The sequence below is a fragment of the Saimiri boliviensis genome, chromosome 11 (genome assembly GCF_048565385.1).
Source record: "Saimiri boliviensis isolate mSaiBol1 chromosome 11, mSaiBol1.pri, whole genome shotgun sequence".
Classification (NCBI taxonomy): domain Eukaryota; kingdom Metazoa; phylum Chordata; class Mammalia; order Primates; family Cebidae; genus Saimiri; species Saimiri boliviensis.
The window spans coordinates 91,138,739-91,210,827 of NC_133459.1; the positions used below are offsets into that span (position 1 = coordinate 91,138,739).

The 72,089-nt window shown below is 40.4% G+C and overlaps 1 long non-coding RNA gene and 1 other non-coding gene across 2 annotated transcripts; both read right to left on the reverse strand.

The window, feature by feature from the left end:
* Window positions 1-13,347: 13,347 nt before the first annotated feature.
* LOC141580305 (uncharacterized) lies at window positions 13,348-50,263 on the reverse strand. The gene is made up of 4 exons (XR_012512499.1): window positions 50,195-50,263; window positions 18,999-19,141; window positions 14,271-14,360; window positions 13,348-13,548 (listed from the first exon to the last, which is right to left on the reverse strand). It is a non-coding gene; the product is annotated as an uncharacterized LOC141580305 (long non-coding RNA).
* Window positions 50,264-65,381: 15,118 nt separating this feature from the next.
* Window positions 65,382-65,488, reverse strand: LOC141580483 (U6 spliceosomal RNA). Its single transcript, XR_012512651.1, has one exon. It is a non-coding gene; the product is annotated as a U6 spliceosomal RNA (small nuclear RNA).
* Between the last annotated feature and the right edge of the window lie 6,601 nt (window positions 65,489-72,089).

Below are 72,089 nucleotides of genomic sequence, written 5' to 3' on the forward strand. Positions count from 1 at the left end.
GTCCTATAATCAAGGACTGGTCTTGTAGCAATACTGATGGTTTTTATGGGCACTGTGACATCACTACATTCCACTCCTCCTGGGGGAGGGGACCACATTAAGGAGATACCTGAGTCACTGTTCCATGATGGGGGAGAGGCATGCAGGGCTGGGACCCAGGTCCTTGGAGATGCCAGCCCAAAGAGCACAGGGAGGTCGAGCTTGGGGTAGCAGGAGGGGAGGGCAGAGTCTGCAGCAGGGAGCCCAGGAGTCGCCAGCCCAAAGTCACCCAGAAATGACTGATGAGGCAGGGGCTGGGGGACCCAGGTCCTTAGAGACATGAGCCCACAGAGCCAAGGGAGGTCAGGTGTGGTGCAGGAAAAGGTGAGGCCCAAATAGGGGGCGGGGAGCCTCAGCGGTTGCACATCCAATGTCACCCTGGGGTGATTGGCAAGGGCAGGGGCTGGATTCCTTGCTGAAGGGGTGGGGTTAACTGACAAGACATTGGTAGGGGGAGCCCAGAGGCACCGGGGTTGTGGACCCACCCAGTCTGGTGTGTCTCAGAAGTCTTATGGACTCTGGCAGTGGTCTTGCCATCGGAGGGGATCTGTGTGCGTGTTACCTTCTTCCTAGCCGAGGCTAATTTCATCTTGCAAGTTTCTTCTGACATCGCCATGGTGGGTGGGGAAGAAAGATCCGGTTGGGGAGGGAGATGGGGTTTGGGAGGGAGGTGGGGTTGGGGAGGGAGGTGGGGTTGGGGCCACAACAGCACAATTCAAGGGAGCACTGGTAAGCAGCTCCTCTCCCCTACCAGGCAGCTGTGTTGACTGAGCCAGAGGAGGCATAACCAGGGCACCAATAGAATGTAAAATAGGGGCGTGGCCTTCATGCTCCAAGCCCATTGGTCATGGGAAAGATGAAAGGGAAAGGAGGCGTGGCCAGGCAGCTCCAGAGAGAACTGCGGCATCCCAAGGAAAGTGTCACCTGTAACTCCTGTCCCCGCCCACTCTGAGAGGGTAGGGGCCACCCACTCCAGGATAGGGGAGGGCCCGGCTTTTGCTTTTAAACTTTTCAATCTACCAGGGCATGCAGCCCAATGTTTGGGAAGGTGACTGTATGGGGAGATGACAGTGTGGAAAACTATCCTGCCTAGGCCAAGGTCTCATGGAGCCCAGGGTTCCCTAGGGCCAGGAGAGCACTGGAGCACACCCTGACACCCATTGGAAACCTGAAATCCACACCTGCAGGAGATCAGGAACGGGGTTCAGACAGGCACAGGTGGGCGCCAAGCAGATCTCCTGCCTGACCTTCCTCTCCTGCCTCCCACAAGCAGAGGAGAAGTGACAGCTGCCCATCAGCCCATTGGCTAGATTGAAGCCACTGAATCTGAATCCCAACAGGCATGTGTAACCCCTGACTGTCCCAGGCAGGGCCCAAGGCAATCATGGCTCTGGTAAGGACCTGGTAGTCAGATGTGAGGTCCCCAAGTGGCTCTATAATCCTTTTAATGAGAATAATTAATGAAATGGGCAAGACCATCATGCTCAGCCAAGAACCTGTCAGGGCCAGACAGAAGTCAGTTTAGTTCCAGGCCTGGCCCTGGAAGGATGGTGAACTGGGGGCAGCCACAGTGAAGGGGAATGGATAGCCATGGGCTGCGTGGCCAAGGCTGTCAGCTCCTGCAGCACCTGCAGAACGTCTGCCCAGGACTGGCTCTGCACTCCCACTTCTGCCTGGAGCCACAGGTGCCTGGACAGTGGCCTGAAGTACAGATGGTGGTAGGAAAAGCCCTTGTGGCCACATGTAGGCACCTAGGCATGAGACAGCGGGGAATCATGCCCCAAAGAGTCCATACAGGCCAAGAATTCAAACAGGTGTAACACCATTGTCCTGTGTCACATCAATTAAGTCAGAGCCTATCCTGACCCTGAAGCTGCAGCTCAGTCTAGTTGAGACTCATAAAGAAATGTCAGTGCAGGGCAGGGGGCCCAGCCCAGCCTGCGATGTCCAGCAAAGATGTGTGCTGGACAAGAATCTCTGAAGATGAGTCCAGGACAAGGACAGCTGTGCCTGGGCAGGGAGTGGAGGAAATGCGCAGGGGCGGGAGGCCTGAGGACCTTTAACTAGGTGGGATGCCAGGTCAGCACGTGCAGAAGAGAAGGTGACATGGCAGCAGCTGTCTGAGGCCAGGCTATAAACCTAGGGGCCACCTTGTCTAGCCTAAACCATGCTGCTTGCCCAGTCACCATCCTTAAAATGCCAGAGGCAGAGCTGGGAGGGCCCCCAAACCCCTCTTCACTCCCGCACCAAGCAGGTTCTCATCCCTCACCAGAAGGAAAGTGAAGCCTTCTATGGGTCACAGAGTGCCAGGTTTTCTGTCACCAGGTGGAAGGGGTGGGGGAAACTGCAGCTGGGTGAGGAAGAACCCAGGTACCAGAGCTAGGTGTTGGGGAAAGCCTTGAACAGAGCCAGGACCTGAGCTCTGCCTGGCTATGGTGACTCTGAGCCAGACAAAGCTATGGTAGTCTCAGTCTGTCACTCTGTTGGCATTATTACCTTTGGTGTCAAAGTTGATAGTCCAGGGAGACCAGAGTTCCCAGTAGGGACCAAGACCAAAGGATGGAGGGGTCTCACCTGTCCCAGAAGGTCAGGCTGGATGAGGAGCTGTGTGAAGCCCAGGCAGCTGAGGCCCTTGCCCTTCAGGTTATAGGCATCTGGGTCCTTGTCCAGATCCTCATATGACATCCAGAGACCAACCCTAGGGACAATTCCTCCCAGCTGGTAGCAGTGAGTCAATCCTGGTACTCACCCCACCAAAAGCTCTGAAATGAGGCCTGTGGGTGAGGGTAAGACTCTTCAGGAAACCTTTCTCAATGGCAAGGAAGGTTTGAGCTGTGCCTTAGAAAAGCCAGAGGGGTAGATGACAGGCCCCCTCACAAAGCCTGCCAGAGAACACAGGAGAGACACAGGTATAGTGGTGGGAATGTTCTGCAAGACAGCACGCAGCCTCCCACTCACCAATGGGACCCAGTGAGGTCAGGTCCACACGCCAGAAGCTGGATTCCACACACGGGTGCACTTCATTTCTTGTTTTAGAGACAGGGTCTTGATCTGTTGCCCGGGCTGGAGTGCAGTCGTGCTATCATAGCTCACCACATCCTTGACCTCCTGGGTTCATGCGGTCCTCCCACCTCAGCCTCCTGAGTAGCTGGGACTACAGGCACATGCCGCCATACCTAATTTTATTTTTTGTAGAGACAGGGTCTTGCTATGTTGTGCAGCCTGGTCTCAAGTGATCTTTCCATCTCAGCCTCCCAAGACACTGGGATACAGGGACAAGCCAGCGCTCCTGGTTCTGCTGCTGCATTTTGGCTGCCTTGGTGCACAGGAGGCATGAGCTGGGGGCAGAATCTGCTCCTGGACCTTTCCCAGGCCTGCACCCAGACTGACCCCTGGGCTGCAGGAGGCAGGCGTGGAGAGAACACAGTGAGCAGAGTAGGCTAGCCAGTGATGGAGACCCAGGCTGGGATTAGGAGATGGGGCTCCAACCCGCAGCCTAGTGGCCTTGCCAATCCCTTGAAATAAATAAATAAATGACCTAGTCTCAGGTATTCCTCTGGAGCAATGCAAGACGGACTGATACAGCCTCCACGCTTGGTGTCCACTGGACCTGACCACTCGGAAAAGGGATGCTCTTGACTCTGCCATTAACATCCAGACTACGACAGAGTTGTTCCACTGCTCTGCCTCAACTTACCCCCTCAGCTGAGCAGAGTAGGGATAATTGCTTCTCATGTGGGCCACAGGACAAAACAAAGACCTGAGTCCCACAGGAAGGTAGATGGTCCATGTCCAAGGGAAGGCAGACCTGGGGAAGTATTTTATGTCCTCGGGGTGGCAGAGGGACATGGAGAAGATGCCTCCTTTGTGGGCAAAGGAGAAGGGAAGATAAGCAGAGCAGCGCTGAACACCTGCTTCACCCCGACCTCCCCCACCCCACACTGGGCCCATTCCCACATAGTCCCAACTCAGGAGGCACTGTTCTCCTTAGGGTCGGCAGGACTTCCCAGCTGAGCTAGGGAAGCTGACAGTCCAGATTCATCAGGGGCAGCACGTAGTGTAGGTGATGCACTGGATGGAAGTGGAGTGGGGACACGGGAGCCATGGTGTCAGGTCTGGGTCTGCCAACGTGGTACCTACCCTGGCCGTGGGCAGACCATGCAGCTCCTCCCTGCCAGATGTGACCTTTTATTCTAAGGCATCTGAGTTCCAGGCCAAGACTGGAGCCACACTCCCCTTGGGGAAAAGGGATACAATCCACACAGACTTCACCTGTGCTTTGGGCAAAGACAGCTGCACAAATGAACAGGAGGGGCCCTGCTGGAGAGTAGGAACGGGACTGGACTACTCAGACCTGCTTCTGTGACAGGTGGGTCCCAGCCTCCAGTCAGACCGAGAAGAAAGCTCACTCAGCCAGGGTGCACGGGACGTGGCCTGAGGCTCCCTGGAGTCTGTAGCCCCTCCTGCCCAAGTGAGCTCCAGAAAAAAAAGATGCAGAAACAGCTGGTCTGGGTGGCTCACGCCTTTAAGCCAGCACTTTGGGAGGCTGAGGTGGGCAGATCACGAGGTCACGGGTTCGAGACCAGCTTGACCAACAAGGTGAAACCCCTTCTCTACTTAAAAATACAAAAATTAGCCAGGCCTGGTGGCATGCACCTGTAATCCCAGCTACTTGCGAGGCTGACGCAGGAGAATTGCTTGAACCTGGGAGGCAGAGGTTGTGGTGAGCCGACAGCGTGCCATTGCCCTCCAGCCTGGGTGACAGAGTGAGACTCTGTCTCAAAAATATAAAAAAGATAATAATAACAAAAAAGATGCAGAAACTGCAGGTGCTCCTCCCAGCTGCCCGCTGCTTCCTGGTGTGGCCTCAGGGACCCTGGATGAGGCAAGATGGGGCTGCCAGCAGCTGGGGGCAGGGGAAAGCTGAGTCCCCAGAGTGGATGCCCAGCAGGGACATGCAGGTGTGGGGAGTGCTGGGTCCTCAGGGCTGAGCCTCTTCTGTCCAGGGGGCATTGATGACATGCCTGATGCTGAGCTCAGCCCAAGGAGTCAGAGCCTGGTGGCAAGTAGCCTCTCTGCTTGCGAAGACACTCCTGGGGTCGTTACCCCTCTGCCCAGGTTCAAGCATCCAGGCTGTGGAATGGCCAGCATTCAGAAAGAAGGGAACTGTGGGTGTGGCTTCCCTGGCAGTCAGAGGCCTTGGGAACTGTGGGTGTGGGTTTCCTGGCAGTCAGGGGCCTTGGTGGACAGAGCCCCCTATGAGGGTGAAAGCCCTCTTCTCACTCCACAGCAATGCTGTGAGAAGGAATTGTAGGGTTTTGGGGTGTGGATACTCCCCACCCCACCCTTCGGACACTGTGTTAATTAAGTGCTGACTTTGGTCTGGCCTCCCCACATGCTCCTTGGGGCCTGCTGGGTCCCCATTCCCAACCTCAGGAGTCCTTCTCTCCTGGGCCTCAGCCCATGCAATACCCTTTGCACTGGAGACTTCCTGAGGCCCCGACCTGTGACCCAGCCAGTAGACAGGAGGCCTGGGACCCTCGGGAGTCTTTGTGGGAGGGGTGGGGGCTACATGGAGCCCACAGAGAACTCTTAGGGGTGTGGGAGTGACCTTTCTCCTGCCAGTAGGAGGTGGAGAGCCTCAAGGGAGGCTGCTCCTCCATTCAAAACAGTTGCCAAAATGTAGGTGCCTCCTTCCCTGACCCATACTGAGGCAACCAGGTTCTCAGACAGGGCATGTGCCCAGGAAGCAGGCTCAGGTCATCCTGGAGAAGCAGCTCTGTTGATCCTCCCTGCCAAGCTCCAACCTCACTCAGCACCCAGGCCAGGGTCTCGGAGAAGAGCCCACCACCGCAGCACCACCCCTGCCTTAGGCAGTGGGAAAGTAACAGCTCTGTGTCTCCGTTCCCACTTTCACCTTCCAGGGACCTCGGGATGGCCGATGGGAAAGACCAGGAAGAGCTCGATTCTGCCCAATTGTGGCCGGCATCTGGATGCTCGCAGAGGGCTGGATTGGGCCTCTGCGAGTGTTCTTCCACCTCCCACCTTCCCTACCTGAGGCTCGGGGCTCTCCAGACGCTATAACCCAACCAGGGGCAGCCCAAAGTCTCCAGTGGAGGGGAAGGTGAACGGATCGGTCTCTACCCCCTTTCCCCTACCCGCCCTGAGCATGACTCTGGTGCCTGGGCCCACAGCCAACTTGGCTTTGAGGCTGCAGCGGCACCCGACTTGGCGGGCTTTCGGGTGTTCCCAAGCCCCTCCCGGCAGCGCTGAGACGCACGTGCATCCAGCAGGCTGACACACAGGCCGCCGCCACGCATGCAAACCCGTGCCTGCACGTCCGTGCCTGGCCCACGTCTGCACACACGCCATTCCAGAACCGCGCTCTTCCCTCGCTTGGGCCCCAGCACACATGTGCACTCAGGAAAGCCCATGCACCCAACCAGCCCCACACCACCGCCCGCAGACCGGCGGGAGGTCCCGGAGCAGGGGCGGTCCGGCCGCAGGGTCCGAGCAGCCTCCGCCTCAGGACGATCCCGCCAGCCTGGGCTGAGGCTGGAGGGAGAGTCAAGACCTCAGCCTTTCCAAATGCTGGATTGCAGGCCTGAACCGTTGTGCCCCGTGGTTTTTTTTGAATTTGCTCTGTTACCCAGGTTGGAGTGCAATGCTGTAGTCACGCCTGGCTGCAGCCTGAAACTCCCGGGCACAAGCGCACCTCCCAGGTCAGCTTGCAAGCCTGAGCCGTTGTGCCCAGCCCTTTTTTCTTCCTTTCCTTTTTTTACCCTTTGAGGTAAGGTCTCGTTCTGTTACCCAGGCTGGAGTGTACAGCTCAGTCCCGGCGAGCTGCATCCACCTTGTGGCTGAACGATCCTCCCACCTCAGCCTCTTGGGTAGCTGAAAACACAGGTGCATATCACCAACGGGCTAATTTCTTGTATTTTTGGTAGAGATGAGGTTTTGCCATGTTGCCCGTTCTGGCCTTGAACCCATGAACTCAAGTTATCTGCCCACCTCAGCCACCCGAAATGCTGGGATACCACTGTGAGCCACTGTGCCCAGCCCTTTTTCCCTTTTTTGAGATTAGGTCTTGCTCTGTTACCCAGGCTGGAGTGCAGCCGCTTGACCACAGCTTGCTGCAGCCTAACCTTCCTGGGCAGAAATGATCGTCTTACCTCAGCCTCTTGAATACCTTAGACCACAGGAGCAGACCACCACGCCTGGCTTTTTTTTTTTTTTTTTTTTTAAATATAGTTGGGGTTTGGCTGTGTTGCCCAGTCTGGTCTCAAATTCCTGATCTCAAGTCATGTGCTCACCTCGGCCTCCCAAATTGCTGATAGGCATGAGCCCCCTTTTCTTAACTATTTATTGACATTGAGTCTCTCTGTTGCTTAGGCTGAAGTGCAGTGTCATTTCCCCGGCTTGTTACAGCCTCAACCTCCTGGGCTAAACTGATCCTCCCACCTCAGTCTCTTGAACAGCTGGGACCACAGCTGCACCCCACCATGCCTGGCTAACTATTTGTATTTTTGGTAGACTTGGGTTTTGCCATGTTGACCAGTCTGGTCTTGAACTCCTGAAATGAGGTGATCTGGCCACCTCAACCTTCAAAAGTGCTGTGTTACAGGCGTTAGCCACTGTGTGCAGCCATATTTTCTTCTTTTTTGTGTTTTTACTGAGATTAGGTCTCGTTGTGTTACCCAGGCTGGAGTTCAGTGACATGATCACGTCTCTCTGCAGCCTTAGTCTCCCGGGCTCAAGCGATCCTTTCACTTCAGCCTCTTGAATAGCTGGGACCACAGATGCACACCACCATACCTGGCTACATTTTTATATTTTTCATAGAGATGTGGTTTTGCCATATTCCCCTGTCTGGTCTCGAACTTTACTCAAGTGATCTGCCCACTTCGGCCTCCCAAACTGCTGGGTTACAGGTGTGAGCCACTGTGACCAGCCCTTTATTCTTTCTTCTCTCCCTCCCTTCCTCCCTTCTTTCTTTTACATTAGGACTCTCTCTGTTACTCAGGCTGGTATGCAGTGGTGTGGGAATGGCTTGAAGCAATCCTCCCAACTCAGCCTCTTGTGCAGCTAGTCTCTCCTTTCCTGGGGTACGTGAAGTGAGGGGCTCAGCTCTCATGCGTGTTGTGGAGGCCCTGCAGTATTTGATTCGTGAGAATAGGTGACAGATAGTTAATTGCCTGGGCACAGGAGGCAGAGGTTGCAGTGGGCTGACATTGCAACATACCGAGCGAGACTCTGCCTCAAAAAAATAAATAAATAAATAAGCCTACTCCCAGATCAAACTGAGGAACATTTGAAGATAGAGCAAGTATTCCTCAGACCAATTTTCCAGATTTATAAAGATTTCTCAAAGATGTACTCTTCCACCAAGCCAGATCCATATTTACATCTGATTTGCAGACCCAAATGGTCATTAGAAATAATTATTTGATTGGACTACTCACAGATGACAGCAACAGTTTTCTCATCTATTTAGAATTGAGAAAACTGGCACAAAACACATTCCTGAAATCAGGAATCTCAATGTTACTGTGGTTTTTTTGTTTGTTTGTTTTTGACAGAGTTTTGATCTTTTTACCCAGGCTGGAGTGCAATGGCGCAATCTCAGCTCACTGCAACCACTGCCACTAGGGGTCAGATGATTCTCCTGCTTCTGCCTTTCAGGTAGCTGGGTCTGCAAGCATGTACCACCCCACTCAGCTAATTTTGTATTTTTAGTAGAGACGGGATTTCTCCATGTTAGCCAGGCTGGTCTCAAACTCCTGACCTCAATTGGTCCCACCCACCTTGGCCTCCCAAAGTGCTGGGATTACAGGTGAGAACAACCGTGTCTGGCCTCAAAGTTATTTTGTATCCTACTATTTTTGCACCATCACCTCCTGGGAACCTCCGTATCTTCATCCCTTTAACAAATTCCAAGACAGAAGTGCCCACCCATGAGCTAACATTTCAAAAATGTCTAATTCTGAGGTACATGAACGTTTCTCCAGCAAACTTGGGTTCAACTGGTCCCTGATGTGTTAAATCTGGACTCCTTTTTCTTATTTATTTATTGGTTTGTCTGTTTTTAGTAGAGACAGGGTTTCATTCCTGTTGCCCACGAATGCCTCAACTTTTGACCTTCATTTCCCTCGGCCTCCCAAAGTGCTGTGATTACAAGTGTGAGTCACTGCGCCCAGCCTGTCACTCCTTTTTCACAATCCCAGACAGACTGTTGTTCAACTGAAGAACCAAGATGCTGGTAAAATGTGTAGCACAGGCAGGTGCAGTGACTCGCACCTGTAACCCAGAATTTCGGGAGACTGAGATATTAAGATTGCTTGAGGCCAGGAGTTCGAGGCCAGACTGGTCAACATAGTGAGACTCTGTCTCTACAAAAAAAATTAAAATCTGACAGGTGTGGTAGTGTGTGCCTGTGGTCCCAGCTCCTTGGGAGACAGAGGCAGGAGGATCATTTGAGCCCAGGAGCTGAGGCTGCTGTGAGTTATAATGATGCAACTGCACTTCAGCCCGAGCAACAGACACCCTGTCTCTTAAATAGAAACAAAGAAAACATGACACAGTTATTGATCAGACTATCCAGATCAAGATACTTCCTACTTCTCCATGAGCTCCTCAAGGGTCAAATTCAAATTATGGATTTTCCCCTCATTACTGCAGCCTGTGGGAGGGGACTAAAACATAAACAAGTCAGTGAAGGGGCAAAGAGAATTTCAGAAAAAAAAGCTTAGATGCATAATGAATGATCCAGGTTCTGTATTCCCAGATCAAACTGATCATCTTGTGAAGGCACATAAAACACAAATGCAGTAAGATTTTCACACTTTAGGGTATAGAATAAATGTGTGTCTGTGTTTATATATAAATGTGTTTATGTGTGTGTGTGTGTGTGTGTGTGTGTGTGTATATATATATATATATATATATATATATATATTTTTTTTTTTTTTTTTTTTTTTTTTTGGAGGCAGAGTTTCACTCTTATTGCCCAGGCTAGAGTGCAATGGCACAATCTCTGCTTACTTGGAACTTCCACATCCTGAGTTCAAGTGATTCTCCTACCTCAGCCTTGGATTACAAGTAGCTGGGATTACAAGTGCCCACCACCACGCCTGGCTAATTTTTTGTATTTTTAGTATATATGAGGTTTCACCATGTTTGCCAGGCTGGTCTTGGAACTCCTGACCTCAGTTGATCCACCCACCTTGACCTCCCAAAGTGCTGGGATTACAGGTGTGAGCCACCATGCCTGGCCAGAATATATATATATATATATATATGTATGTATTTTAAGACAGTGTTTGACTCTGTAACCATGCTAGAGTGCAGTGGCACCATCATGGCTCACTGCAGCCCCGACCTCCCAGGGCTCAGGTTATCCTCCCAGCTCAGTGTTCTGTGAGTGGCTGGGACTACAGGCATACACCACCATACCTGGCTGATTTTTTAATTTTTTGTAGACACGAGGTCTTTCTATGTTGTGCAGTCTGGTCTCGAACTCCTGGTCTCAAGCAATACTCTCACCTGACCTTCTAAAGTGTTGCAATGAGCCCCTGTACCACATTTAAGATTTACAATGACAGCTGACTGATTGCCTACTGAGTTTGATTCCTGAGCTACATGTTACAGAAAACACCAAGAAGTTTAAAACACAGTCCTTGACATTTGTTTAAAAAAAAAAAAGAGAGAGAGAGAGAGGCCAGATGCAGTGGCTCATGCTTGTAATCTCAGCATTTTGGGAGGCCAAGATGGTAGGATTGCTTAAGCCCAGGAGTTCAAGGCTGCAGTGAGCCATGATTATGCCATTGCACTCCAGCCTAGTGACAGAGCAAGACGTGGTCTCAAAAAAGAAAAGAAAAGAAAAGAAAAGAAAAGAAAAGAAAAAGACAGAAATTGAGGGTAGGAGATCCATGAGAGGCTACCAGGAAGATGGATGATGGATATGTAGGCGTTAATGATACCATTCTCTCTTGACATATAGAAATTTGGATATTTTCCTTTATATCTTTCAAAAAGAAAGTTTTCTGCCCTCAAGGAGCTCACATTCTAGTGGTAGATGAAAAATCTAGTAACAGTGTAAGATGAATGATATCATAAGGCTATGTATAATGTAAGTACATAAAGACTGATATTCATAATAACTTCTATTAAGGTCAGAGGGAACCTGATTTCATTTATGACAGGTTGGAGTCCGAGGGAGCCAGTCATGCAAGCTGGGTTCGGAAGAAAGAGTAGGATTTTGTAAAGACGAAGGGACGGTAAGATCACTGTAGTTCAAGGTAACACAGGAAAACAAGATTTTCTATTCACTTGGGAGAATGTTTTGCTTAGAGAAAGGAGTTCATGTTTATTTAGCTTATATGCTCCCTCTGGATAATAAGGAGTCACTGAGGGTTTTAGGAAAGGAATAAATATCATAAAACCTAAGTTTTACCTACATTTAGCTATGTGGTCGCCTTGTGGGATCTAACACCCACAATGGAGAAAGCACAATGTGGCTCCTCCGTGCACCCTGCCGTGCCTATGGGAGAGTTCTGACTCCAAGCCTCCCACGGAGGAAGACCAAGACTGGATTTTCTGGGGAAGGGGCCTCTCATTTATTCTCCTGAGCTACAGAATTTCTAAGGAACCCATATACTGAAAATTATACCTGAAGGCCAGTCACAGGGAAGAAGAGCTGAGAAGTCTACACTTCCTCTTGGAGAGTACAGTGCCACTGAGAATGCTGGTCCACACTCCCTGGCAACTTTTCCTCTTCAGAATAATGCTGTGTGTGGGGCCTAGTGTATCTCCCACTGAGCATCAACAGCAGAAGCTACGTACTGTCAAAGTCACATCAAGAAGGCAGCAACACATGAACCAGACAGGCATCCCCACCACAGGCAAGCCCTTAGCGATTCCCAACATGTCAGTCCACAGCATGAATCACGTTATAGATCGTTGTCTCTCACTACCTCAGGTCTCAGTCCCCAGTATGGCACTTTTTTTTAAAACACAGTCTAACTCTGTCACCCAAGCTGGACTGCAGTGGCATGATCTCTGCTCACTGCAACCTCTACCCCCCGGGCTTCAACAATTCTCAGCCTCAGCCTCCCCGAGTAGCTGGGAATACAGGTGCATGCCACCACGGCTGGCAATAGTTTTGTTGTAGAGACAGGGTTTTATCATGTTTCCCAGGCTGGTATCAAACTCCTGAGCTCAGGCAATCTGCCCATCTCATCCTCCCAAAGTGCTAGGATTACAGGCATGAATCAACACACCTGGCCACCATATAAGCACTTCTAATCCAAAGGGCCAGCCAAAGATGTCGAGAGCAGTAAGAAATCGTAAATTGCAAACACCAGAGAAAAAAGAATAGCAGAAAGATGGCATGGGAGGATACAAATAACTCTTGGGGGTGAAGAAACCAGGGTCTTAGAACCAGCTGGGCTAACAGATGACTGTAAAAAACTTCTTGGGGCTTGAGTTTAATTGTCCACTGAATTGTAACAATCCCATTTACCTTAGCAGGGGGAGAGTGATGACCTGAGCTGGTTGTTTATGCTTATGTACCTGTTTTTATTCAGGATGATTTTTGCTTAACTTTATACTTTTGGACTTTTCCTTGAATTTTGTGTGTGTGTGTGTGTGTGTGTGTGTGTGTGTGTGTGTGTGAAATATCTCTGTCACTCAGGCTAGAGTACAGTGGGCATGAGCACAGCTCACTACAGCCTCATCCATCTAGGCTAAAATGATCCTCTTCCCACCTCAGCAACCTTCCCCACCCCACCCACCCTGGAAGCTGGAACTAAAGGTGCATGCTACCATGCCCAGCTAATTTTTTGTATTTTCTATCGGAGACAGGGTTTCACCTTGTTTTCCAGGGTGGTCTCAAACTCCTGGCCTCAAGCAATCCACCTGCTTCAGCCTCCCAAAGTGCTGGGATCACAAGTGTGAGCCACTCCACCCAACCCTCCCCTGAATGTTGAGTCTCAAAATCCTCTAAGTGGCATTATTCCTGTTATGCAAAGAAAGAAAATGAGGCCCTAGAGGGTTCTGATATGAACAAAAAGAACCAGTACAGGTCATTTCCCCCTCATTCTCTTCCAATAAGTAGTTTTCCCTACACTGAAGTTTGCTATAATTGACTTTTTCAGCTTCTGTTTTCTTGACAAAGAGCCAAGGTGGTAAAGACACAGAACACCCACTATCTCGAGGGTGCCTGGAAACATGCCGAGTCCTGAAGGACATGGACTGCTTTCTATCCATAGCATTGCCCAGGGCACATTCTAGGAGAATGGTGAAGGCACTGCTGAATTTAATCAAGTCAAAAACTGCCACTTTCCTACCTGCATGTAGACCACCTAAAAAATAATCTAATGCTTACCTATCCACAGCTCTATCTAGCAAGTAAGACAGAGCCTGAAGTACCACATGTTGGACTGACTTGTGGGGAGGATGCAACCTGGCAGTGAAGAGGGCAACAGAGGCTCCTGTTGGGTCCCGAACATTCTAAAGCAAATAAAACAAGAAACATTTAAACATCAAATAGAAAACCACAGCAGTTACTAAGACATATAGTGGATAAGGGTTTGATACGTGAAGAAAACAGATGCTAACAATAATTCCCTGACCTCACCAATTTCTCCCCAGAGGGAAGAATGTTAATATCATCCCTTGCCTGATTCTCTCAGGACTCCCTGGACCTTATTTCCGTGGTAAGAAAAAAATCACATTCTCTTTGCTCTTCAACTGCAGACAGATCAAAAGATGACTTCCTATCTAACTTCCCCAGCAGGATGGCCAAAGAAACAAGCAGCAGGAGAGAACCAGGACCATGATTTCCACCCTCTGCCTTAAAAGTGCCATTATATGTTTACTTGAAAGGCTGAGGCCTCAGCTAAGTGGAGGGCTTGTGCTAAATATGGAAGCATGGGTGTCTGACACATGGCATATCTATCGCAAAGACCATCAATAACCTTAATGGACCAAATGAAGAAACTTTTCTAAGTCTACTGTACAACTGATTTTCCATAATTCAGTTATTCAATTATCATTAGCAACTCAATAATCTTATAACAAACTGCATGGCTCTTTCACATCTGCTCCTAACTCTGGAGACTCTCTAGATTCAGGATAACTTTGTATGCAGGAACAAAGTCCAAACATGACACCAGTTAAAAAAAAAAAAAGGCAATAATGAGGCCCTACAAGGTGTGTCCCTAAAGACTCACTAAGACGGTGAATTTTCCACCGAGGATGTCAGAATGAAGAGGTTTCTCGTGAGGTTTCAGCTTCACAATGCCTTCCTTCCTTTGATCTGCCTAAAAAGGAAGCACAGAAGAATGTAGTAATATGAAAATACTGTATATCCAGGACAGCTCCATGTAACCACCAAATCTGAGAGGCAAGGTGGTTATCAATGAATGAATCATAAATTTCATATCTAAATAAATTTCATAATTAATTTCATAACTAATTCTGCTTCATTTAACTGAATTAGAATTCAACTAAATGGGACAGGTGTGGTGGCTCATGCTTGTAATCCCAGCACTCTGGGAAGCCGAGATGGGCAGATCACCTAAGGTCAGGGGTTTGAGATCACTGGGCAACATGGTGAAACCCTGTCTCTACTAAAAATTAGCCTGGCATGGTGGTGCACACCTGTAATCCCAGCTACTTGGGAGGCTGAGGCAGGAGAATCGCTTGAACCTGGGAGGTGGAGGTTGCACTGAGCTGAGATAGCACCACTGCACTCTAGTATGGGCAACAGAATGAGACTCCATCTCAAATTTAAAAAAAAAAAGAATTCAGCTAAATGAATAATAAAGTCACCTATATGAATTATGAATTTCCTTGTAACCTGCTTCCAACCCAGCCAAACATTTTCAGAATTCCTGTCAGAAGCTACTTTATCAGCCCATCAGGTAGGGTATTTTTCTCTGAATCTGTAAGAATCCTAACCCTGAAGAGTAACCAGTATGTTACATTAGGTTCAGGATCAAGGTCCTTAAACACACAGCGGCACTGACATGGTACCAGGAAACTAAAATATGAACCTCAAAAATGTCTGGATGCATTCATCCTCACACATCTTCTAGGTTTAGGCCTCTCCTATGTTTAAATAGGACCCTCTCTCCACCTGATATAGCCTCCAACAACAGCTACGATGACTTCATTTTCCACACTCTGATGGCCAAATCCATCTTTCTTTCTTTTCTTGTTTCTTTCTTCCCTCCCTCCCTCCCTCCCTCTTTCCCTTCCTTTTTTTCCCTCCCTCCCTCCCTCCCCCTCTTCCTCCTCCTCCACCTCCTCCCCTACTTCCTCCCTTCTTCCCTTCCTTCCTTTCTGTCAGTCTTTCTGTCTTTCTGTCTCTCTTTCTAATAAGAGACAGGGTCTCATATGTTGCCCAGGCTGGTCTCAAACTCCTGGCTTGAAGCAAGCCTCCTGCCTCAGCCTCTTGAACATCGGGGCTTACAGGTGTGCACTACCATGCCCAGCTTGATGGCCAGATTTTTATCTTTATTCTTTATTTTTTATTTTTATTTTTTTGAGCTGGAGTCTTACTCTATTGCTCAAGCTGGAGTGCAGTGGCATAATCTCGGCTCACTGCAACACCCTCCTCTCGGGTTCAAGAGATTCTCCTGCCTCAGTCTCCCAAGTAGCTGGGATAACAGGTGCATGCCACCACGCCTGGCTAATTTTTGTATTTTTAGTAGAGACAGGGTTTCGCCATATTGGCCAGGGTGGTCTCAAACTCCTGATCTAAGGTGATCCGCTCACCTCAGCCTCCCAAAGTGCTGGGGTTACAGGCATGAGCCCCTGTGCCCAGCCTTGATGGCCAGATTTTTTACTCATCCCCATTTCCCTCATACTCAGTCCATTGCATTCTGGTTTCCTCCCAACTCAACTGCTACACTGAAAGCTCCTGCTATAGTAACCAGGATCTTCAAGTCGTTGAATTTGCTGGACATTTCAGTATTCCTTTCTTTCTCAAAAATTTTTTTATTGGCACCAAGTCTCACACTATTGCCAAGGCTGGAGTGCAGTGGTATGATCTCGGCTCACTGCAACCACCACCTCCAAGAGATTCTCTTGCCTCAGCCTCCTGAGTAGCTGGGATTACATGTGCCATGCCACCATGCCTGGCCAATTTTTGTGTTTTTAGTAGTGACAGGCTTTCACCATGTTGCCTAGGCTGGTCTTGAACTCCTGGGCTGAAGCAGTTCACCTGCCTTGGCCCCCCAAAGTGCTGGGATTACAGGCGTGAGTCATTGTGCTCAGCCTCCAGTCCTCCTTTTAAATGACAAGATTCACCACTTACATTTCCTTTTTCTGGAGACATTCTCTACCTTTGTATTCCATGATAACAAAAAAAAAAATATTATTGTGGTTTGTCCTCTTTTATCAACTGCTTGTTTTAAATCTTTTAGGCTAGGCACGGTGGCTCACGCCTATAATCCCAGTACTTTAGGAGGCCGAGGTGGGCAGATCACTTGAGATCAGGAGTTCAAGATCAGCCTGTGCAACATAGTGAAAGCCTATCTCTACTAAAACAAAAAATTAGCTGTGTGTGGTGGTGTGTGCCTGTGGTCCCAGCTACTCAGGAGGCCAAGGTGAGGCAGGAGGATCAGTTGAGCTCTGGAGATGGAAATTTGCAGTGAGCTGAGATCATGTCACTCTATTCGTGTCTGGGTGACAGAGCAAGATTCTGTCTCAAAAAAAGAAAAGTGATTCCACAGAACCCAATGCTGCCTTATCATAACATTTATATAATTATTGACTATTCTGCTTATTTTCTTTTTATTTTTTATTTATTTATTTTTATTTATTTATTTATTTATTTTGAGACGGAGTTTCGCTCTTGTTACCCAGGCTGGAGTGCAATGGCACGATCTCGGCTCACCACAACCTCCGCCTCCTGGATTCAGGCAATTCTCCTGCCTCAGCCTCCTGAGTAGCTGGGATTACAGGCATGCACCACCATGCCCAGCTAATTTTTTGTATTTTTAGTAGAGACGGGGTTTCACCACGTTGAGCAGGATGGTCTCAATCTCTTGACCTCGTGATCCACCCGCCTCGGCTTCCCAAAGTTCTGGGATTACAGGATTGAGCCACCGCGCCCGGCCTTCTTTTTATTTTTTAAACAGAATCTCGGCTGGGTGCAGTGGCTCACACTTGTAATCCAAGCACTTTGGGAGGCCGAGGTGGGTGGATCACAAGCTCAGGAGTTCGAGACCAACCTGGCCAATGCAGTGAAATCCCATCTCTACTAAAAATAGCTGAGGGTGGTGGTATGCACAGTTGCAGTGAGCTGAGATCATGCCACCACATTCCAGCCTGGCAACAAAGCTAGACTCCATCTCAAAAAAAAAAAAAAAAAAAAAAAAAAAAACCCAAAGAACTCTGTTGCCGAGGCTGGGGTATAGTGGTGTGATCTTGCCTCACTACAACCTCCACCTCCTGGGTTCAAGTGATTCTCCCTCCTTAGCTTCCCAAGTGGCTAGGAATACAGGTACCACCAGGCCCAGCTAATTTTTGTATTTTTAGTAGAGACAGGGTTTTGGCATTTTGGCCAGGCTGGTCTTGAACTCCTGACCTCAAGTGATCCTCCTGCTGTGGCCTCCCAAAGTGCTGGGATTACAGGTGTGAGCCACCACGTCCCGACCTATTATCTCTTTCTAAATACTAATCTCTGCACCTGGAAGATAGTAAGTATGAAATAAATAGCTGTTGAGTAAATGAGTGAATATGAATGAGCTGGTCCACAGGATAGAAGTAACTGAGCTTCAGTTTGGCTAATCCTAGTGCTTGTTATCTCATTGCTTTTTTTAATTTAAGGAGATTTTGTATCTCTTTAGGAGGATTCTGACCCCAAAGTAACATGCCGTAGAGTGTTTTATCAAAGACACTACTGGCCAAGCATGGTGGCTTACACCTGTAATCCCAGCACTTTGGGAGGCTGAGCTTGGTAGATTACAAGTTCAGGAGATCAAGACCATCCTGGCCAACATGGTGAAACTCCACCTCTACCTAAAATACAAAAATTAGCTGGGTGTGGTGGCAGATGCCTGTAATCCCAGCACTTTGGGAGGCTGAGGCTGGTGGACCACAAGGTCAGGAGATCAAGACCATCCTGGCCAACATGGTGAAACTGCATCTCTACTTAAAATACAAAAAATAACTGGGTGTGGTGGCAGTTTCCTGTAATCCCAGCTACTCAGGAGGCTGAGCCAGGAAAATCACTTGAACCCAGGAGGTGGAGGTTGCAGTGAGCCAAGAACATGTCACTGAACTCCAGCCTAGCAACAGAGTGAGACAACATCTAAAAATAAAAAAATAAAAAGACACTACTAACTGAGAAAGCAAACATAAGCACAAAATCAAATTCCATGCCCCCTCAAAAAACAAAAATAAAAAGAAAAGTAAAATCTGGATGCACCTACTTAAAGATACTTTAAGATAATGGACCTAGCTAAAGATACTTTAAGATAATGGACCTAGCTAATACATAGTTGCTCTTCTTTTCCAGGATTAAAACTTCCCTTCCTGAACTGCCCACTAACCTCAGCATTCATTGGAATGGCAAGTTTCTAAAAGCCCTGGACATCCTGAAAACCAACAGATTTTCATGTGGCCAGAGGCCAATGAAAAGAGCTAGGATTAAAATTCTAGGAAGGGTGAAGCCCTCTCCCACCACCAGGATGCTGTCAGGCTACTTCCTCAGTCTCCATCATTAGAATTGGCATCCTGGTCTATAACCAAAACTTAGGTCCAAAAGTAGTGCCTTCCAGCAGCTGCCTTGCCCAGCTTCAGCTCTCACAGGGGCTCCTGGATATGGATCCATTTTTTATGGGAGTGGAGAGGACACTTAGAGAACCAATGTGCGTGTCGAGCACGACAGAGAGAACAGCAACACTCTGGCTGACTGCCACAGGTCTGGTCCACCCCAAGCAACATACTTTGTATGAGTGGAACAATTCTATGGCACGGAGCGCATCAAACTTCCTGGCCACGAGGAACTTGACAGCCACATTCCAAGACAGGGGGAGACATTGTACTGAACTGTCCACTTGTCAATCTCTTCGAGAAACTGCTTGGTAGCCTGTTTAACAAAGAAAGAAAGAATAATTAGTAAGAAAAGAACATATTTATGGAGTCAAAAAACAAGCAAGTAAAAACTATCATTCCTTCCCCCAAGGAAGTCTGAACACAGTTTACTACAGGGAGCAGGTAAAGACAAAATATATATAGAAAAGTAGCCAAATGGCCAGGTGCAGTGGCTCATGCCTGTAATCCCAGCATTTTGGGAGGCCAAAGTGGGAGGATCACTTGAGGTCAGGAGTTCTAGACTAGCCTGACCAAAGTGGTAAAACTGAATCTCGACTAAAAATACAAAACGAGCCCAATGTCACAGCACATGCCAGTAATCTCAGCTGCTTGGGAGGCTGAGGCAGGAGAATGGCTTGAAACCAAGAGGTAGAGGTTGCAGTAAGCCAAAATCATGTCACTTCACTGCAGCCTGGGAAACAAGAGCGAAACTGTCTCAAAAAAAAAAAAAAAAAAAAAAAAAAAAAGAAAGAAAGAAAATAAAAGAAAAGAAAAAAGGAAATAAAAGAAAAGTGGCCCGGCCTTCGAAGGATTACTGCCTGGTGCACAGTGTGGTACAGCAGTCTCAGCTGCTGCTTTCATACCACAATCCAACTGGACACAGCAAAAGAATCAGAAAATGGTTTTGCCTTTGGAATTTGAGAGTAGCAAAACTATTAAGAATTTAACAGATCAAAAGAGCAAATAATCTTTGTGCTGACTGACCCCAATGGACAAAAGATGAGTCACAGCTTAAAAAGTATTTCAACTCCAGGTCAGTGGTTTGAATCTGTCTATGCTTATGAAACATATGTTGTTAACACCTGGCAGCTAAGGAAGAGCTGGAGTTCAAACAGCTCTGGTCTTCCTTTGAGATAAGGTATAAACTGATACATGGAGAAACTAACATTACCACTTACAACCCTCCTTAACCAGCTTTTCAGGTAAGGGTAAGATTTGTTTTGTTTTGTTTTGCTTTTTTTGAGACAGGGTCCTGCACTGTCATTGAGGATGGAGTGGAGTGGCACTATCATGGCTTGCTGCAGCCTCAACCTCCTGGGCTCAATGGCTCCTCCTGCCTCAGCCTCCCAAGTAGCAGAGACTACACACATTCATCACCATGCCTGGCTAACTTCTGCATTTGGTAGAAGACACGAGGTTTCACCATGTAGCCCAAGGTGATCTCAAACTCCTGGGCTCAAGCAATCCACCTGCCTCAGCCTCAGTATCCCCGCTACTCGGGAGGCTGATGCGGGAGAATCGCTTGAACCCAGCAGGCAGAGGTTGCAGTGAGCTGAGATCACGCCATTGCACTCCAGTGTGGGTGACAAGAGCAGGAAGAAAAAGAAAGAAAGAGAGAAAGAGAGAGAGAGAAGAAATTAAGCATTCAGCTGAAAACACTCTTTAAAGAACAAATTTCTCTTCATTCAGGGCTCCGTGGCTATAAAGAAAAAGCTGAGGCCAGAAGTATTTAGACTTCAGTTCCCATTTCTAAATCTTTTTGTCCCTACTTTCAGACTACTCTGGTAGCTTCAGAGATGAACACTGCCATTCTAAGCACAAGCTCCCCTTTTAACAGCACAAACTAACTACGGAGAGGTCTCATTACAATAAAGAAACAACTGCGTGCAGAACAAACACCATGAAAAAATACAGTCAGTGATCCTGCAATGAGGACCTAAATAAGGAAAGTAATTCACCATAAGACACAATGTCTGGCTTTTACCAAATTTGAAGATACATTTGTATTTCAGCAAATATACCACTTCCCCATTATTTCAGTGATGGATGCACTAATGAACTACCGTCCTCTCATGCCTGTTTCCCCTCTCTCCTTCATTATGAATTACTGTCTTTTTATATCTATTGAGCCCTTCAGATCATATCAATCTGCCAGGAGACAGAATCTGAGCAAAGACACACTGGTTTGCTATAAGGCAGCAAGACGTGTGATGAATTTTCAAACTCAAACTACAATTTTTCCATAAGCACTTTGCTAATGCACCAAAAAAGGAAACAAATCCAATGCCTTTGAGTTAATATTTACTGATTTATCTCAAATATTTTCCACTTATCAGAAAAATATTGCCTTTTCTTAAAATGTGATTTTAAAAATGATAATGCTTTCTTAAATAGGATCTTACTGCATTTGGGGAAAAAAAGTTTTAAGTACCTTTTCTGATTTTATATTATAAAACAATGTAATAACAAAAATGTGCAAAAAAGTAAAAGTTCAGTCATAATCCCACCATCCTATACAGCTGTTTTTAATGATATACCATGTTTTTAATGATTTAAAAATCAAAGCCAATGGAAACATACTAATACACAGTCTTATAATTATATATCCCCACAACCACTGCATACACATACACGCATATACAAATTTAAAGAAAAACTTAAGGGAAGGGGAGAAATAAGGATTAGGCCAGTATATATTGTTTTAGTTCAGAGACCTTCCATGACTAGCAGCAGTAGTAACCCCTTCAAGGCAAGAGAATGGTACAGCTCTTTCAGGCATCCAGCTTTATAGTCAGTCAAACATTCACAACAAATATTTGCTGAGGGCCCCCCATTCTGTGCTAATCAGTACAGCAGTTGTTGAGAAGACACGACATAGATCACTTCTTGGCTTTTTGGCTAAGGTCAAGTGAGAAGACACACATAGAGACATAAAGACTCTAGTCCAAGCAGTTTACGATCATTTAATCATGGAGACAGACATATAAATAGGTCTTTACCATACAATATAATAAATTCAAGACAGATCTATGAGCAGAATACTACGGGATTCAAACTCTCCATGGATATAAAAAAAACTTTTAGGAGTGCCTTAAAGGATCAGTAGGAATTTGTCAGGGAGAGAAAATATTCTGGTCAGAGAAAACAAAATGTGTCAAATGAGAGTCATGAAAGAGCAGGGCTTATTGGGGATATCAATCACATAGCTAGTGTGTGCAATGTATATGAAGGGTGGGAGATGTGTGATTGGAAGACTGAACCAGACTGGGAAGGCCCTTGTGTTCTGCACTCCAAATTCCAGACATGATCCTATAAACATAAGAGTCAATAGAGATCTTTAAGCAAAGGGGTGAGATGATGAGTTTGGTTCCCCTCTCCCACCTCAAAAATGACTATAAGCAGTGACGAAGTCAGACTGAAAGGAAAAAAATTCTAGCAATAGGGAGGTAAGTTCCCTGAAGACAGGGATCACATCTATTTTATTCACCTAGTTCCTAGCACTGTATGTGGCACAAAGCACTTAATAAGTATCTATGATAAATGAATGAATTAAATATTGAAGTCTCAAGAATATGAACATTTAGAGGGCAGACAAAAGATGAAAAACCAAGGAACTTTAAAAATTTACTTTTAAAAATACTAGCGATTGCAGGCCTGGCACAGTGGCTCATTATCTGTAATCCTAGCACTTTGGGAGGCCAAGGTGGGCGGATCACCTGAGGTCAGGAGATCAAGACCAGACTGACCAACATGGTGAAACCCTATCTCTCCTAAAAATACAAAAATTATCCGGGTATGGTAGTAGGGCACCTGTAATCTCAACTACTCAGAAGGCTGAGGCAAAAGAACTGCTTGAACCCAGGAGGCAGAGGTTGCAGTGAGCTGAGATCGCGCCATTGCACTCCAGCCTGGGCGACGAAGTGAAACTCCATCTCAAAAATACAGAAATACTAGTGATTACTGAAAATTAAAAAAATGGAGATTTAAACACATGCAAGAGAAGTTGTCAAATAAATCAAACTTTTTAAAGTTATTCCCTAAAAAAAAAAAAAAAAAAAAAAAAAAAAAAAATGCTAGGCATGGTGGCTCACGCCTGTAATCCCAACACTTTGGGAGGCCAAGGTGGGTGGATTACCGGAGGTCAGGCGTTCAAGACCAGCCTGGCCAATGTGACAAACCCTGTCTCTACTAAAAATACAAAAATTAGCCAGACGTAGTGGTGCCTGCCTGTAATCCCAGCTCCTGGGGAGAATGAGACGGAAGAATCACTTGAACCTAGGAGGCAGAGGTTACTGTGAGCCAAGATTGCACCACTGCACTCCAGCTTGGGCGAGAGAGCCAGATTGCCTCAAAAAAAAAAAAAAAAAAAGAACCATAAACCTTCACAATAGATAACTCTCACATTATAGGCTTCTCCTAGGAATGCAAAGATTTGGTTTAACATCAGGAGATCTATCAAAGTAATTTTTATGTTACCAGATAATAAAGGAAAAATGTATATAACCTCAACAGATGCTGAAAATGCACTGTGTAAAATCCATCACCCATAGGGCCCGCATTTTTTTTTTTCTATTAAAGATGAAAAGGCCAGCAGGTTGGCTATTACCAACACTATGCAACATTGCACAGAAAGACATACCTAACACAAGCCTAAAGATGCATAGCAACCTGATGCACGAAGACAGGAATTTTAGGCCAGGCGTGGTGGCCCACATCCATAATCCCAGCACTTTGGGAGGCTGAGGTGGGTGAACTGCTTGAGCTCGGGAGTTTGAGACCAGCCTGAGCAACATGACAAAACCCCATTTCTACAAAAAATACAAAAACTAGCCTGGCATGATGGCACATACCTATAGCCCCATAAGTGGGAGGATCACTTAAGCCTGGAAGGCAGAGGATGCAGTGAGCTGATATCATACCATCGCACCCCAGCCTGGGTGACACAGCCAGACCATTTTACAAGCACAGAACAAAACAAAACAAAACAAAGGAACGTTAAAGAAGAGAATAAAATTCAGAAACCATACTGTATATATCTAAGTATTTAGTATATGAAACAATATGATAATTCATAAGCAAAAAGTATTATAGGAATTTATATATGCATATAAATATTTGTATGATACACAAAAAACTGCTAACATTGATCACCTCTGGGGAGAGAAAATGAACTGGGCTGGGTGTAATGGCTCACACGGGTAACCCCAACACTTTGGGAGGCTGAGGCAGGAGGATCACTTGAGACCAGGAGTTCCAGACCAGCCTAGACAACAAAGCAAGACCTTGTCTCTATAAAAAAAATTTTTTTTAAGAAAGAAAATGAACGGGAAACAGCACAGGAAGATAAACTATAAGTAATCTTTAAAATTTTAAACCATGTCCACGCATAATCTACTCAAAAATTAAATAAAATGTATATATTTAAAAAGATGAGGGCTGAACATGGTGGCTCATGCCTATAATCCCAGCATTTTGGGGGGCCAAGGTGGGCAGATCACCTGAAGTCAGGAGTTCTAGACCAGCCTGGCCAACATGGCAAAATCCCATCTCTACTAAAAATACAAAAATTACCCAGGCGTAGTGACAGTGCCTATAATCCCAGTTACTCTGAAGGCTGAAGCAGGAGAACTGCTTGAACCTGGGAGGTGGAGGTTGCAATGAGCTGAGATCATACCACTGCACTCCAGCCTGGGTGACAGAGCGAGACTCCAACTCAAATAATAATAATAATAATAATAAAATGAGGTCAGGTGTGGTTCAAGCCTGTGATCCCACCCTATCTCTACAAAACTTTTGAAAAGTAGCCAGACGTGGTGGCACACACCTGTAGTACCAGCTACTAGGGAGGCTGAGGCAAGAGAATCCTTTGAGCCCAGTATGTCACGGTTACACTTTGCTATGATGCCACTGCATGATCATAGCAAGAGCTATGCCTGGGCAAGAGCAAAATCCTGTCTCTCTTTCTTTTTTCTTTTTTGAGACAGGGTCTCACGGTTACCCAGGGTGGAGTGCAGTGGTGTGATCACAGCTCACTGCAGCCTGGACCTCCTAGGCTCAAGCAATCCTACCACCTAAGCCTCCCGAGTAGCTAAGACTGCAGTGTGCACCATCACACCTGGCTAATTTTTAAATTTTTCTGTAGCGATGAGGTTTCCCTATGTTGCCCAGGCTGGTCTCAAACTCCTGCGCTCAAGAGATCCTCCTACCTCAGCTTCCCAATGTGCTGAGATTACAGACATGAGTCATCCCGACCCACCTAGATCATCCGTTTTTTTTTTTTTTTTTTTTTTTTAAATAAAGACAGGCTCTCACTATGTTACCCACGCTGGTCTCAAGGAATCCTCCCACCTCAGCCTCCCAAAGTGCTAGGATTACAGGCATTTGAGTCACCTCACCCGGCGGCAGCCTGGATCATTCTTACAGCAGCTGAACAATACAAACAGGAAGGCAGCACAAGTAGTGATTCCAATCAGACCTGATTCACATTTTTCTTTCTTTCTTCTTCTTTTTTTTTGGGGGGGGACAGACTCTCATTCTGTCATCCAGACTGGAGTGCAGTGGCGTGATCTCAGCTCACTGCAACCTCTGCCTCCTGGGTTCAAGAGATTCTCCTGCCTCAGCCTCCTGTGTGACTGGAACTATAGGCATGAGCCATCAAGTCCAGCTAATTTTTTGTATTTTCAGTAGAGACAGAGTTTCGTTTCACCATGTTGGCCAGGCTGGTCTCAAACTCCTGAGATCTGCTTGCTTGGCCTCCCAAAGTGCTGGGATTATAGGCATGAGCCAACATCCCCAGCCACACATTATTTTTTAATAAGTATTTAAAGTGCATTCAAATTTAGTTGACTCTACTCTTTTCTTTCATTGTGCCTATTTATTTGCTCTATCTCTATGAACTAAACTGTTGTAAAAGTCAGTTTCACTTTTGTTTTTTATTTTTGATGCTTTCCTTCAAAAGGGTAGAGAAACTATGGGTATCTTATGTCTTTAAATTTTTTAATGATACCTTCTGCATGTCTTAGCCATACGAAATTCTATACGTCACACTTCCTAATAAATAAAATCTGACATACAATTTAGAAGTTCACACATTCAGGCCGGGCCTGGTGGCTCATGCCTATAATCACAGCTATTTGGGAACCAAGGGAGTTACTTGAGGCAGATTACTTGAAGCCAGGGGTTTGAGACCAGCCTGGCCAACATGGTGAAACTGTGTCTCCACTAAAAATACAAAAGTTAGCCAGGCATAGTGGTGTGCACATGTAATTCCAGCTACTTGGGAGGCTGAGGCAGGAGAATCACTTGAACCCAAGAGGCAGTGAGCCAAGATCACACCACTGTACTCCAGCCTGGGCGACAGAGATTCTGTCTCAGAAAAAAAAGAAGAGTTCACACATTCAAATGAGTGAACATTTCTACCTTCAGTGGTCTTCCAATTAAATCTTTTCTTCTAAACACCAAGTTTCTTCAGAGAGAAGATAGTAAATGTAATTTGTTTACTAAAGATAAATCATTGGCTGGGCATGGTGGTTCACATCTGTAATCCCAGAACTTTGGGAGGCCGAGGCAGGCGGATCATGAGATCAAGAGATCAAGACCATCCTGACCAACATGGTGAAACCCCATCTCTAGTAAAAATACAAAAATTAGCTGGGAGTGGTGGCACACGCCTGTAGTTCTAGCTACTCAGGAGACTAAGGCAGGAGAATCACTTGAACCCGGGATGTAAAGGTTGTGGTGAGCCGAGATCGTGCCATTGCACTCCAGCCTGGGTAACAAGAGTGAAACTCCGTCTCAAAAAAAAAAAAAAAAAAAAAAAAAAAAAAAAAAAAAAAGATAAATCATTAATAGGACTACTCCCAACAATCTGGATAAACATATATTTGGAACTCAGAACCAACTGCTTAAAACAACATCTGACATAGAATCTTTCACAGTGAGTTTACAAAAATTTTCTTAGTTTAAATAATAACCCATACTATCAGATCTCTTTATTCTGATATCTACCTGTTGCAAGACAGAACATCTTTCTGGTTCACCCATTAAGGGACTATATGAACTTCAAACTCAAAGCCCTGCAAATCTCATCAGAAAGGGTAAGGCCAAATAACCATGAACTAAAGCCTGGCCTGGCATGGTGGCTCATGCCTGTAATCCCAGCACTTTGGGACGCTAAGTCAGGTGGATCACGAGGTCAGGAGTTTGCGAATAGCCTGGCAAAACATGGTGAAACCCCATCTCTACTAAATCTACAATTAGCTGCGCATGGTGGCACAACACCTGTGGTCTTCCAATTAAATCTTTTCTTCTAAATACCAAGTTCCTTCAGAGAGAAGATAGTAAATGTAATTTGTTTACTAAAGATAAATCATTGGCTGGGCATGGTGTAGCAGTAGCTGTACTCCCAGCTACTCTGGAGGCTGAGGCAGAAGAATCGCTTAAACCTGGGAGGCAGAGGTTGCAGTGAGCCGAGACCGGGCTACTGCACTCCAGCCTGGGGGACAGAGACTCTTTCTCAAAAAAAAAATAAAAAAATAAAAAAATAAAAAGCCTAACACTCATCTGCCTTATGAAACCAAATGGGATGGTTCTGAAACCATGGTACTCTTCCACCTAGCACATCAAGCATTATGCAAAAACCCAAGAAGAAAAAAGCTAACTGCTATTGAAAGATTAGTATCACACTGGGAACAGAACAACAGGAAACCAAGGCTGACCAAGTGAAGCTTCCCATCTGAGTCCAAAGCATCAGGCAACACTGAGGGGCCAGAGTTAACTGAGCTGTTAAACAGGAAAAGCTCCTCAGTGTTAATGACTTCCTACCTGCACAAGTGAAGGGCTAAGGTTTATCAGTGCTCCACCAGCCAAGTGTGACAGCCCCAGATCTGGAACAGTCTGTATCCAATACCTGATGAGCAGAAAATGTTCTATTCCTTTTCAAATGCTATTTCTGTCTCCCTTGGCTCATGGTTCCTTTGCACACATAAGACAGCATTAGTCACTTATTACAGTAAAGAAGTCAATTCAATCCCTTCTTTTTTTTAGAGCAAGATTTTGCCCCTCCAGCTCACACAGAACAAAGAGCATGGTCCTGCAAAAAATTACAATAGTAGCAACTGTGCATGACACATTTAAAACATACCAAAGAAGGAACCGTACTACATCATACTCAACACTGACAAGCTAGGTATTATTAACCGCATAAAGAAATTAAAGGCTCACAGAGGCAAAGCAAACTGTCCAAGGTTACTCAACCAATAAATGGCAGAGCTGATGTTCTGAGGACTGAATCCAAGTCTTTTCAAATCCTTATAGTCTTTCCACTGTACTAAATGGGCTTGGGAAATACAAGACACGTATCATTCATCTTAATATGTAATATATGTCATTTGTTTGTTGATCTATGCATAAAAATACTCTTGAAGGATACACAAGAAACTAACTGGTAGCATCAGCTGTCTCAGAGGAGAACTAGGCTGGAAGACATAGTGAGAAGATTAATATTTTCCATATTCCTTTCTGTATCTTTTTAAGTTCAAATCATATGACTGTATTATCTACTCAAAAAATAAAATGTATTCATTTTATATAGCCTTTAATTAAAATATACAAAACAGAAATTTCTGAATATAATATTTTTGAAACTGTGCCACCAAACAATAAGTTTGTTGGTAATCTTCATTTCAGGGCCAAAAGAAAAATGGGTTAGGGAGCTCCACACAGGGGTAAAGGATGACAGCTGCTTTTACGAACTGCTAGCCCTAGATGGGGATGCTTCAATGCACTGCAGGAGTGTGCCACAGTCACTTGCCTGCTGGAGGCATTTGCCAATAGCATACTTACTAAACACAGGCTGGCATCTCCCCTCTCAGGTTTAAAAACCACTTGCCAGGCAAATGTTATCAAAGAGAATGCAGAATTTCCCAGAGAAACAGAGGAAATAATTAAACAAGTAAGTAAACAATTCTAAATTGTCATAGGAGAAAATTTATATTAAGAGGTTGAGAGGCAGCAGAATATAACACAGAAGAGAAACAGAGAAAAAAACAAAATCTGCCAAGTAAACAAGAAGCTTCTGGCCAGGTGTGGGTGACCACGCCCATAATTCCAACAGTTTGGGAGGCCAAGGCAGGAGGATCATTTGAGCCGGGATTATAGGCATGCGCCACCATGCCCAGATAATTTTTTGTATTTTTAGTAGAGATGGGGTGTCACCATGTTGACCAGGATGGTCTCGATCTCTTGACCTCGTGATCCACCCACCTCGGCCTTCCAAAGTTCTGGGATTACAGGCTTGAGCCACCGTGCCTGGCCCACAATTCTTAATCCTATGTTTTGTGCTCATTTACATGATTCACGTTTAGACATCTTTGTCTTAGATATTCTTCTCATTTCAGAACCTGACAAGAAGTCCAAGCCATCAAGCACAGCCCAAAGATCTGTATATATTCTCACCTCACAGCACTTTTTTGGTACTATAGTGAGTTTTAGAGAGGACTGAGATACATACATTCTGGTCTGGTTTGGACTCAATACTATATATACCATTTTGACATTATGATGGACTAATGCTCTGCCAATCTATCTTTATTATTTTGTAGGTTAAAAATAACTAACCTCCTAAAGGAGTATTCCTAATTGCCCAGGCATTTAATAACACAAAGTGAATCATCTGTCTCTGTGAAAGACCTGTAATATAGCAGAGGCTGTTCCTTAGAAATCATATAATACACAGTAAACTGGAATTTTCAGCCCTACTTAAATCTGGCAGGGACGTATATCACAAAGAAAATGGGCAGTAGCAGTATTCCTAGCTGTAGAATGCATTCGCTCCAAATGCAGAGAGGTTTATAGGCCTTATGGTTCCTCTGTAGTAGGTAATGCAAGGTACAGCAATGTATTTTTTACACTGGAGGAAATGACTTGGCATGTTCTGCTTCATGGATCACTAAACACATATAGAAGTTGCAGTCTTTCATCTTAAAAGGTGTATCTGCTACCTTATGGAGTACATGTAGCTTGCCCAAAGTCTCTAGCAAGCTAGCCACCTCATGTTTATCAGGCTTAATTAACATGATGTCATTGATGTAAAGAATTAATATAATATTCCATGGGTATTTCAGAGAGTCTAAAGCACTTTGAATTATATTATGACAGAAGGCAGGAGCGTTCACATAGGCCTGGGGCAAAACTGTAAATTAATATTACTGTAGTATCTGGGTGGATATAAAATGGTTTGAATCTTCTTTCCTGAATGAAATGAAAATAGGTGTATTTGCCTAATAAATGACTGCATACTATGCATCTGAACTTGTATTAATCTCTTTCCTATTACTGCATATTATTTCATGGTATATACGTACCACATTTTTAAAAATCAAATCCACCATTAACAGGAACTTAGGCTGATCCCATGTCTCTGCCACTGTGAGTAGTGTTGTGAAAAATATACAAATGTAGGTGTTTTTGTTTTAAATATAATGGCTTATCATCTTTTGAGTATATATCCAGTAGTGGGATTTTTGGGTTGAAAACTAGTCATACTTTCAGTTCTTTGAGAAATCACCAAACTGCTTTCCACTGGGGCTGAACCAAATTACTTTACTCCAACAGTGTATAAGTGTTCCCTTTTCTATGCAACCTCAAGAGCATGTGTTATTTTTTAACTTTTTAATAGCCATTCTGATTGGTATGAGATGGTGTCTCCTTGTGGTTTTGATTTGCATTTCTCTGATGTTTGGTGATGATGAACAGTTTTTCATGTTTGCTGGCCACATGGTATGTTTTCTTTTAAGAAATGTCTGTTCATATCCTTTACTCACTTTTTATTGGGGTTGTTTGCTTTTTTTTGCTGTCATTGATCTGTTTACACTTCTTATGAATTGTGACTATTAGACCACTGTTGGATTATTTTTTGCAAATATTTTCTTGGATCCTGTAGGTTATTAATAATCACATAATTTTTTGTTATTGTTGCAATTGCTTTTAAGACTTAGCCATAAATTATTTGCCAAGACTATTATTGAGAAGAGTATTTCCAAGGCTTTTTTTCCAGGATTCTCATAGTTCGAAGTCATCTTGTGTTAATTGTTGTATATTGTTATAGGTATATTCTTGGAGGCATATTCTTCTGGATATAGTTAGCCAGTTTTTCCAGTAGCATTTATTGCACAGAGGATTATTTCCCAATTATTTATTTTTGTCAACTTTGTCCAAGATCAGTTGACTGTAGGTATTTGGTTTTATTTCTGGGTTCTCTATTCCATTCCATGGTCTATGAGTTTATTTTTGTACTAGTACCATGATGTTTTAATTACTGTAGACTTATAGTATACCTTGAACTCAGGTAATATGATTCCTTCATTTTTGCTCTTTCTGCTTAAGATTGCTTTGGCTATTTGGGCTCTTTCTGGTTTCATATAAATTTTAGAGTACTTTTTTCTAATTCTGTAAAAGAAAATGCTATTTGTAATTTAACAGAAATACTTGTGAATGAATTCATTGCTTTAAACAATATGGACATTTTAGCAATATTGATTTTGTTCAATCCATGAGCATAAAATGTTTTTTCATTTCCTTCAACAGTGTTTTGCAGTTCTTTGTAGAGATCTTTCACCTTCTTGACTTTGGTTAGATATATTTCTAGGAGTTTTTTGTTTGTTTGTTTTTGTTATGGTAATGCAATCATGTTCTTGATTTGGCTCTCATTTTGAATGTTACTGATGTATAGAGATGCTGTTATTGATTTTTGTACATTGATTTTGTATCCTGAAACTTTGCTGAAGTTATTTATCAGGTCTAGGGGTTTTTTGACAAAGTTTTTAGGTTTTTCTAGGTACAGAATTACGTCGTCAGAGAAGACAGATCATTCGACTTCCTGTTTTTCTATTTGAATGTCTATTTCTTTCCCTTGCCTAATTTTGCTCTGTTTCTGGTATTATGCTGAATAGGAGTGCTAAGAGTGGAAACCCTTTTTAAATCCAGTTCTTAGTGGGAATGCTATATCTTTCCCCCATTTAGTTAGTTGGATGTGGGTTTTTCAGCGATGGCTCTTATTATTTGAGATATGTCTCTCTTACACTTAGTTGAGAGTTTTTATCATGAAGAGATTTTGGATTTTATCAAGTGTTTTTTCTGCATTTATTGAGTTGCTTGTATGGTTTATTTTAATTCTGTTTATGTGTTTGACTCACATTTATTGATTTGCATATGTTCAACCAATGTTGCGTGCCAGAAATAAAGCCCACTTGATTATGGTGAATTAACATTCTGATGTGCTGCTGGATTTAGTTTGCTAGTATTTGCTTGAAGTTTGTTTGTTTTTTTTTTTTTTTCATCTGTATTTACTATGGATATTGACCTATAGCTTTATTTTTTTGTTGTTTTCGTGGCTTTGCCAGATTTTGGTGTCAGAATGATAGTGGTTTCAAAGAATGGGTTAGAGAGGAATTCTTCCCCTCATTTTTTGGAATAGTTTCGTAGAGTTGGTACCAGCTCTTCTTTGTATGTCTGTTAGAATTTGGCTGTGAATCCATCTGATCCATAGCTTTTTTTGTTGGCAACTTTTTTATTACTGATTCAATTTTGGAACTTATTAGGTGTGTTCTGGGTTTCAGTTTCTTCAGGATTCAATCTTGGAAGGCTGTGTCTTTCCAGGAATTTATTTATTTCTTCTAGATTTTCTAGTTCATGTGCATAGAGGTGTTAATAACAGTTGTGGAAGATATTTTGTATTTCTGTGAAATTATTTGTAATGTAATTTTTGTCATTCTGATTGTGCTTATTTGGATTTTGGTCTCAGTTTCATTTAATCCTGCTCTAATTTGATTATTCATTTTCTTGTCCTATCTTTGGAATTCACTTTTTCTTTTTAGTCTTGTTCCCTTAGTTACAATGGTATAATGTTAACTCTGTATCTTCTTGACATAAGTATTTACTGCTATAAATATTCTTCTTAATGCTGTTTTTGCTGTATATAAGAGGTTGCATATGTTGTGTCTCTGTTTTCATTTATTTCATGGATTTTAAAAATGTCTCCTTTTATTTTGTTGCTTATCGAAAAGTCATTCAGGAGCATGCTGTTTAATTTTCAGGTAATTGTTTTTGAGAGCTCCTCTGGGTATTAATTCCTATTTTTATTCTACTGTGGCCCAAAAAAGATGTTTAGCATAATTTTGATTTTTTAAAATGTATTGAAACTTGATTTATGACTGAGCGTGTGGTAAGTCTTAGAGTGTGCTCTGTGTGCAGATGAGAAGAATGTACATTATGTAATTGTTGGGTGTCCTATTCTGTAGATGTCCATTAGGTCCAATTGATCTAGCATCAAATTTGAGTCCAGAATTTCTTTGTCGATTTTCTGCCTTCATGATCTTTCTAATAGTGTCAGTGGGGTGTTTAAGTTTTTCACTAATATCGGGTGTCTGTATAAGGCTTTTTCTTGACTTAATTGTTTTATTAATCTGATTGTTCTGATATTGAATGAGTATATTTAGAATAGTTAAATCTTCTTGGTGAATTGAATTATTTATCTTTATTTAATTCTCTTTTTGGCTACTTAAAAAAACTATTATTGGTTTAAAGTATGTTTTATCTGATGCAAGAATAGTGATCCTGCTCCTTTCTTTTCCTATTTGAGCTATATATCTTTATTTATTTATTTATTTCTTTTTTTTTTTATCTTGCACCTATGAAAGTCACTACATATGAGATGGGCCTCTCAAAGAGAGCAGAAGGATGGGTCAATTTTTTCTCAAACCCCTTTGCCACCCTATGTTATTTTAGTGGAGACTTTAGACAATTTACTTTCAAAATTAATATTGATATGTGTGGTTTTAGTCCTGTCTTAATGTTGTTCGCTAATTGCTTTCTAGTCTTGATTGCACAGCAGCTTTATAGAGTCTGTGGGCTGCATGCTCTACATGTGCTTTTGTGTCGACAAATATTCCTTCATTTCCATGTTGAGAATGCCCTTAAGCAACTCTTCAATGGGCTGTTTGGTGGTAACAAATTCCCTTACTGACAGTTTATCTGGGAAAGACTTTATTTCTTCTTTGCTTAAGAAGGTTAGTTTGGCAGGATAGGACATTCTTGGCTTTTATTTTTTTTCTTCCATAATGCTAAAAATGGGCCTCCAATCTATTATGACTTGTAAAGTTTCTGCTGAGAAGCCCATTGTTAGTCTGATGAATTTTCCTTTGTAGGTAATTCGGTCTTTCTCTCTAGCTGCATTTAAGATTTATTTCTTTCATATTGACCTTGGATAGTCTGATGACTGTATTTCTTGGGGATGGTTGTCTTATATACTATTCCATAATAGTTCTCTGTATTTCTGTATTTTTCTGTCAACATCTCTACCAAGAGAAGAGACATTTTTCTGAATTTTATCCTCATGTATATTTTTCAATTCGATTACTTTCTCTTCTCTCTCAGGAATTCCAATAAATCATAGATTTGATTGCTTTACCCAATCCCATATTTCTCTAAGACTTTGTTTATTTTTTAATTGTTTTTTTTTTTAATCTAACTGTTGGATTTTAAGAACCATTTCAGGAGCTCTTAAATTTTTTCATCTGTTTTGTCTCGTCTGTTGGCAACTTTTTTATTACTGATTCAATTTTGGAACTTACAGGTTTGTTTTGAATACCAATTGTATTTTGAAATTCTTGTAATAAATGTTTCCAGAAGTTCTGTTTCATTCTGTCTCCATATAGTTGTGTCATCTTTCAAATCCTGGATCTTTTTTCCATTTCCTTTGTGTTGGATTACAACTTTCTCTTGGATTTCATTTATTTATTTATTGCCGTCCTTATTCCGTTTTATGTATGCCATTTAGATATTTTATTCTGGTTACGATTTTTTGCTAAGGAGGTATTGGGATCCTTTAGAGGTAATGAAACAGTGGCTTTTTGTATTGTTGGAGTTCTGGCACTGGTTCTTTCTCAATCAAGGGAACTGGCGCTTACTTTTTTTTGAATTTGCTTTTCCTTTAATTTTTTTCATTGTTTATTATCTCTTTTCTCAAGGGCATGGCTGCGGTGTATTTTGTGAATGATCAATTGCCATCATTTCTGAGTGCTTTCATAGGTACAGGGCTCTGTACAGGCTCCTCGGTTTCAGATGGCTTTCCCAGTAGTTATTTGGTATAGCAGTGGTGTAATTCAGTATGACCTCCAGTAGATGACGCATCAGAGTAAGAGCCAGCAGCAGCAGGTAGGCTCTTATCCTTTTCACCTTAAGTAGGGGTGGAGTAATTGGAGAAGGAGGAAAAATATTCTTCCCCCACTACATTGGTCTTCGTTAGGGATGGAACCACTGGCGAAGCCTGAGAAGCACCTATTTCAACCCATGCTCCCTGGGCCCCCATGGGAGAGCTGCTGCTGCCTTCAGCAGTTACTGAGGATGGGGGAAGGGGGCAAGAGACCCCCCACTGCAAGTCATTATTGTATCTTTGTTGTTTTCTCTGTCCATGACTGGCGCCACATTCACATTTCCTTTGACCGCCTTTGGCGCCGTCAGGCTGTGTTACCCTCTTCTTAGTGGTAGCCCACACCAAAGATTAGACACCTGAGAGAGTAGAGTTCACCTTTTACTCACTTCTTAGAGCTAATGGCACAGTCCCCCCAAACTGACCAATGACAAACACGGACTGGATCGAGGTTGCTAAGCTGTCACTAGTTACAAGCCATTCCACTCAGAAGAAACTTAAGTTTCAGCAAATTTACTCCTGCTCAAGTTTGGCAATGGGAGGGAGCTTAATTCCAGCATCTGCTGCTGTGGTGCTCTCCACATTCATTGCTCAATTCTGACTGTGGGGGCTGTTACCCTACTCCAGAGAAAGCACTTCAACCTCTGGTCTTATACTGGCCAGGCCAACGTCTGCAGTGGCTGTGGTTGTCAGGTTATCAAACAATGACTGACTTTTTTGAGCTCTGATTAAAAATTGCATCCTCCTCTCAGTTTTGGGTCTGAGAAAATGCCTGCAGACTTTTCCAGTGTCCTTTCTTCTCTGTGTCTCTTTGTCTTTCCTGGAGCTATCTCCTGGGTTTAGAGAAACAGATGCTCTCCCTTGGCCTGGATTTGCAAAGATCGCTGCTGAAAAGTGATATACAGAGAGAGACTAGCTGCCCCTCTCACACATTGAGGCTTCACCCACATAATCAGCCAAATGTCATCGTGAGGGCTACTTGCACATCTTCTCCTCCCGAGCATCTGATGTGACCTTGAGTCTTCCAGTGAATTCCTTTTTTTTTTTTTTTTTTTTTTTTTTTTAATTTAAAGCTCACAGAGTTGAACTTCATGCACTGTTTAGCTATTTCTAAGTGGCTGAGGCATGCTGATGGTTTCTAATCCACCATCTTAGAAACAAAAAAAGCACTTTGGGAGGCCGAGGCGGGTGGATCACGAGGTCGAGAGATCAAGACCATCCTGGTCAACATGGTGAAACCCCGTCTCTACTAAAAATACAAAAAAATTAGCTGGGCATGGTGGTGCCTGCCTGTAATTCCAGCTACTCAGGAGGCTGAGGCAGGAGAATTGCCTGAACCCAGGAGGCAGAGGTCGCGGTGAGCCGAGATCGCGCCATTGCACTCCAGCCTGGGTAACAAGAGCGAAACTCCACCTCAAACAAACAAACAAACAAACAAACAAAAAAACAAAGAAACCCCAAACTCTGTAGTGTATTTTGATAGTGATTTATCTACAACATCCAGTAACATAAGTTTAACTTATTGAAACTAATGTACATGAAATAATTAATCACTTCTTTGCAGAAATTAGGAGTACTTCAGGAGTTGAAACATAATGCCTACTGATATTTTGTATGCCAAGTTTTCTGAGAAATTTTTGTCTGCAATGTTCTTTTTATTTGGCAAAACATAAGTTCCCATGAGTTAGGAAGTACCTATTTGTTCTTTCTGTAATCATATAAATATTAATTGATAAATATATGATTTGTTAATATAATACAATGACGTATTTAAAATAATATAAACAGATTTAAAATATTATAGTTAACAGAAAATCATATTATTACATGGGTCATTTGACTTTTTTTTACTACATCAGGAATATAATCTAATTAAAATTGAACATCAAAAAACAGGAACATGAAATATTCCTCAAGATATGAACATAATCCATTTATATCGATATCATTATAATGTAAATATCTCATAGCATTATAATATAATTTAAACATTTCAAAACTGAATGTTTCTTAAGTTAGCCTATAAAGTATAAAGTGAAGAATAAAGAAACCAAAGAGAAAAAGCAAATGAATCAGCAAATTTGAATGAATTAGATTCAACTGAGCCATCAGTTGATCCACTTCTCCTAGAGAATTTCATTTCTTTCCCTTATTCTATAGCACTATTGCTGGCTTATTGGATGTTAGTAGAAAAAAAAACTATACCTTATATATTATTAAATAAATATATATTTTCAAATAGATAAAATGCTTAATTTTAAATTACATATTTTACAGCTAGAACTAAATTTGATAGGCTGTAGAAAACCAGATATGTACAAATTAAAAAAATAGTGCTTTCTTCAAATAAAGTAAAATATAAAACTATTTTTCATTATTAATAGTAGATAAAATCAAACCTCCCTACCTCATCCCCATACAGTTAACAATATTTTTATGTGTGAGATTATTTTCTGTAATATTAATCACATTTTGATTAAAATAAAAATTACAAGATTTAGATGGATAGAAAACAGGACCTTTATACAAATTTGTCTCTAGGATTGTTTCATGTTCATGTTTTTTAGTGTCCATTTTTAATTCTAATGAAAATAAGTCTATAATTTTATGTGAGACCAATAATATGCTATGACAAAAATAATAGATTGTAATATTCTTGAAATGCTAATATTTATTTTCATGGTATGGATAGAGAAGTTAATTTATATTTAGGTTTTCCAGTTTATTTCTGGTCAAAAAAGTCATGAAGAGCAATAATTTTTGTCATGAAAATATCAAATGCATGTGGGATGGTTTTAAGTTTTAGAAACTTCTAACTTATTTGCAAATACCTATTTACAAGCTGATAGGTATTTATATGCATACTCTCTTTGTGCAAAAGTTTTAAGGCTGCTGGTTTCTCATAAAGTTATAGAAAATGAGATAATAAAACAAAAATAGAAAATTAGTCAAAGGAGAAAATAGCACACTCACACAACATACATCTCAATGCCTTTTTTTATGCATGAGCTTCAAATGTGTCTCTATGTTACGCAGGGGAAAAAAGGCACAAAAGGATAACTTCAGAGGTTATCTAGTTTTCATTTTTTGTAGAGATAATGAATACCAGTTTATTAGAAGGAAATCTATCATTGAAATTTTGAACAGTATTTTTCATCTTCAGCATTATGTAAAGGAAGAGTGATGTAAGAACAGTGTATATCCTTAATACATCCAGAGAGTTTAAATCACCATCAACTAGTATTTTTTTAATTTTCTTCTAACAATATTAGATACATGTTGAGAAAATGACATTGATATGTAAATATATAAAGAACATGACTTCTGTTACTCCTTACTGATCTGTTGCAGGAACATAGAACACCTCAAGGCCTGGAAAACTTTTATTTTCATAAATACTGGTTAATTTGTGTGTATGTGGAGGAGCCAGAATGCTGAGCTCTTTATATTAAGATAGGGGAAAAGTCAGTGTTAGACCACACTGACTATTAGAAAGAAATGTCAAATTTATTTATTTGGTTTCTCTGAGACATGTACCCTTTTAACAATTACAGGGCTGCATGTTGTTTACTCTATTCCCTTGGAACATTTGTAATTTGTTTTTAAATTACAGATACATGAAAGACAATAATGGTTCAGAAGAAGAGGCAGGTAAATTGTGAGAATAGAAGGAATGAGTGGTAAGAAAAGAAAAGATAAGAAAAATAGACAAATTAATGCAAGGGGTAAAATGAGCAAGGACTAAGGAAAAATAAATAGGTTTTGATAGTGAAGAGAGAAACAGTAAAAAACAAATGAACAATACAATTCATGTTTCACTTACTACTGTATTTACAATGTACTGAGCAAATTCAGAGCAAATCTTATACCTAAACATTGTAAGATAACTATTTCCCTGAAATAGTAGAAATAGATCCAATAGACTTTAGATATTGCAATCATCAGATATAAATATAAAATAAACATGTTTAGTATAGCTGAAGTATTAGTATATAAAGTTCTGCACATAGAACAAGAAGATTTTTTTTCAATGAAATGTTTGAAAAACATAATGGTGCAAAGTTTAAAAATCAGTGATAGATTAGCTAGCAGATTAGACAGTTAAAAAATAATACATTTTATGATAGAAAAAATAAAGTACATAGAATACAGTTCAGAAAAACAGAAAATATGGAAGAAGTCTATATTAAGGATCCTGTGATATCTTTCAACATGTCTCAAATCAGCTTTAAACAGGGATGCAGAAAGAAAGGGAAAAAATAAATGCTCAAAAAGATAATGGTTAAATTTTTTTTCATTTTTGTTAAAAAAGTATTAATCTTAAAATCCAGAGGCATTCAAAAGATCGAAGTTATGCAAAGCTGGAATCTAGGGACAAAGGAAAACATATATATCTTCACTAGTCATTTGTACTATCCTTTGTTTTCTCTTTACTCTTTTGTGAGGTCACTCCACATTCCTGGCCTTCTAGGCAATGCTTTCTATCATTGCTGCTTCCAATAAAACTGTTTGCAGCCATTGTAATTTGTGGCCTTTTATCTGGATGCAGTCAGGGCACACTCAGCTTCCAATTTGTCCCGTCTGCTTCTCCCTGGTTCTTTAAATACCATTTTTCTAGGTAAGTCTTCTATTAATACATAGTTCCTAATTAATTTGTACCCTCCACAGGTTCTGACTCCAAGTCTTCTCATTTCTAACTTCACTATCATACGAAGATCAACTCTCTCTCTCCCGTATCCCAGCTATGTCCTACCTTTCTTCTGAGGAACTAGATTCCTTATGTTTCACACAAGACTTGAGAAAAGATGAGGAGCCAGAATCTCTTAATTAATGTCTGCCTAAATGTGCCCTGCTTGCCTTTTTATAATGCCACAGTTATACTGTGTTGATGTAGGTTCCCATGATCTCACCAGGAAATACTCTCAAGTCTCCTCATATTGGCTTTCTTCTCATTTTATTTGGCTTCTAATATCTCACATCCCTTGTTTCTAGGAAGTACAAACAAGGTCTAGAAAGGGAGAGCCTACATATGTGAGGTAATTAACTAAAGCTCCATGATTCAGTCTCATTGTTAGAGAAGTTGCAAGAGAGAAAAATAAGCTGATTTCTAAGATAAAAACAAAAGGAGGAATATCACAAATATTTTCCATATGAGAGAAACATTAGTGAGTTCATTGTTTTTTCTTTGTTTCTTATTTAAGTGTACATTTTACACAGCCTTCTACTATCTGGAAGCTAACACAAATGAATTTCAAATCATCAGAAATTCATAAAGAGTATGTATAATAATTGTTCTATGAATTGAAATCAGTCACTAATATGATATTAAGGCAAATATTATAGGGAAAATATGTTTTAATTAATTCATATTTTTATTGTGTCATCCTTATACTCGATTGGGTTCTTAAATAAGTTACTAAGTGTTCTTCATAAACGTTTGATGTTTTTAGGAATTCATGAAATGCATTCTTGTTTACTTGATATAAAATTTAATTATAATCTCTTATTGATCTCAAAAAACAAGGAAATAATACTTTATGCTATCTCTAGCCTACAGTATTATTCCATAAAATGATTTTTATTCATCATGATAATAAATTATACAAAATTTATGAATTTTTTAAATAAGAAAACTAAGATATTGTTAATGGAGAAAACTTGGTAAACTAATAACTCAAGGATAAGGGAAACTAACCTCTTAGGAAAGCTGTGAAATCTATAATTATTTAAAATGCTATTTATTAACACTCATAACCAGCAACTATTTTATGTATATCAGAATATTCTTGTTTTTTGAGCATATTAAGCTAATTATTGAGATAAGATGCTCCAATCTCAGGGAAATATTTCAATTTTCATAAAACTACATTTTTGTTATTAACTGATATCCCTGAATCCTGAACTGGCTTTGGGGTAAATATTCATCATTTTCCATTCAACATTTTATCTTTATGAAAAATTTATGTGATGTCTGAAATATTACTTAATAAATTTTAAGCAGTGTTATGGTATTACAAATAATATTTAGAACTTAAAATAACTAATAAATTCTTATCAGCTTCAAGAAAACTTAAAACAAACCAATTCCTGTAATTTCAGATATAACCACCCTTTCCAGCAACAACAATGAAAATATCATTAAAGTTTTACCACTGGTTTATTCTCTATATAATAAATGGATACTTTAAAAAAACATTTTGCCAACTACAAATTATGACTTCATCAAGGATGTGAAAAGGTGATGGGGGAGTTGGAAAAGAGAATGAATACAATGGGTAAGGAAGATAGTGCAATATAATTTTGTAAGTGATATTTTATTACGAACATTCCCACAATTCAATGGTTCTTGACATATTTTTCTTTGTAGTAATAAAACCACAGACTCTTATTTTTACACAGTTTTGTAATTCTTTCACTTCTCCATCTGAGGAGATTCCCGCTTGTATGGTAAAATGAATGTTTGTAGTCTGAATAACTACATAGGTTGACTGTATTGAGACTAACATCTATTTACAATAGCTTCTGTTCTCAAGAATGCCAAAAATATTATATTTTAAAATAATAGATAATTTTTAGCATGCAAAACTAGAACTCCTTATCAACTATCGGATATATTTGAAAGTTAAGAAATGAAAAAATATGATTATTGTCATCAAGTTTTATGAAGATCTTTATGATGACAGTGGAGATGAGATGCCTATTTTCTCCAATAGTATATTTTCTCTCTCTCTCTCCACCCCACTCTGTGTGTGTGTGTGTGTGTGTGTGTGTGTGTGTGTGTGTGTGTGTGTGTATCTCTTCCCTAAGCTATGATTTTCATTTAAATACGAAGTTCTGGGTTTCCAATTTCAATGGAAGTGCGTTTTAAATGAATGGACTGTAGGACTTCAAATGCATCTAGTTTAGTCTCTAATTTTAAATTTAAAACTTTATGAATTAATTGTATATACAACTTCAAAATGAATCCTATATAGCAAAGAAATTTCTTGTATTCATCTGCACTTGATTTGTAGATTATCTGAATGACAGGTAATATATACTTTATAAAAATTGAGCATGTATGAAATATCATCTAAACTCCTCAAAGAACCTAGAATGTTTAATAGAATAAGATAATATTTTCTCTATTTTATGCAAATTTCTATCAAATTTCTTAACTCTTTATAAGCCATAAATCATATTTTGTCTCCTTATTAAATTTCTTATAGTTTCTTAAATCTCAAATTGTGGGAATTATAATGTTAACTAATGTAAGATCTCAAGTCAATTGTTTAATCCAAAATTTAATGGAGAATATTGGCACATAGCAAACATAAATTTTATTTTGTATGTTCAAACACATCTTTTTGAACTCAGAAATATTTTATCTGAAAAAATTGTAGCAACCTTTGCACAATAAATTTTAAGTGGATGAGTAAAATATTTAAATATATCAGATAATGTATATGAAGTAAAGCTTCATTTTTTAATATTAAACTTTTGTCTTAATTAACATATAAGTATTCCTTTTGTTTATTAAATAAATATCTCAAACCTAAGAATCTTTTTAAATGTGCTTACAGTTGGATTAAGGCCTGGCAAAATTACTATTTTATGTATAATGTTTTTATTTCCCCTCATTCACACCAGAAACTACATGTACCCCAAAACCTAAAATGCAATAAATAAATAAATTAAAAAAAAAAGAAAGAAATGGTTACGCTCCATAATGGACCTATTAAAAATAATAATAATAATGGGAAGTACTGCATTTATATAACACAGATTATAAATGATATGAATTGGATTCCCAACATTTTATATACATATGTCACAATCTAGGTTATGCATTTGTTTAAACAAAATACTGGTTTAAGCTTCAATACTGCAGGCTGGGCACAGTGGCTCACGCCTGTAATTCCAGCACTTTAGGAGGCTGATGAGGGCAGATCAGGAGGTCAGGAGATCAAGACTATCTTGGCCAACATGGTGAAACTCCATTTCTACTAAAAATACAAAATTTAGCTGGGCATGATAGCATGAGCCTATGATACCAGCTATAATTTAATACTGCATATTCACTGTGATGCTCAATAGGCACTGACAAAAGCTCTTTATTCTGTAACAAATATATGGATATAAAATGTTTAAATAGTATATTATACACATAACTACATAAAAAGACTATATGTTGAGTATGTATTCAATTATGACTTTTTTAGGAACAGGTAAATTAGGAGGTCCAGAAACAAGTTTCCTTTTGGTCCTAGTGAGGGAATGTATTCTTTTCCTGGGGCTGAAATGTGGGGGTAGTTTCTTTCTTTCTTTTTTTTTTAATTTTTTATTGCATTTTAGGTTTTGGGGTACATGTGAAGAACATGCAAGATTGTTGCATAGCTACACACATGGCAGTGTGATTTGCTGCCTTCCTCCCCCTCACCTATATCTGTAATTTCTATCTCTCTCCACCTCCCCACCCCTCGTCTCTCCCCCATTTCCCCCCAACAGACCCCAGTGTGTAGTGCTCCCCTCCCCATGTCCATGTGTCCTCATTGTTCAACACCCGCCTATGAGTGAGAACATGTGGTGTTTGATTTTTCTGCTCTTGTGTCAGTTTGCTGAGAATGATGGTTTCCAGGTTCATCCATGTCCCTACAAAGGACACGAACTCATCATTTTTGATGGCTGCATAATATTCCATGGTGTATATGTACCACATTTTCCCTGTCCAGTCTATCATCAATGGGCATTTGGGTTGGTTCCAGGTGTTTGCTATTGTAAACAGTGCTGCAATGAACATTCGTGTGCACGTGCCCTTATAGTAGAACAATTTATAATCCTTTGGATATATACCCAGTAATGGGATTTCAGAGTCAAATGGGATTTCTATTTTTAGGTCATTGAGGAATCACCACACTGTCTTCCACAATGGCTGAACTGATTTACACTCCCACCAACAGTGTAAAAGTGTTCCTATTTCTCCACATCCTCTCCAGCATCTGTTGTCTCCAGATTTTTTAATGATCGCCATTCGAACTGGCATGAGATGGTATCTCAATGTAGTTTTGATTTGCATTTCTCTAATGACCAGTGATGATGAGCATTTTTTCATATGTTTGTTGGCCTCCCGTATGTCTTCTTTTGTAAAGCGTCTGTTCATATCCTTCGCCCACTTTTGAATGGGCTTGTTTTATTCTTGTAGATCTGTTTTAGTTCTTTGTAAATTCTGGATATCAGCCCCTTGTCAGATGGGTAGACTGCAAAAATTTTTTCCCATTCTATTGGTTGCCAATTCATTCTAGCCACTGTTTCTTTTGCCATGCAGAAGCTGTGGAGTTTGATTAGGTCCCATTTGTCTATTTTGGCTTTTGTTGCCAATGCTTTTGGTGTTTTGGTTGTGAAGTCCTTGCCTACGCCTATGTCCTGAATGGTTTTGCCTAGATTTTCTTCTAGGGTTTTTATGGTGTTAGGTCTTATGTTTAAGTCTTTAATTCATCCAGAGTTAATTTTAGTGTAGGGTGTCAGGAAGGGGTCCAGTTTCTGCTTTCTGCACATGGCTAGCCAGTTTTCCCAACACCACTTATTAAACAGGGAATCCTTTCCCCATTGCTTGTTTTTTTTTTCAGGTTGTCAAATATCGGATGGTTGTAGATATGTTGTGTTTCCTCCAAGGCTTCTGTTCTGTTCCATTGGTCTACATCTCTGTTTTGGTACCAGCACCATGCTGTTTTGATTACTGTAGCCTTTTAGTATAGTTTGAAGTCTGGTAGTGTGATGCCTCCTGCTTTGTTCTTTTTGCTTAGAATTGACTTGGCTATGCAGGCTCTCTTTTGGTTCCATATGACTTCCTGGTGCCATTATTGCCCCCACGTCTCCATCCGGGGACTGAAGGTCTTTGTTTAAACTTTGGCATACACAGGAAAAATCAAAAAGCAATCACTCCAGTGAAGTTTTAAGGAACTTTCTTCATAGGCCCAGAAAACTTAAAGAGGGCAGGGATTCCTCCCTGGTTAAACGTCGCCTTCTTTAACACCTCTTTGGACTCCATATCTGGATCCCCTTCCATGACCTCGTGGAAGCTCTTTCTCTTTCTCCTTTTTCTATTTATCTGCCTAAATAAATGACCTTCTGCAAAACTCTTTCGGGTCCAATATTTACTTAATCACTCACCGTGCCCAGCGTGGTCCCCTCTCCCATTCTTGGGTGAGTGAGGTACCAAGGGTCTGGAAAAGAACATTGGTACCTGAGCTTCCCCTGCTCCCCAGAATTCGGTTACACCAGTATCCCTTACAATTAGTTATGACCAAAAGAGTAAGCCTTGGCCACTGACATATGGAGATAAGTGATGTAAGCCTTTTTCAGGTCCATTATAACACAACTTGACACATCTCATACTCTATACTGTCTTTGTAGTTTTTCCTTGCTGGTGAATTGAGGATGACTCTCAGGGAGATACTGAAAAACAAACTTAAAGAAGAAGCACAGTCTTCATCTGATGAGTCAATGAATCCATAAAGAATGACATATCAAGCAGAGCACAAACCTCTTCTCACCACCCATTAGAATTTCGTAAAAAAGAAATAAAATTATATTAATCTCTTGATATTTTGGTGTAAACTGTTACAGGAGCTGGTGTTAACCTAACACTAATACAAATTATAACACAAATTCTAAAGTATGTTTACCTTATTTGTATCTATGTTCCTTTCATGTTTTATGATTTCAATGGGCATTACTTATTTGATCAATTACTCTAGAAGTAAAGGTAGCTATTTGGTGTTATGACCTTACCTAAGAATAGAGAAAATAGAGACAGAGTTGACTATGAATATAATCATTTTTGGAGTGGGGGATGAAGTTGTGATATTTATTTTTCTCATATGTTGACTAAATGAGTTACAATAGAGAAAGATTTTTTTTTTAAAAAAAGCAACATTTACTGAAAACTTATTATATGAGGCTTGTATGTGCCATTTGGTTTGACTGATATTACACCCTTATTATTTCATTTCATTCTCATAGAAATCCACTTACATGTGAATAAACTGAGATTTTAAAACCTCAAATACATTGTAAATGGAGGGCTGGAGTGGAGTTATGTCACAGAAGTTGGTTTGGTGCATGGCATGATATTAACACTTCGTATTGCTTCATCTACTTATTAAAGATGTAAGGCTAAAAAGTGTTTTTTCAAATGTGTAAATATAAGCATCTGTTATTACCCACACTGCCAAGGGAAAAAAACTCAGTGTACAGAAATAAATTGTTTAAAATGCTGGTTGGTTTTATCTGGATAAATAATTAAGTATTGAAAATTTTATTCCCAAGTTATCTTGAAAGAGTTCACATACCCTCAACCAGGTAAAATTATGTTTTAAGTCTACTTTCAAATTTTTATTTTAGAAATTCAATATATATTTTATACCAAAATATTTTGGTGGATGAAATAGGAAAAACAATCTATTCTCTTTTCCAGTTGCTAATGCATGGATGACATGTTTTTTAAATATATTTGCCTTACTACAAAAGATGAAGAATCTTATTCAGTGTTTTCCCTTTTATTGTTAATCCATAAATGAATTAAAATGGCTTGAAGTCTAAAGCTGGAAGTTTCAACATACTTTTAACTTTATCTATTATTTATTTATTTGTTGTTTGATTTTGTTTTGCATATTCAAATGGCTCATTTTGCCAGAGGGTTAGTGTCAAGATAAAATTAGGTGTTACTTAAAACTAAATAAAATATGAATTTGAATGTTGCTTTATTATTTTCAATATCCACATGAACAAAGAACTGACTTGATTCTAAGTAATACAGATTAATCCAGCCAATGGAAATCTTTTTCAAGTTACTCATTAGTTGTTTTGTCTGCAGGATTCAGTTGTCTTAAGTTTTATGTAATGAATCCTTAAAAAATCAACAAAGTCATTGTATGATTAAAGGAACTTTAAATCTATGTCAAGTGAACACTGAAAAAAATATCTCTGGCTACTATTTGTTTTATTTAATCCTAATTAGGAAACTAATAATTAGACAAAAGTACAAAAGAACTACAGTATCTAGTCTCTGCAAGACAATCTACAAAATAACATTAAAAATTGCTACTTACGGCCGGGCGCGGTGGCTCAAGCCTGTAATCCCAGCACTTTGGGAGACCGAGGCGGGTGGATCACGAGGTCGAGAGATCAAGACCATCCTGGTCAACATGGTGAAACCCCGTCTCTACTAAAAGTGCAAAAAATTAGCTGGGCATGGTGGCACCTGCCTGTAATCCCAGCTACTCAGGAGGCTGAGGCAGGAGAATTGCCTGAGCCCAGGAGGCGGAGGTTGCGGTGAGCCGAGATCGTGCCATTGCACTCCAGCCTCGGTAACAAGGGCGAAATTCCGTCTCAAAAAAAAAAAAAAAAAAATTGCTACTTACTGAAGTTTAGCATTCCATTCTGGCCTTTCTTGATTATTGACTTTGAGTAACTTAATGCAGAACGTGAAAGAATCAAAATTAAAAACAAAGTAGAAAACAAGACTTTTGAGAAATGTATTTAGTGTTAATTAATTTTAATACTTTCCTTTCTTTGAGGTGAAGTTTTGCTCTTGTAGCCCAGGTTGGAGTATAATGGCATGATCTCAGTTCAGTGCAACCTTCACCTCCCAGGTTCAGGCAATTCTCCTGCCTCAGCCTTTCAAGTAGCTGGAATTACAGGTGCCCACCACAACACCTGGTTAATTTTGTATTTTTTTAGTAAGTACAGTGCTTCATGATGTTGTCCAGGCTGGTCTTGAACTCCTGACCTCATGTGATCCCCTGCCTCAGCTTCCCAAAGTTCTGGGATTACACACATGAGCCACTGTGACCAGCCTAATTTTAATAATATTTTACATGGAAAAGTTATATTCAGTGTAAAAGATGCCATATCTTTTCTTTTTTGTAGATAATTAACTAAATTTCTCACAAGTAAAAAATTGTAAATCTAAATAGAAATAATCTCAGATCTGTATCATTCTATAAATCTTGTTACCCAACCCATTCTCTATGTCATAAGTTAGCCTGTAAATAATTAGGCTATTTCTTGTAAAATCTGTTAATGATTCCTTTCTTTATCAAGATGTGGATTGGTTCTTTTAATTAAAATATTTATAAAAATATGAGATACCAGTTAAGAAAGATAGAACTCACAATATAAGCAAATATGGCTTGATAAATATTTTATATAAGCATTTATGCACAACTTTATGCTTTCTATTAGACTAGAAATAGCTCTACTTTGAACTTTTAATGCATATGTAAAGACACACACACACACACACACACACACACACACACCCCTAAAAGTGACACTTAAAAACTTATGACCTGGCATTCTTTGCTAGTGCTTGTAGAATTGCCCCACATGTGAGATAAATAATGATATAAAGACTGGTCTCTGTAGATTGAGGCTCAAGTGCCCATTTGGTACAACCAATATGTCTCTTGATGTAGTCAAGATTTTCAGTTTATATATTCAAATAACTGAAATATATCAGTTATTGCAGTTTCCAAAGTTAGAAAGCTAAATCTCATTTCTCAAAATTCCTCAAAATATTCTCATGCCATTCTCTTCAGAAGATGACTTTGAGGAATATAACAGTGTCCTAAAAGATTGACCAAAAGTAAACTGATTATCACTTTTAATTATAGCTACTATTATGTCTTCATATGACTCTAATTTGGGGTAGGAGTGTGCACTCACAATGAGGAGCTAGGATGTTTGCAGAATGGAATTCTCCAGCTCCACTTTTGCTCATTCTGGCCTTCTTCAGAACTATGAATTTAATAATTTATTGATTACTTTTGCATGTGTACATCTCAACTCATATTCTGCTGTAGAGAATCTTTGTATTTTTATTTTTTATTGTCCAGAATTTTCTTGTTTGAAATAGGGAAATATTCTACCTAAAATACCTTGGATTTCTTCTTCAGTTATTTTATTATTATAACCATTATATAAGTCCTGACATAACATAAAATGGTAAAAGATTCTGAGCGTTAACATTGCTTGATTGTGGACATGTTAAATATTCTGTCTCTGCAAAGTGTTCTATGAAGGTGTTCTGAAAAATTTTCTTTGCAGTGTCAGTGAGATGCTTTTACTGAAATCCTTTGATTTAGATAGGAAAAATATGTCTTCTGGAATTTATGATTTAATATTCACATTTAAACATTTCTTTGCACACATTAAAAGACTTGCATGGTTGCTTTAAAAGACTTGCATGGTTATTGAATTCGAGTCGGTAATTTTGATTCTTAGGATAGTTCTTATGAAAATTACTTTGAAATTTTTAAATGTTTAAACTAAAAGAATGTTCACTATGCTGTTGATTCAAAGAGTGAGGAACGATAGACAATTAGAAAGTGCAACATTAGTAACAAAGAGATAGTTCTTAAATATACATTAACAAAATACTAGAGAATCATTAAACGCTAAATATTTGGAAAATATTTTCTCTATTATTAAGTAACCTACTTTTTAGACTATTTTATTAATATAAAATATACATGCACAGAAATGATAGAAAGTCTATGAAATACATGTTTTTAGATGGCTATGCCAGATTACAGATGGCCCCAAACCCTTTGATCTTTCTCCCACTGATCTCAATTAGATGATTACATATCTGTTTTCGATTCCAGACTTTAAGATACTGGCAGCTTTTTTCATTTCTTTTTTTGGAAAGCTTGCCTTAAGGGACGTCACCAGTCACCTGCTATGTATGTAGCCCAGCCTACCCTGATCACCCTGTTATGAGTAAGCTCAAATAGCCACGGGGATACACTACATGAAGAGATACACAGACACACTGACACGCGCGTGCACACACACACACACACACACACAGCAAGAGTGAGAGCCGGAAGATGATCAATTAGCCCTCAATACTTCCAGACATCCCAATTGAAACAAGACATGTGAGTTAAGTAGGCTTTAGGTGATTCCAGACCTAACTACCATATAACTGCAGTGCATAAAAGACTCCAAGATAGAATCAGCCTGCTAAGCCTGGTAAACCACGGAAGTATGAGACATAATGATAAAGTACTGTTTCTAATATCTAAGTTTGGGTGTGTCTTTTTATGCAAAGATAAATAAATGTATGAATTTTACCTTTTAAAAATCAGTTCTTCCTAAATTCAAACAAAGTATTTGTTGTTGTTGTTGTTGTTGTTTTCACCATCACAAAGCACAATTTACTCCAAGTGTGCACGTTTGGTTCAACATTCCAAAATTCATCAGTGTTGTCCAACATTTAACAAGCTAAAAAGGAAAGGAACATGATTACACCACTTACGGAAGAAAAGCGTTGGTGACATCCAATACCCATTCATGAATAAAACGCTCAGATTGCTTACACAACGCCTCTTCCAGGATTTCTTAATATGAGCAAACGACTGTTCTGATCAACGCAATGTAACGTGCGACCCTTAGCCGGCTCAGGTCGTGGGGTAGGGCCGCCTTTGCGTTTTTCCTTTGGATCTGCCCCTCTTCTGGGTTCGTTCTCTAGAGCCAAGGGAAGGACTGGGTCCTCTCCCTTTGGCTCCTCTTGCCGCATCAGAAACCTCACAGTCCCTCCCTTTCCAGAGAAGCTTCAGAGAGTGCTTGTTTGAGTTTGCTGGACCCAGCAGGGCACAAGTATGTGGGGGTGAGCGCGGTGAGTCCAGTTTCCTCCGCTGTGACTGCTCTTCCCGCTCCTGAAGGAAAAGGCAATGCCCCTTTTGTCTTGTCCACGTGGGACTCTAAAGGGTCCAGGAAGGTGGTAAATCCTCTCAGAATGGGCAAGGGAGGAGACAGAACATGGAAATGGGGCGGTAGAGGGGTGGAATGCCACGGAATTTCCTGATTGAAGGCTGTTATGAAGTAGGCCTCTGGGAGTGCGGCCCTCCAGTCTCTGGTGAGGGTAACATCCGACCAGTATCTGGTGAGGTCCAGTCTTGTCCCTGACTGCATTGTAGGCCAAAAGCAGAAGGAGGCCAGCACTGTGGCCTGGCATCATTGACCAAGAGGTCTGCACATTCCCCCAGGTGGAAGCTCTTGGACTGCAGGTGTGAAGGAAATGCGGTCACCACTGCAGTAAGAAAAGCAACTAGGAAAAATGGCACCTTCTTCTCCAAACTTTTGTTGTTGTTGTTGTTTACTTTTTATTTTATTTATTTATTTATTTTTATTGCATTTTAGGTTTTGGGGTACACGTGAAGAATATGCAAGATTGTTGCATAGGTACACACGTGGCAATGTGATTTGCTGCCTTCCTCCCCTTCGTCTATATCTGGCCTTGAGACACTCTCACTCTGTTGCCCAGGCTCGAGTGCAGTGGCACGGTCTGGGCTCACTACGACTTCTGCCTCCTGGGTTCAAGTACTTCTCCTGCCTCAGTCTCCCGAGTAGCTAAGTTTATTTTGGATGTGGGGAGAAAGAGAGGAGAGAAGAGAGAGAGAGAAAGAGATAGAGAAAGAGATTGAGAGAGAGTGATTTTAACATCTTCAAGCAAAAAGAGACTCTGCCTGTTGGTGGTCTTCTGCGAGGTGAACCTGAAAATCCATCCAGACACTTTCAGTGAAAACCTTCTTTACCTCTTTGTCCCTCTTAGGTTGAAATCCACACTCCATAACCCTACTGAACAGGAAAATTACAGAAAGCAAATTTAATAAGACATTTCAGCATTGTAAAAGGTAAAGTAAAACTGCACTTCAAGAAGCATCAGAAGACCGACGAGGCAGAGAGGTGCAAGCTGAATCTGAGTGGGCTGCCCCAGTCTTCCAGGGTTTCACACTCGGCCTCATGAAGGCTTGGCTTGGCCTTCAGGAAATAAATATGAGAAATAAAGGGAAATATGGTGTGCTCATATTTTCAAACAGCCAAGTGCCCTGAGACACAGCCTTTACTACGATACCTGCTAAAATTTGAAAGTGTGATGAACTGTTACTTAAATGGAGTCTGGTAGACTAAGAGACAGCGGCAGTGAAGGATGCCCTTTGGGAGGAAGACATCGAGGTGCCGAGACCCAGGGGCTCACGAGGAAAGAGCCCAGTCCAGGCCCCTCGGCCTGGGAAAGGGCGGGCATGGATGATCCTACGGTTCCTGGGAGGATGCAAAGAGCCAAGAACCCTGACTGCCAGCGCCGGGGCAAAAGTCCCCGACATGTGGTCCTCATCCCTGGATGCCCGGGGCTCTGATGCTCCAAACCCACCGGCTGCTGCAGCTTCTGGGAGCGGAGAGTGTCCGCTGGGATGATTCTGCAACCGGGTGCTCAGTTCTGGAACTGGAAATCCCACATCCTCCCGGGTTTAGACGCCAAATGTATTTATTAACAGTAAACATATTATTTAAAACATCTCCTTAGTTATTAGAGAAGTTGATAGTTACAATATAATGTTGCCTCACATTGGTTTTTAATTTTAACTGTGTCAGGCTTAATTTATGTCAGTTTATGTATTGAAAACTGGACTCATTATAGACAGAATTCAGAGTTGACATGATATTTCCTCCAGGGCACAAGCTACTCTAAAGGACTAGATAAGGTTAGTTGACATACCTTTGATTTTTTGAAAAAATTCATATATTATTTTACTGTTTACTATTAATGAATACATGAGAGATACTGACTTAAAAGCCAGGAAAATAAATCTTTATTAAAACAACTAATTGTGTTCCAGATAATTTTCTAAGCACATTAAACATATTCAATTACTATGGACATCTGTTAACTTATGTACTATTACTTCATTAATTTTACAAATAATAAAATAGGCATCAGAGTAATAAAGTAACTTGAAAAAGATCACACAGCTCATAGATAGTGATTTCAACACATATGAGGAGGTGGTTAGCCTAACTTTGAATGCTGCTTTAATCTCTGTTCTGCTCATCTCTAACTGGGGAAAGTGACAATAATCTACCTCACAGGACTGATGTGAGGTTTAAGGTATGAGAGCTCTGTAGAAATCTACATTTAAGTAACAGTTTTCATTTGTGTACTCTTTCAGGAAGGATTAAATTAGTTAGAATTTCTTAAGTAATTGCAAGATAATAGGAAAAAACATATCAAACTAGTTGCAGTGATAACTGAACCCTAGATCAATAGTTTCTAGCCTTAGAAAAGTCATTTCCCTTTTTATTATTTCTTCACTTATAAACAAGACACAACATCTACCTTCCCTACTTCATAGGTTGACAATACAGAATATGTAATGTATATACGTACATGTACACACACACCACATAGTGTATATTACATACAATTAAATAATATATAATAGAGCAAATAATGAGAATATGAATATTCAAATATAAATGTTTATGATAAATACATAACATAGTATTTTAAATATAACTTATCTTGAGATGTGTCTGTTCATATCCCTTGTCCATTTTGTGATAGAATTGGGTTTGTTTTGTTTTGTTTTTCTCTTTGTTCTTGTTGTTTGTTTGCTTATTGACTTAAATTCCTTACAGATTCTGGGTCTCAGACCTTTATCAGATGCATAATTTGTGAGTATCTTCTCTCATTGTGTGGATTATCTGTTTACTTTGTTGACAGGTGTCTTTTGCTGTGCAGAAGTTCTTTAATTAGGTACTACTTACTTGTTAATTTTTTAATTTCAATTGCTTTGAGGGAATTTGCCAAGAGTTCTTTGCCAAGGACAATGTCAGAAAGAGTATTTCCCAGATTTTCTTCTAAGATTTTTATAGTTAGAGATCTTTAATCCATCTTGAGTTAATTACTGCACATGGTAAAATGGGAGTATCCAGTTTCTTTCTTCTTATGGCTAGCCAGTTATTTCGGCATCATTTATTAAATAGAGAGTCCTTTCTCCATTGGTTGGATCAGGTGGTTGTAGGTGTGTGGCTTTATTTCTGGGTACTCTATTTGGTCCCTTTGGTCTACATGTTTGTTTTTGTGTCACCACCATGCTGTTTGGGTCACTTCGGCCATGTAGTATATGTTCAAGTGGGGCAGTATGATGCCTCCAGCTTTGCTCTTCTAGCTTAGGATTCTTTGGGCCATTCTGGCTCTTTTCTGCTTCCATATGAGTTTTAGAATATTTTTTGTAATTAGGTGAGAAATTATGTTGGTAGGTTAATAAGAAATAATATTGAATCTGAAGATTGTATTGTAGTTCTCCTTCAAGAGCTCTTTCACCTCCTTGGTTAGCCACATTCTTGGGTATTTCATTTATTTGTGACTGCTGTATATGTGACTGCTGTATTTTTTATTTGACTCTCAGCTTGCATGTTATTGATGTACAGAAATGTTACTAATTTCTATGCATTGATTTTGTATCTTGAACTATTATTAAAATCATTTGATATTTCAAGGAAACTTTTGGCAGAGTCTTTAGAATTTTATAGATATAGAATCATATCACAGTGAAGAGAGATAGTTTGACTTGTGTTCTTCCTGTTTGGATGACTTTTATTTATTTGTCTTGCCCAACTGCTCTGGCCAGGACATTCAGTACTATGCTGAATAGGAGTGGTGAGAGTGGACACTCTTGCATTGCTTCAGGCCTCAAGGAAAATGGCTCATTGTTTGCCTGTTCGGTATGATGCTGCCTGTGGGTTTGTCATAGGTGGCTCTTACTGTTTTGAGGTATGGCCGTTTGATACCATGTCTGTTAAGGATTTTATCGGTAAGTAATGTTGGATTTTATCTAAAGTTTTTCTGTGTCTATTGAGATTGTTATATGGTTTTGCCTTTAATTCTGTTTATGTGGTGAATGACATTTATTGATTTGCATATGCCAAGCCAGCCTTACATTCCGGGAATAAAGCCCACATGATCATGACAAATTAGCATTTTAACATGTTGCTGGCTTTAGTTTGCTCATATTTCCTTGAGAGTTTTTGCCTCTATGTTTTTTAGGGATATTGACCTGAAGATTTACTATTTTGTTTTATCTCTACCAGATTTTGGTATCAGGTAGATGCTGGCTTCTTAGAATGAGTTAGAGAGGAATCCCTCTTTCTCATTTTTTTGGAATAGTTTCCATATGATTAATATCAGTTATTCCTTGAACATCTGGTAGAATCCAGCTGTGAATCCATCTAGTCCAGGACTTTTTTAGTTGGCAGTTTTTCTATTACTGATTCAATTTTAAAATTTGTTACTGTCTTTTTCAAGTTTTCACTTTCTTCCTGGTTCAATGTTGGGATGTTGTATGTTTCCAGAAATTTATCTATTTTCTCTAGATTTTTTTAAATTTGTCTGCATAGAGGTGTTCATAATAGTTCCTAAGGATCTTTTTTTATTTCTATGAGATCGGTGGCATTTTCATCATTGTCATTTCTCATTGTACCTATTGGTTCTTCTCTCATTCTTTTTTGTTAAACTAATCTAGTTAAAGCTACCTATTCCTGATATGTTGTTATAGTTGCAAAAAGAAAGGAAATACTGCATATTAACTTCCAAGTTGATTAGCTGATTGGAGAATGTAAGGATTTATAACTTTATATTATTATTATTATTGTATCTAATTATGTTCCATCTTGAGAGTTGTGGTGAGAAACCTTTAGAGTAATAATATTTTGGCTTGTTCTGGTGTTCTGTTTTGGCTTCTTATTTCTTACATTGCTTTGTGCAGTCAGACAGAGTGCCAATGAACTAACTATGGGAGTTGATGCCATTTGATAACTACAAGGCATGCTTCATAACAGATAGGTTATTATAAAAGCAGAAAACAAATGCCTTCTAAGAAGCTAAGTATAGATAATTAAATTTTAAAACTGCTTACAGTATGTCATTGCAATGGAACTGAGAAGCCAAATGGTAGTTAGAAATCGTTGCTTGGGCCCCAGGCACAGAACATTTTAAAAATTCCATAATATAAGAAGTATTCTCATTCAAAGTATGATAAATATATCTTTGTTCACTTGTAAACTTAGTGGTTGGTGTGAAATCTTTGTTCAAACATTTAGAATGTTCTGTGGACTAAAGGGGAAAAGGTTATGGGCATAGATCAAATTAGGGAAGATGTCAATTTGTGAAGCTGAGAGCTAGTAATAGAAGACTGCCGATTCTGGACACATCACCAACTGTCAGCATTTGTTCTAAAATTTTTGTATATAAATAGCAGTCTAAACTCAACATTACTTATAAGGGAGTCATCCATAAGAACTCTGTAGTTCAGATCTATTATCAGCTATTAGTTAGAAAACAGAGGTTTCTGCCTGAACAACTTAATATAAGAAAATAATTCATTATTATTTTCTCATATCTCTTATAACTTCTGCTTCATATTGGTTACTTAATAAATAATAATAATAAAGATAATGATTAAGGATAAAATTGATAGCAATAGCTACTTTTTATTGGTCACATATCAAGTGCCAGGAACTCCAAAAACATTACCTTATTTAATTCTGAAACACACTCTACAATGGTATTATTTATCCTTTTCTTATTGTGAGAATAGTAAGATATAAAGAAGTTGAGTAGCATACCAAAAGTCAAATAATTATCATGTTAAAATCGCCAGATTTAAAAAGAAACATGCCTCTAAACCCAAGTTTCTTCTTCTCCCCAAAAATGTAAACTGATTCTTTTGGGTGACAGAGTCGATGGAGGGACGGATATATAAGTCCTCAATTTTTATCTAGACTAATCCATGAGTTCTAATGTTTACAGATACACAACACACACACATGCACACAGTGTTACTACATAATACTTAAGAAGTGTTCAGGGCGGGCGTGATGGCTCATGCCTGTAATTCCAGCACACTGGGAGGCCGAGGCGGGTGGATTATTTCAGATCAGGAATTCAAGACCAACCTGACCAACATGGTGAAACCCAGTCTCTACTAAAAATACAAAAAAATTAGCTGAATGTGGTGGCGCATGACAGCAGCCCCAGCTACTTGGGAAGCAGTGGCAGGAGAACTGCTTGAACTTGAAAGGCAGAGGCAGTGAGCCGAGATCCTGCCACTGCACTCCAGCCTGGGTGACAGAGCGAGACTCCATCTCAAAAAAAAAAAGTGTCTATAAGAAGTACAGCAATCTAAGAAATCTAAGAGAGAAGTAATAGTCATTGTCATTTTCCAGATATTTTCACACTGTAATAATTTTATGTGTTATTTATGACTTCTCTGCTCAACCTCTACCAACACAATAGTCCACTCCTCACAAGCTCTTTTCCTCTGAGTAGCAGTGCCCTCCAGGTGGCTTTCAGGGAAAAGTTTCTTTTAAGAAGTCACTACTCAAACACTTGTCCATGTTGCCTCTTGTGGTCTGTACCTGGTCAATTAGAAATAGGCATGTACTTCTTGTTGCCTCCTCTTAACAATATAGTAACTCGTACTTCTGTTTGCTTATCATTTATTGCAAAAATTTGAAAACATTGCTTGCTTTAGTTTCAATAAAATTTTCTTTAAATTTCATTTGACCTAAAAAAGAATATCACAGTGAAACGTTTGTCAGCCCCAACTATACCATACATTTATCACTGTCAGCAACAATGATAAATGGACATCAGGTGGGGACAGTAAGAGCAACAACTACTGGATCTATTTTGTGTATTTTTAGGTGTTGTGGGTGATGTTTATAAATAAAAAAAACTCTCTAATTGCCTTTAAAATAATGAATGCTTAAATCAAATTAATTTTTTCAGAAAAATAAAAACTCTAATACCTTTTACTTCACATGACTTTAGTAATATTTAAGAAATAAAGACAGTTTTAAAGTTTATTGGTAAAATGATTTAAAGTAATAAACTGCTTTTTTTGACTTTTAAAATTTGTTCAACTTACCTGCTTTGGAGTCACTAGATTCTAGGTAAGGTCTGAGAACATGTGGAGTTAGCCGTGCTCCCTGGCTATGCTTGAAAAAGTCAGACTTTATATGCACTTGTTTCTGGTGTCCTAGGCTCCATACCTAGTACAAAATTAAAATAACTTACCTGACAGGTGTTTCACCAAAATATATATATATATATATATATATATATATATATATATATATATGCTAAGAGCTAACATTGTAACATATAATTGAGACTACTGAAAAAAGTTTTACATGGAAGCTTTGTGGAAAAAGTGAAATGTGCTTTCAGTAAAACATTATAAGGCATTAGAATGTAAATTTTTGCTTCATTCAGAAGGTTAAAAACTGTTTTGACTTAAATAGAATGAAGCTAAAGGTTTGAGCAAGTTGTGGAAGGTTTGTGAAATAGTCATCTTGTAAAAGAAACACCGTGTGAACACACTGGCTAAATTTAAAGGAGTATTGTTCAGTTTTTCCATAAATTGAACATTAGAATAAAAAACACAACAGGGTTTTCTTAGAGTACTAATTTTGCTTTAATACAAATTTGTAAAATGTTATCAAAAGCTTATAAGAATTTCAAATTATAGTCAAACTGATGAAGACTGGATGAATTCATCTTTAAGGTTTTATTAAAAATTTGAGTTGACATTAACAGTACACTAATGCAAGAGTGAAATTTGGCTTTCTTTCTTGAATATGATTTTAACATAATATTAAAGAATAAAAAAGATTTCTGTCTCTCCTCAAATTACAGGAAAAAAGAAGGGAAAGACACACATTGCTTGAAAAGCTGAGTCTTCTATCAATGAGTAAATGCTTTTGCCTTTAAACATTTTTTGAGTTACCATTTTGGCTAAATGAACGACTTACTGTGACCTGGCATTCCATTTTATATCAAATGTTTTAGGCCTTTAGTATATTTATATCAATATTAATATATTTGATACACTTCCCCAAATCCAATTTTATCTTCAAAATTAAGTCTTTTTGATTTCTTAATTTGGAATGCAAAAGAAGGCACTGAAAAATCCAAAAGAGAAGTATATGGAATTATTTGACATGTTGTTACATGAGGAGCACTGTCAAAATAAGAAATATTTGACTTTCTTCGGATTGTATTCTAGGCAATGTTAATATATGTTTGAAAATCATATGAAATTCCTAAAATTCTAATATGCCAAAATATGTGCTATCAATTATATTGTTTCCATGATAAATTGTAGACCACAGAAATGAACAAACTTTCTTGTCAATCATGTAACTATAACTATTTAACATCATTTCCACACTTAACTGCTTAATACTGATGCAGTTTCTGAAAACTTCACAAGCACAAAATGTCCTAGAATATGGTGTCTTTTAGGAGGTTCCAGAAATAATGGAAAGACCATGAAAAAGAGCTCTTGAATACAGATTTCTGGAAACTTTAGAATCACATCCTTTGTCAAATTATCCCAAATACTTTAAGGACTGTGTAAGATTTCCTGGAATTTTAATGAAAAGACTTACTTGTTTTTTAAACTCCTACCCAAGTAGAAGAAAACTTAATTGAATACCAAGAAAACATTTTGTCAGACTGTCATTCTAAATCAGCCAATACTGAAACTGTTTATATATGCAATTTGAATGAACTCCATGGTATAAGTCAAGTTACCTATGACAACCCATCAGTTACAACTACTATGAACTTAAATTGGAGAAACAACTGATATTTAAAGGAATATAAGTTCAATGTTAAGCATGGACTCACGGAGAACCAAGACAGCTGCCTTGTCCTTCCTGGTTCCGTACTCAAAGTTCTTCTTAAAGGAGAACTACAAACCTTTGCTCAAAGAAATATGAGACGTCACAAACACATTTTAAAAATCCATGCTCATGGATACAAAAAATCAATATTATAAAAATGGCCCTATGGTTCAAACTAATTTATAGATTCAATGTTATTCCTATCAAGCTACCATTTACAATTTCTTCACAGAATTGCCAAAAACTACATTTAATTTCATATGGGATGAAAAAAGAGCCTGCATAGCAAATCAAAAAGAACAACACTGGAGACATCATGCTACCTGACTTCAAACTATACTACCAGCCTACAGTAACCAAAACAGCATGGTACTGGAACCAACACAGATATATAGAGCAATGGAATGGGACAGAGCCTTCAAAAATAATGCCACACATCTACAACCATCTGAACTTTGACAAACTAGACCAAAAATACCATCGGGAATGGATTACCTATGTAATAAAAGGTGTTGGGAAAACTGGGTAGCCATATACAGAAAACTGAAACTGGACCCCTTACTTACACCTTATACAAAAATTAACACAAGATGGATAAAAGACTAAAAGTGAAGACCTAAAATTATAAAAACCCTAGAAAAAAACCTAGGCAATATCATTCAGAACATAGGCATAGGCAAAGACTTTATGACTAAAACACCAAAAGCAATGGCAGCAAATGTCAAAATTGACAAATGCTTCTGCACAGAATTAAACTAAACTAAAAAGCTTCTGCACAGAAAACTAAAATGAAACAAAACACAACTATCATCGGAGTGAATGGGCAACCCACAGAATGGGAGAAAATGTTTGCAATCTATCCATCTGACAAAGGACTAATATACAGAATCTACAAAGAACTTAAATTTACAAGAAAAAACCAACTCCATCAAAAAGTAGGCAAAGAATATAAACAGACACTCCTGGAAAGAAGACATTTATGAAGCTAACAAACATATGATGAAAAGCTCATCATCACTTGTCATTTCAGAAAAACAATAATTAAAAAAGTCAGAAAACAACAGATGCTGGAGAGGATGTAGAGATATAGGAAATCTTTTACACTGTTGGTGGGAGTGTAAATTAGTTCAAACATTGTGGAAGACAGTGTGGTGATTCCTCAACGATCTAGAAATAGAAATGCCATTGGACCCAGCAATCCCACTACTGGGTATATACCCACAGGATTATAAATCATTCTACCACAAAGACATATGCACACATATGTTTACTGCAGCACTGTTCACAATAGCAAAAACTTGGAACCAACCCAGATGCCCATCAATAATAAACTGGATAAGGAAAATGTCACACATATACACCCACAGCCATGAAAAAGAATGAGTTCATGTCCTTCTCAGGGACATGGATGAAGCTAGAAACCATCATTCTCAGCAAACTGACACAAGAACAGAAAACCAAATGCCATGTGTTCTTACTCATAAGTGGGAGTTGAACAATGAGAGTACATGGACACAGGGAGGATAATATCACACACCAGGGCCTGTTGTGGATGGGCCTAGGGGAGGGATAGCATTAGGAGAAATACCTAAGGTAGATCATGGATTGATGATAATAATAATAAAAGAACTATGCTTTTAATTATAAAGCTCTTAAAGAAAATCCTTTTGAATCTCTTACTACCACATCATAGCTGGGACAAACTGCTGATATTTAAAAAGTAACAAACATCAAACCAGAAAGAATTAGACTTAGGAACCAAACTCAGGTTGCTGTAGGGAACAGGGCAGAATCTTAGGATTGGAAGGTCACCACTGCTCCTTCAGTTTGGCCTTGGCTGATAAAAGATGGCCTAATGTGGACAGAAACTCTTAGGTTAAAAAAAAGAAGAAGAAGAAATTTCTGCAAACTAGAAAATACATACTTGGCAGCTACAAGAGTTTTAGCCAATTCAGATGACTTGCTTCCCAAAATTTGGAACATTCCCTTGGATTTGACCAAGTCAGAAAGATATGGTCATACTTGATGAAAGAAAAGTGAAATAAAATCTCAAACATAAATAAATAAAAAAAGTTAAGCAAAATTAAAAAATGCACAATAAATATGATTACTGAGTGTCTTAATGTTAAGGAGAAATAAAACTAAGTGGTTGGTAATCTTAACTTCTGGTCATTAAGGAAAAATTTTAAGACAAATCTCTAATTTAGCCACTTACCTGTAAATAAGGCTCAGGCTGATGACTGTTCTCTATCATCTTAGAAACAGGAAAAAATTCACACTCACCTTTCCTGTCAGAAGCAAGCTGAAACTCAAGAAAGGAAGTGCCTGCTCTCCACCATCATGGAAGACAACTTGTCTTCCTTACCGGAAATAAGAAAAACTTCACAAAAGGAGCTGTAAAGCAAAATCAACCTTAGCTCTGAACCAAATTTTGGGAGATCCGGGACTCTCCGGAGGGCAGAAGCTCCCAAACCTCAGCAAATCATCTATCCCATTGGTTTGAACAATAAGGATAGCCCAGGTTATCAAGCAATAATAACATTTATCAAAGGTCAGGGCCACGTTGGTAATGTCCTTCTCTATTTTTTTTTTTTTTTTCTTCTGAGGTAGAGCCTCGCTCTGTTGCCAGGCACCAGACTGGAGTGCAGAGGTGCAATCTGAACTCACTGCAACCTCTGTGTCCTGGGTTCAAGCAATTCTCCTGCCTCATCCTCCCATGTAGCTGGGACTACAGGACCATGCCACCACGCTCAGTTAATTTTTTTTTTTTTTTTTTTTTTTTTTTTTGTATTTTTAGTAGAGATGGGGTTTCACCATGTTGGCCAGGATTGGTTTGTACTCTTGACCTCATGATCCGCCCGCCTCGGCCTCCCAAAGTGCTGGAATTACAGGCTTGAGCCACCGCGCCGGGCCCATGCCCTTCTCTTTTTATCTTTATTCGTATAGCCTGTTTTGTCAGGAACTAGGATTGCAACACCTGCTTTTTTCTGTTTCCTATTTACTTGAAGGATTTTTCTCCATTCATTTTGAGCCTATGTGTGGGAGTTCATGTGAGATGGCTCTCTTAAAGACAGCATACTCAAATGAGTCTTGGCTCTTTACCTATATTGCTGCCCTATGTCTTTCAATTGGAGCATTTAGCCCATTTACATTTAAAGTTAGCAATGATATGTAAGTATTTGATCCTGTCATCACGCTCCTAACTGATAACTTCACAGACTTGTGTACGTGGTTCGTTTTTTAGCATCACTGGTCTGTGTAATTCAGTGCATTTTTGTAGTGGCTGGTGATGATCTTTTCTTTCCATATTAAATTCTACTTTCAGGAGCTCTTGTAAGGTAGATCTGCTGGTAATGAATTCCCTCAGCATTTGCTTGACTGAAAATGATCTTATTTCTCCTTCACTTATGACACTTAGTTTTGCTGGACTTGAAATTCCAGGTTGAAATTTTTTTCTTTAAGTAGTTGAATATCTCTTCTGGCTTGTGGGGTTTCAGCTGAGCAGTTCACTGTTAGTCTGATGGGATTCCTTTTGTAGGTGACCTTGTCTTTCTCGCTAGCTGCCTTTGACAAGTTTTATTTCATTTTGATCTTGGAGAACCTGATAATTATGTGTCTTAGAGATGTTCTTCTTGTGGCATATCTGAGGTTCTCTAGATTTCCTGAATTCAATGTTGTTCTGTCTGGCTAGATTGGGGAAATTCTGATGAATGATATTCTGAAATATGTTTTCCAATTTGGTTACATTTTTGTCATCTCTTTCAGGTACATTAATAAGGCATATATTTCACCTTTTTACATAATACTTTATTTCTCAAAGGTTTTGTTCATTCCTTTTTATTCTTTTCCCCCATTCTTGCCTCTTCTCTTTCAGAAAGCCAGTTTTCAAGCTCTGAGACTCTTACCTTTGCTTGATCTATTCTACTAGGTGGTCTTGCATATGAGATGGTGCTGGTCTGACCTCAGCACTCCTTAGTCTGCTTGCCTCTCCCAGGACCCCAGCCTGGCTACACCTGCTTACAGGGCACCCTTGGGTGCCCACACACATTACAAGAATTTTTATAATGCAATCACACACAATTACCATGTGGCTGCATTATAAAAATTCATGTAGTGTGCTTTTCAGCTCTATCACATCAGTTTATTCTTTTTTTTAAAAGCTGTACTTCAGGTTATAGGGTACACATGCAGATCATGCAGAATTGTTGCATAGGTAAACATATGGCAATGTGGTTTCCTGCCTCCATCCCATCACATACATCTGGCATTTCTCTTCAGGTAATCCCTCCCTGACCTCCCCAACCCCTGGTGTCCCCCTGTTGGCCACCCCCAAAAAGACCCCAGTGTGTGATGCACCCCTCCCTGTGTCCATGTGTTCTCATTATTCATCACCTGCCTATGAGTGAGAACATGCAGTGTTGGATTTTCTTTCTTCTGTCACTTTGCTGAGAATGATGGTTTCCAGATTGATTCATGTCCCTACAAAGGACACAAACTCATCGTTTTTTGTGGCTGCATAATATTCCATGGTGTCTGTGTGTCACATTTTCCTTATCCAGTCTATCGTCTCTGGACATTTGGGTTGTTTTCAGGTCTTTGCCATTGTAAACAGTGCCACTGTGAACATATGTGTGCATGTGTCTTTATAATAGAATGATTTATAATCCTTTGGGTATATACCCAGTAATGGGATTGCTGGGTCAAATGGAATTACTATTTCCAGGCCCTTGAGCAAGTGCCACACTGCCTTCCACAATGGTTCAACTAGTTTGTACTCCTAGCAACAGTGTAAAAGTGTTCCTATTTCTCCACATGCTCTCTGGTATCTGTTGTCTCCAGATTTTTTAATGGTCACCATTCTAACTGGCATGAGGTGATATCTCAATGTGGTTTTGATTTCTCTAATAACCAGTGATGATGAGTATTTTTTCACATGTTTATTGGCCTCATATATATCTTCTTTTCAAAAGTGTCTGTTCATATCCTTTGTCGACTTTTGAACGGGTTTGCTTGTTTTTTTTCTTGCAAATCTGTTTTATTTCTTTGTAGATTATAGATATCAGCCATTTGTCAGATGGGTAGATTGCAAAAATTGTTTCTCATTCTGCTAGTTGCTGGTTCACTCTAATGATGGTTTCTTTTGCTGTACATAAGCTCTGGAGTTTAATAAGGTCCCATTTGTCTATTTTCCTTTTTGTTGCCAATGCTTTTGGTGTTTTAGTCACGAAGTACTTGCCTACACCTATGTCCTGAATGGCTTTGCCTATTTTTTTTCTAGATTTTTTTTATGGCATTAGGTCTTATGTCTAGATCTTTAATCCATCTGGAGTTAATTCTACTGTCAGGTGTCAGGAAGAGGTCCAGTTTCTGCTTTCTGCACACTGGTAGCCTGTTTTCCCAACAACAATTATTAAACAAGAAATCCTTTTCCCATTGCTTGTGTTTGTCAGGTTTGTCAAAGATGAGATGGTTGTAGATGTGTGGCATTGCCACCAGGACCTCTGTTCTGTTCCATTGGTCTATTTCTCTGTTTTAGTACCAGTACCATGCTGTTTTGATTACTGTAGCTTTGTATTATAGTTTGAAATCGGGTAGCATGATGCCTCTGGCTTTGTTTTTTTTGCTTAGCATTGTCTTGGCTATGCACACTCTCTTTTGATTCCATATGAAGTTTAAGGTGGGTTTTTCCAGTTCTGTGAATAAGATCATTGGTAGCTTCAGGGGGACAGCATTGAATCCATAAATTACTTTGGGTAGTATGGCCATTTTCAAGATATTGATTCTTTCTACAAATATGGAATGCTTCATGAATTTTTAGGTCCTCCTTGAGCAGGGGCCATGATAATCTTCTCTAAATCATTCCAATTTTAATATATGTGCTGCCAAAGTGAGCACCAGTAATGTTGTTTATACTGGATATCTTGCCTGTTAGCTCCTGCGATGTTTTACAATGATTTTTGGCCTCCTTGCATTGGATGATGACATACTTCTTTCACTCAGTGAACTTTGTTTCTACCCACATTCTGAATTCTACTTGTATCATTGCAGACATGTCAGCCTCTGGCCAGTTCTGAAAACTTCAACAGGCTGAACAGTTGATGTAATCATCTGGAGGAAAGAAGGCATGCTGACTTCTTGAGTTTCAGTGTTCTTGCACTGATTCTTCCTCATCTTTATGAGCTTATTCACCTTCAACCTTTGAGGTTGCCGACCTTTGCACAGGATATTTTTCTTTTATCATATTTGATGATCTTGAGGGTTTCATTGTGGTTTAAGGTAGAATCAGGCAGCTGCCTTTGGTTTTGGAGGATTTTAGGGGGCCAAAATTCATCTCTCAATTCCTGGGCTGTGTGCTTTAACTCTGGGAAACTTATATTGGGTCTCAACTTTGTTCTCTGGCTCCTCAAAGTTTGGAGTCTACTGCACTGAAGGCAGCAAAGTGTGGCAGCTGTGGCAGAGTGTTAGCAGATGCAAAACTGCCTGCTTCCCTGTTGGCATTTGCCCAGTGGTGGAAGTGGTGGAGGCAAGACAGCTTGGTGGCGGCCAGAAGAACCCTGCTGTGTGTGCTGTTGCACTGGATATAGTGTTGGTTCAGGCTGGGGTGCTGGCCTGTGCATGTCTGGGTGCCGTCTCTGTGACGCCCTAAGCAGCAACGACCACTCAATGTATATTAGCATTCCCTTTTCGTGCACAGAATTAGCACAAGGAGAAGGTGTTGACAGAGGTTGTGCTTTTGTTCCTCTGCCTACCATGGCTCTTTCTTCAATAGGAGTTGGTGTGGGTTGAAGTGTGTGCTACATTCCCATGTGCTGGTAGGGCAAGTGCAGCAAAATCCACTCATGTAAACACACACCAGCAAAGTGATGTAGGACGTTTGTGTATAAAGAGCTTCAGTATGGAGAGGCAATGTAGAGGCGGGTGCGTGCCTGAAGGGTCCGCTTTGCTGCATCTCTTCACTGCTCAGGCACGGTCCACTGGCACAGAAACTAAGGTGTGGGCAGCTGAGAGTGCCCTGTAGGCAGGTGTGGCCAGGCTGGGGCCCTGGGATAGGCAAGCAGACTAAGGAGTGCTGAGGTCAGACCAGCTTCATCTCATGTGCAAAAATGCCCAGTAGATATCACGCCTCAGATAACTCTCTGAAAAGTGAGGCCCCAGCACAGCACAGCTGCTCTATAAAAATGTGGCCAGACTTCTTTTTTAAGCAAGTCTCCTTTTTTTAATAGGGAAAATCACATACCTGATCTCTGCTGGGCAATCTTCACATGAGATGTGGCTGATCTGACCTCCACAGTCCTAAAGTGCTGGGATAAAGTGTTTTCATAAGACCAAGTAGAGCATAGAGAGATAGCTGTGTCTGCCCTCTGGGCTTCACATCAGCTGGCTTCCTGCTCCATCACTTTGCTTGTCTCCTGGGGGCTCTACCCCAGAGAGATGTGAGTTAGCCATCACTTAGTGTAATCATCCCAGGATGGAGGGTCTGTTCTATGGGACCAAGCCAGAGTTCCCTGTCCAGTGATAAGCAGTGGGGGGTATGCGGTATCCACAAGAGATGGACTGCCTTGTTCCTTGGGTCAACTGCAGCTTGTTAGAGTTATCAGTATGGCACTTAGGGTCTTGGCTTTCTTGATATTCTGAAGGTAACAAGGGCAGATCCACTGCAGAGGCAGTGGCAGAGAGGATTTCAGTCGATCTGTGAAGCTCTGTCCAAGAAATTGCAAAGTTGCTACTGGCTTGTTGGCTTCAGTGGGGTCCTGGATAAAGACCCAAGCCGGGAGGACCTGCTCATCGAGGAGATATGGAAGCCAGCACCCATGTAACAGTTCAGCCACTTTCCCATAAGGCTGCTGTGGTATACTGGGGGTCCACTCCAGTCCCTAATTGCCTCATATCTTCCAGTGACTCAAGGTATCACTAGTGAAGCCTGCAAAAAGGCAAAGATAATAGCCTGTCTCTTCCTCTGGGAGCTCTGTACCACTGAGGTACAATCCTGTTGCCAATCTGGACACAACTATGAGAGGTGGCTGGAAACAAGTTCAGAAGTCTTGTCTAGTCAGGAGGAACAAGATCAGAGACTTGCTTTTAAAAAAGTCTGGCCATGTTTCTGTAGAGCAGTTGTGCTCTGCTGGGGGTTCACTTCAGCCCCTGGTTGCCTCAGACACTCTGAAGTCCCAAGGTTGAAATGGCTGAGTTGCCCAAACAACAAAGATTACAGTCTGGTCCTCTCTCTGGAAGCTCTGATTCAAGGAGGCCTGAAACATCTGTCAGCCACAGAACAGCAGTGAAGGCAGCCAGAGACCCTGGCTGAATGGCTGTACCCAGTGATTAAAAATGTGGTTGGGGATTGACTTAAACAAGGGTCTGGCCATGTTTTTGCAAGGTGGCTCTGCCGTGCTGAGCTACCACTTACACCCCAGGTCAGCTTGGGTTCTACAAAGCCCTAAGGCAAGAACCTAGTCATCCAAACAGCAAAGATGGTGGCCTGCCTTTCTCTGTGGGAGCTCTGTCTAAGGAATGTTTCAAATCTCCATTGGCCAGGGAACACCTGTGAGGGTAGCTGTAAGCCCCAGGTGGGAGGTCCTGTTCAGTAAGAAGGAACAGGGTCAGGAGCCTGCTAACAGAAGCAGTTTGGCCATTATTTGGTAAAGCAGCTGTGCTGTGCTGCTGCGGGAACTCTTCTGCCCCTGGTCGGTTTGTACTCTCCAATGCCCTCAGGCTGGAATAATTAAGTTCCTCCAACAGGAAAGATGGCAGCCTGTCCTGTCTTTTCTTTCAGTTTATCTTGTGTGATGGAGCTGAATTTTTAGGCTGTTAATTTTTACAATAAGCATGACAGTTGTTCAGAAAGAATCTTGCTGTTCTCTTTCAGGTTAGATGTATGAGAATTCATTGTCTCCTGTAAATAAACCTGTTCAGGTTTTGTTCTCTGGAAAGAAGTCTCTTTCTGCTATCTGGCTTTGGTCACAGTCATGTAGAGCACTAGCCAGTTTACAATGACATAACTGAATTTCCATTTCCAGTGTTTCCTAGTTGTGTCTTACATTCTCCAATTCAGAACTGACCATTTTATTTTTCGTTGTCAAAATGCTAAGCTGTCCATTGTCTTTAAATACTGTCTTTGTTCATTCTTCCTTATCCAATTTTACAGCCTTTTGAATATTAGCATTCTTTTCTTTCACACTTTCAATGTCCTCCAAAAAAAATTTTTTCCCTTAGCAGGTTCTGCTGTTGAATTGTGTCTAGTTCCAGTCTAAGCACGGCAATTTTTTCCCAGAACATGCTATTTTCATGCTATTTTCTTTCTTATGGCTAAGAGAACTCTAAGTCAACAAAGCAACATTTTATTTAGCACACAATAGAATAACATATCATAATTTCCTCTGAATTTAAAGCATAAGATGTATATTTGTATAATAAAAGAATTCCCATGGTGAATATGTAACTGAAAAAAAGTTGGACAAAACTTCAAACCTAATAGAGTGTAAATTCCAGAAAGTTTCAATATTGATTTAAACACCACGAAAAATAAATCACTAGAGGATTTTAAAGAAGTTCAGAATTGGAAAAGCCTTTCTCTGAATTACAAAATAATCATAGTCATAAAATATAAGATTAATACATTTGACTACGTTTTTAAAATTGGATTTACACTCTGATATCTATCCTATAAACCACACCATTGTAAGAGCCTTAGCTATGCATATATTTGGACAGAAGCAGTTCCGCTAAGTTTTTAAGTTCCTTTTTCTGAAGAAGGTTTTATCAATATATGACTTTTCTAATACTGTTATAGTCAGTTATAAGAATTACATTTATTCATAACTTAAATCTAAGTATTGTATCTTTCTATATGTACACATCTGCATCTAAGCATTGCACTTCTGCATACAACTGTGAACTCATTTAAGATCAGGATTCTTAAAAAGAGAAATAAAAAAAATATGCAGCTGGATACTGTTGCTCACACCTGTAATCCCAGCAGCATGTAATGTTCAGTGTTGTATGTAGTACTGCACTTCTACATGTGGCTGGGCGCAGTGGCTCACACCTATAATCCTAGCTGCTGAGGTGCGTGGATCACGAGGTCAGAAGTTCGAGGCCAGTGTGGTCAGCATAGTGAAACTTCATCTCTACTAAAAATTAAAAAATTAGCCAGGAATGGTGGTGTGCACCTGTAATCCCAGTTACTCAAAAGGTTTAGGTAGGAGAATCATGTGAACCAGGAGGTGGAGGTTGCTATGAGCTGAGATCAAGCCATTGCACTCCAACCTGGGCGACAGACTGTGTGAGACTCTGTTTCAAAATAAACGTGTGTGTGTGTGTGTGTGTGTGTATAGGCATGTATATATGTGTGCGTGTGTGTGTATTTATATGTACATGTGTGTAATACACACAGATGTATATAGTATATTGTGAAGAATTTTCCCTATGTTGTCCGATGCTAGTTCTAGTGATCCTCCAGAAAATCACCGTTACGTCTGTGGTATAAACACATAATACAAAAGAAGCCTTTAATTCAAAATATTAATAATAAATAAGATACGACTTACAGAGTTTTTCTTAGAAATCATAAGATTAAGGAAGATCCAAGATGCCTGAATAGGAACATCTTTGGAATGTAGTTCCCAGCAAGAACAGCACAGAGAGTGAGTGCTCACTACATTTCCAAAGAAGTTTTCACTGCCAACAGACAAGGAGATTCCTGAGCATAAAAGCGCCATGAGTTTTCATTTCAGCAGTTTCAGCCAGGGATGCATCAGGACAAAGAAACTCACAAAAGTTTGGGTGGCCATTTCAACTGTGCCTGGAATGCCTGGGAGACAGAACTGTCCATTCAACTGAAAGGGAGGGGGCTGAGACAGGAAACCAGGTGATGTGATCTGGCTTGACGGGTACCACACCCACGAAACAAGAAATCTGAAACACTCTGGATTAAGAGTTTCACAACAAGCGAAGCTGGAACTGGGATGGCCTAACTCCGTTGGGGGAAGGGCATCCCCCAATACCAAGGCAGTCTGCCACTACCAATGCAGACTACTTTGTGCCAGGCAGGGCATCTATGAAAAAAGGCAGCAGCATAACAGGAACTTATAAATAAGGCTGACCTTCCTAGGACAGAGCACCTGGGAAAACAGAAGGTTATGAGTTCAGCTGCAGCAGACTTAAAGGTACCAGCCCAGCAGCTCTGCACAAAACAGCAGAACTCCCAGCACAGCACTTGAGCTCTTATAAGGGACAGAATGTCTCCTCAAGCAATTCTCTGAGCCCCATATACACAAAAAGACACCTCATAAAGGAAAGCTCAGGCCAACATCTGGTGGGTACCATTCTGGTATGAGGATAGCGGAGGTAGAAACCAGCAGCAACCCTTGCTGTTCTGCAGCCCCACGGGTGATCTCCAGGTGAGTGGGATCTTGACAGCACCTCCAGTGATCCTGCAGCAGAAGGGCCTGTTAGTGGGAAAACTAAATGGAAACAAATAGCTTCAACATCAATAAAAAGGGCATCCATTTAGAGACCCCACCTGAAAGTCACCAAGTACAAAGACCAAAGGTAGATAAAGCCGCTAAGATGGGAAGAAACCAGTGCAAAAAGGAAGAAAACACCAAAAACCAGAAGACTTCTTCTCATCCAAGGGATCATAACTCCTCACCAGCTAAGGATCAAAGATAGATGGAGAATGAATCTGATGAATTGACAGAAATCGGCTTCAGAAGGTGGGTAATAATAAACTTCTCAGAGCTAAAAGAACAGTGCTAACCCAATGCAAAGAAACTAAGAACCTAGAAAAAAGGTTAGATGATAAGCTGATTAGAATAAATAGATTAGAGAAGAATAGAAACGACTTGATGGAGCTGAAAAACACAGCACGACAACTTCATGAAACATACACAAGTTTCAATAGCAGAACTGGCCAAGTAGAAGAAAAAATATCAGAGATTGAAAATCAATGCAATGAAGTAAAATAAGAAGGCAAGAATAGAGAGGAAAGAGTGAAAAGAAATGAACAAAGCCTCCAAGAAATATGGGATTATGTGAAAAGACCTAATCTATGTTTGATAGGCATACATCAATGTAAAGAAAGAATGAATGCAAGCTGGAAAACACTCTTCAGGATATTATCCAGGAGAACTTCCCCAACCCAGCAAGGCAGGCCACTATTCAATTCCAGGAAGTATGGAGAACACCACAAAGATATACCTCAAGAAGAGCAACCCCAAGACACATAATCGTCAGATTCACTAGGGTCGAAATGAAGGAAAAAATGCTAAGGGCAGCAAAAGAGAAAGTCGGGTTACCCTCAAAGGGAAGCCCACCAGACTCACAGGGGATCTCTCCACACAAACCCTACAAGCCAGAAGAGAGTGGGGGCCAATATTCAACATCCTTAGAGAAAAGAACTGTCAACCTAGAATTTAATATCCAACCAAACTAAGCTTCACATTCGAAGGAGAAAGAAAATCCTTTATGGACAAGCAATTACTGAGAGATTTTCTCA